Below are 60,948 nucleotides of genomic sequence, written 5' to 3' on the forward strand. Positions count from 1 at the left end.
ACAGGGAGCCTGCTTCTCCCTCTGCCTGTGTCTCTGCCTCTGTCTCTCTCTCTGTGGGTCTCTCAGGAATAAATAAATAAAATCTTTAAAAAAAAAAAAAAAAGATCACTGCTACCTCCAGGGGCTCCAATGCCCTCCAACCAGCTGAGCGGATACTCCAGTCCTGCACCTTGTTACTCTCCACCCCCCTCCCCATACCTTGCTTTCTTCCAATGTCGCACCGTAAGAGTGGTTATAATAATGACATTAGCTATCATATTCCTAGAATGTAATGGGGAGAGGAAGGAGCAAAATAGGAAATACATCAAGATAGGATTTTTAGGGGATCCCTGGGTGGCTCAGCGGTTTAGCACCACCTTCAGCCCAGGGTGTGATCCTGGAGTCCTGGGATCGAGTCCCATGTCTGGCTCCCTATAAAGAGCCTGCTTCTCCCTCTGCCTGTGTCTCTGCCTCTCTCTTTCTCTCTCTCTCTCTCTCTGTGTGTCTGTCATGAATAAGTAAATAAAATCTTAAAAAAAAAGATAGGATTTTTAAAAGTAGGTCAGAAAGAAGGAGTTTGTGCACGCACATACTCACATCATTTTATTGACTAGTCCTTTTAAATAAACAGCTCTTCTGATCTTGTGAATTGTTCGATTTCCTTCCCTTTCCACAACTTCTCTTTGTAATTTTGTACATTTTCTCTCATTTTTTTTATTCATTTATGATAGTTACAGAGAGAGAGAGAGAGAGGCAGAGACACAGGCAGAGGGAGAAGCAGGCTCCATGCACCGGGAGCCTGACGTGGGATTCGATCCAGGGTCTCCCGGATCGCGCCCTGGGCCAAAGGCAGGCGCCAAACCGCTGCGCCACCCAGGGATCCCTCTCTGCTTTCTTTTGATTTTTATTTTACTTACCCCAATTTTTTGAGTTGAATGTACAGCTCACTTATTTCAGTTGCTTGTTTATCAGTAAAAGCATTTAAGGCTAGGTGGCTTCCTCTGAATACCACCTTATTGACACTCTCTGAAGCTGTTGTTGGCTTCATGGGCATTCAGATGGCAAAGCCCTCTGTACTTAGAAAACCATCTGGGGCCGCCTGGGTGGTTTAGTTGGTTCAGCACCCAACTCTTTTTTATTATTTTTAAAAGATTTTATTTACTTTTTTTTAGAGAGCAAGAGAAAGAAAGAGAGACAGTGAGCAGGTGGGAAGGGCAGAGTGAGGGGGAGGGAGTCTGATGCGGGGCTTGATCCCAGGACCCTGAGATCAGGACCTTGAGCTGAAACCAAGAGTCAGCTGCTTAACTGACTGAGCCACCCAGGCGCCCCAATCCAACTCGATCTAAGCTCAGGTCTTCATTTCAGTGTCACAAGTTCAAGCCCTGCATTGGGCTCCTCAATGGGTGTGGAACTTGGAGTCCACTTAAAAAAAAAAAATGGAAAGGAAAAAGAAAACCATCTGTGCCATGTGAAGTCTGCCAGCGAACGAGAGCCCTGTAGGGTGACTCATGTTCCTGAGGTCCCCAAGGTGCTACTCTGCTCCCTTTCAGGGAGATTTGGGGTAGCAGACATGGAACAGCTTTGTGGGGACTCCCTCTTCTGATCCAAACAGCTCTGCTGAGTCAGTATCACAGGGACCAGATATAGTGGGATGTCTCCTGTCCTCCCAAAGCCTCTCTGAGCATCCACCCTCTCCCCAACAAGCAAGTGACAGGTCCTTTGAGCATTATTCAGTTTATGGGGAGCTCAGGAGGGGGCAGATGGGCTGTGTGTGGCATTCCTTCCAACTTGGTCCAAACTATTCAATATTTTTCAGCGTCTTATGTAATGAGGTTGAGACCTTTATAAGTTCAACATAATCGGTAGAATTTTTTCCCCCTCTATTACAAAGTTCTTCTGGTTGTGTATCTGGAAGGTTTTTTTTTTGTTGTTGTTGGTATTTTGGATTTAAAACATACATTCTGTATTAGTAGGGACTCCTCATGTAACTCAAACTGGCTTAAGCCAGAAAAAGGGAATTTACTGAAATTAACCATCAGTCATAAACAGAGAATATTCGTATTTACGTGTCCTGCCGGATTAGGTGCTGATGTCCTCAGAAACCCTTCTCTGTGTCTTCATATCTTGGCTCTTTCTGGTGCGTCCGTTGCTCGGCAGCCCCCCACCCCTCCCCAACATGCAGCTCCAGACCCGATTCATTCACCTGCCTGGGCTTGTGTGGCTCGTCCTGGACCTATTACGATATGGAATCCTCTGCTTGGGGTCACAGATGCTGGGCTGTTGGAATATCCAGCGTCCAGTATGTGGTTTATGCGTCCACCCTCTTCCTAAAACACCTCTCTGATCATAGTCAGATGTCTTTAAAAAATCTTACTGTCCACCTAGCAGGGTGGAAAAACTTTCCCCTCGATTTGGCTCTCTTTAACAACCTGAGCTCCCAGAGTGCTCCCTTTCTCCCACACCCTATGTTCCAGCCACAGCAAACTACTCCCCATTTCTAAACAAACGTGTACTTTTGCTGCTCTGCTTTGGACACGCTATTTCTTTTGCTAAGAATACCGTCTTCCCCCCCTTACTCATTCTTTAGGATCTAAGTCATATCTGCGAATCCCCGGGATAGTTTACCCACCTCCTCCCTGGGATCCTGCCTGCCTCTTCACTCACACTTCTCCAGAACCTGGAAGGATGGAATCATGTGCGACATTCACCCCTTCAAGACTTCAGGACCAGACCCCTGAGGGCTAAGGCTTTGCCTCACCAATTTCCATACGGTGTCTAGAGTGTATATAGGTGTTTTGCTGGAAGAATGTGTGGATGTGGTCAGCGGTCTGTGCCCTTTTGATGATTTCAGGTTTGGGGGCACCATAGGTTCCTATGCATTCCCAAACTCAACAGCCAGTACCTTCGTCCCTTTGTTGGAGGGCTGCCCTGAGGCTGCCAGAACCTGCTTTTCCTGCATGTTCTAGAGAACCAGAAATGCTTAAAAGTTTTCATGCCCTGGGGACAGTCCTTAAATCAAAGAGGATGGGGTGGGGAGGGAGGGGAAGATACTCGAGCTCTTTTGTCCTGAACTGACAATTGTAGGTAGGGCCCACACTGTCCCCAAAGCTCCCCTGGAGGGTGAGCCACCTTTCAGCTCTGTGCGACTTAATTGCCCTCCCCTTCCCACTCCTCCACTCCCCTATTCTTCCCCACCTCCACCCCCCCACCACACGCCTGATAAATCACCTTCACAGAAATCCTGGTCTCAGGTCCCAAGATCTGGGGACCCAGACTAAAACAGATTTAATGATTCAATGAAAAGAAAGAGAAGAATAATGAATTCAAAAGTCAATGACTATTTCCTTTTTTTTTAAAGATTTTTAAAAATTTATTTATTCATGATAGAGAGACAGAGAGAGGCAGAGACACAGGCAGAGGGAGAAGCAGGCTTCATGCCATGAGCCCAACGTGGGACTCAATCCCGGGACTCCAGGATCATGCCCTGGGCCAAAGGCAGGCACTAAACCACTGAGCCACCCAGGGATCCCTCGATGACTATTTCTTGATCACCAGCTGTGTGGAAGGAATGGAAGCAGGAGAAGAACCTCCGCCCCCCACCCCGGGATGTGTCTACTCAAGGAGACAAGATTTACATGTAGAGAGAAAGAACCAGGACATAAGATGAGTGTGATGAAGAAGAAGCAGGAATCCAGCTCAAAGAAGGAGGGATGGCTCTAGGAATGGGGCCGGGGGGGGGGGGGTGTCTGAGGATGGGCCAACTTTACAGGGAGAAGTGGGACTCCATCTAAACCTTGAGAGAAGACTAAGACTGAGCAGGAAGGACCCAGTGAATACAGTAGAGTGGCAAGAAGAAAAGGATGAGACTTTAAAGCCAGGATATGAAGACTTGGAATCCATTCAAATGAGTCTGAACTTTATCTCCTAAGGTGAATGGGAAAGGGGGCGGTCAACATTAATTTATTCATTCAATAAACATTTATTGAGTGTAACATGTGGCACACCCAGACAGGAATGAGGTGTACTCTAGGAGGGGTGTTCTTTGACTGAACTGTCTGTTCTGGCTACCAGAATCATGACTCTATTTATTAGTTGGATCCACCTATCATTTCTGGATAGGTTTGTTTTTTTCTTCTGTAATTTTCTCACATGTGTATATGTTTTTCTGATCGTAAAGCAAAACATTATCATCATAAAAGAATTAAGGATTTGTAGTACTGCACATGGCAGGAAAAAAAATCTTCTGTTCAAGAGGGAAGAGGGGTAATCTTGCTTGAAGGGGGCTGGGCAGCGCTTCACCCCCATGGAAGCTTGTTGGAAGTAGAAAGACCCTATGTTGGTCTGGGTTTGGGCTTGGGGTCCCCAGGAACAATCACATGGAGGGGCCATGTCAGGCAATTTCTAGGCTATGTTTTCTGCAAGCATTCGGTTAAATTTGATTCAAACATCTTTGTTATGCTTTTTTTTTTTTAAATAACTGCTTATGTCTTTTATTTATTTATTTATTCATGAGAGACAGAAAAAGAGAGAGAGGCAGAGACACAGGCAGAGGGAGAAGCAGGCTCCATGGAAGGAGCCTGATGTGGGACTCAGTCCCAGGACCCTGGGATCACAACCTGAGCAGACGATCAACCGGTGAGCCACCCAGGCACCGCTCTTTGTTATATTTTGAAAGGAGATTCAAGTGAAGGTTAAGCCTGTGTCCGTAATTAAATGGTTTGGGGACCACAGAACAGACAGCTAAAGATGAACTGGAAAGTCCTGAGTGGGCAGCAGTTCAGAGCAAGAGATGACAGGGGACCTGGAAGAGAAGCTTCAAAGCATTCCTTGGACAGCCCAGGATGGGAGTGGGGGAAGACTGCACTTCCTGGGAGAGTTGGGGATTGCAGTTATCATATTATGAACATTTTTAAATGTGATTTTATTTGGTAGGCATGGGCTGGGGAGGTCTGAAGCTGTCTTCCTGGCATCATATGTTTTGTATTTTGTTAGAGAATGTGAAGAGCTGTCCACAAAAGTCGTGCCCATTTATACCAACAGCCAATCAGACTGCTCGCCCTCCACATCCTCACAAACACTGGTTTTACCTGATTTTATTCTTTGCCAATTCAATAGATGAGATTGAGCAAAAATGATCATTTGTTTTCACTTAAACTTATTCATCAATAAGGTTGAACATCTTTGGTATATTTTTTAGCCATTTTAATTTTTTCTGGAATGTCCTCGTTTGTTTATATTTCTTATTTATTTGTAAGAACTCTTTGTATATAAACAATATTATCTGTTTTGTTTGACATATCTTTTAAGTGATATTCCCAGTTGAATACAGTTAAACAATTACCATGAAGATGTTTCTTTCAGTATTTTTAACAATTACTCCACTTTCTTTGTTAGCTAGAATTATTAACTTCTTACCTTTAATTCTCTTTAGACTTTATTCTACATTCATTGGCATATAGTACTATGCCAGTCCTTTCACGCTAGATATTCTCATGCATTTGTTCTTCATTTTGGTTTATCTTCCAGTTGACTGCATTATACATCCTCAAGTAAATTCTTCCAGAATGAGTCACAGTGTTCTAATAACTGAGTTCTTCCATATTTGAAAATGTCTCTTGAATCTCTTTACACATAAATAATATTCCAATGGGATATAGAATTTAGCACTCTATTAATGTTGGCATCGGGACTAGGGAATATGGGATTGAGTAAAGAGAATGAAAAATGGAAAGAGTGAATTGTGTGAATCAGAGATGAACGGAGGGTGCCTGAATGGCTCAGTCGATTAAGCATCTGCCTTTGGCTGAGGTCATGATTTCAAGGTCGTAGAACTGAGACCCATATTGGGTTCCCTGCTTAGTGGGAGACTGCTTCTCCCTTTCCTTCTGCCTCTCCCCTCACTCATGCTCATTCTCTTTTAAATAAATAAATAAATAAATAAATAAATAAATAAATAAATAAATAAATTTTTTAAAAAAGAAATGAGCGGAAGATAGAGTTTTAGACAGAAGCTGTGGTCAGCTTCTGAAGGCCCTTGAAAGCCAGGATAGAGGGGGCACTGAAAGCATCTGACTGCAGGGAGAACACTCACACAGCCAGATATTAAAAAGATTTGGCTGGAGGGGTACCTGGGTTGCTCAGTGGTTGAGCATCTATCTGCCTTCAGCTCAGGGCATGATCCTGGGGTCCTAGGATAGAGTCCCACATCAGGTTCCCTGTAGGGAGCCTGCTTCTCCCTCTGCTTATGTCTCTGCCTGTGTCTCTCTCTGTGTCTCTCATGAATAAATAATTAAAATCTTAAAAAAAAAAAAAGATTAGCTGGGCAGAGTGGGAGATTGAGGACTGTTTTGTTACCAGTTAGGAAAAAATGTGGCTGCAAGTCCCAGAAAGTGAGAAGTAGAAGCTTATTTATATCATATAACAAGAGGTCTAGAAAAGCAGGGACTAGTGTTGGTTTAGCTGCTCATTTATGTTGGGCTGATGTCATTACAGTTCTCTTGGCCTTTTCCTCATGGAGGCAAGATGGCTGCTGCAGCTCCATACATCCCATTTGCATTCAAAGCACAAGATGGAGGGGAGGGGAGGTATAATCACTGCTGACTCATTTTATGAGGAGAGCATAAACTTCCCAGAACTCTCCCTCTCCCAGCAGATGTTTATATCTCAGTGGCCAGAGCTGTGTCATTTGTTCATCTCACCTGTAAAGGAGGCAGGGAGCCAGGCTCATTTCAACACTTGATGGGATGACTTGACTTCAGCACTTGACGGGATGAGCACTGGGCATATGTCGGCAAATTGAACACCAATAAAAAATAAATTTATATATATATATAAAAAAAAACCTGACATATTTGCATATTTAAATAAATTATCTGCATATTCAACCATGTTTACATATTTAAATTATGTGCTTACACATTTAAATCACGTGCATGTTTAAACAACACAATTACATATTTAAGTAACATACATATTTAAAAGACATGTTTGCATATTTAAATAACATGCATATATTTAAATAACATGTTAACATATTATTTTTATTTTATTTTATTTTCTTAATTTATTTATTCATGATAGACACAGAGAGAGAGGGAAAGAGAAGCAGAGACAGGCAGAGAGAGAAGCAGGCTCCATGCTGGGAGCCCCACGCAGGACTGGAGCCCAGGTCCCCAGGATCACGTCCTGGGCCAAAAGGTAGGCATCAAACCACTGAGCCACCCAGGGATCCCATGTTAACATATTTTAAAATGGATATTTACAGACAACTGAAAGCTTCTATCAGAACACAAAAAGTACCACCACCACTTCAAAATTTAAAAACCCAAATAAATAATTCGAACTACATTAAAACTAAAAAGGTTTTGTCTGTTCATCAAATAACACCATAAAGAAAGTGAAAAGGCAAACAGCACCAGGGGGAGGGGAGATGCTGACAAAGGAATTGTAGGTGCAATACACTAAGATCTACAAATCAATAAGAAAAAGACAGAAACCCAATAGAGAAAACAAGGCAATAGAAAAACAGTCACTCCACAAAAGACAGTATCTGAATGGACTATGAATATATAAAAATGTGCTCACGACATGAGCCATCAGAGAAATATCCATTAAAACCACCGTGAGTTACCATCATACATCCACCAGCATGGCTTAAATGAAAGATACAAATTACCCTCCAGTTCCATCCACATCGAAGCAAATGGTGGGTATTTGTCGCTTCTAATGGCTGAGGAATATTCCATTGTATACATAAACCACATCTTCTTTATCCATTCATCTGTCAATGGACACCGAGGTATTATGCTGAGTGAAATAAGTCAATTGGAGAAGGACAAACATTATACGGTCTCATTCATTTGGGGAATATAAAAAATAGTGAAAGGGAATAAAGGGGAAAGGAGAGAAAATGAGTGGGAAATATCAGGGAGGGAGACAGAACATGAGAGACTCCTAACTCTAGGAAAAGAACAAGAAATAGTGGAAAGGGAGGTGAGCAGGGGGTGGGGGTGACTAGGTGACGGGCACTGAGGGGGGCACTTGATGGGATGAGCACTGGGTGTTATGCTATATGTTGGCAAATTGAACACCAATAAAAAATAAATTAAAAAAAAAAAAGAAAGATACAAATTACCAATAGTGGATGAGGATGTGGAGCAGCGAGGGCTCTCGTATACCCTGCTGGCAGGAGTAGAAATTGGTGCAGTCACTTGGAAAAATCACTGTAGTCTACTGGACTTACGCATACTCTATGACCCAACAATTCCTCCTTCAGCAGAAATATCCAGCAAAGGAAAAAATCTACATGTAAATGGAGGTGGGTAGATTTGTTTGTTTATTTATTTATTTATTTGTTTATTTATTTAACGAGTGCCGTGTGCTAGAGTATTCAGAGCGGCACCATCTGTAATTACTCCAGAGTGGAGACTACCAAATGCTTATTTACAGAACACAAAAAAATCGTTGTATATTCATCTGTAGAGAACATTATCAACAATGACAATGAACCCCCTACAAATGCATGCCACAACATGCATGACCTTAAACCTAATGCTGAGCAAAGAGGTCATATAGTATATACTGCATGTTTACATATATGTAAAATATAGAAACAGGAGAAACCAGCCTATGCTGTTAAAAGTCAAGATAGTAGTTACTCTTGGTGGAGCAAGGGTGGGGAAGAGGGAGAGTGTTAGTGATGAAAGGGGACAAAAAGGCAGACTTCTGGTGGGTACAGATGACATTCTCTTTCTTGAGCTGGGTGCTGCTCATATAGTTGTGCTCCATCTGTGACAATTTGTCATGTTGCATAGATATGCCGTAAAAGAAAAGATGTGCTTTTCTTTTTCTGTGTGTAGGTGATACTTCAAAGAAGAAAACTAAGATTTTTTATTTTTATTATTAATTAATTAATTAATTAATTTATAGAGAGGGAGGTGGGAGAGAGATAGAGAATCATCATAGAGCTCCATCACACCAGCCTGAGATCATGACCTGAGCCGAAATCAAGAGTTGGATGCTTAACTGACTGAGCCACCCCAGGTGCCCCGAAAACTAAGATTCATTAAAAAGTGACTGCACACCAGGTGTGAGATTAAGGAAATATGTCCTCTTCATTGTCTTCGCTAACAGTGGAAGGCTCTGCCCACAGTACCTGGACTCTTCAGGTCTACGGCACTGATGCTGACATTTGGCAGTCCCAACGCCGCCCCGCCCCAAGTCAACCAAACTGGTGGAAGAGCAGATGTCATTCACTCAATAATTGCTATTTATTGCGAGGGTTCCACAGTCAAATGCCAACAGGAGCCAAGTGGGGTACCGAAATAAATGAGATGGTCAGTTACTGCAGTAAGAAGAGGTGGGGATTGTGGGGAACTGGCTTGTAGAGGAAGTAGTTGCCTTGGAGCTCTAGCTGATATGTTCCAGAATGCAGCCCAGTGAAGTCAGGTTTTCCAGAATTTTATTTTTATTTTACTTTAAGATTTTATTTATTAAAAAAAAATATTTTATTTATTTATTTGAGAGAGAGAGAGAGAGAATGCACAAGCAAGGGGAAGGGCAGAGGCAGGGGGAGAATCAGACTCCCCACTGAGCGGGGAGCACGATGTGGGGCTTGATCCCAGGACCTCAGGATAATGACCTGAGCTAAAGGCAGTCACTTAACAGACTTAAGACACTCAGGTGCCCTCAGAATTTTTTAAAAAAAGAAGCCAGAAATCCAGTTTGCTCCATGAAACCTTTCCATTTTCAGTTTGGCAATTTCTTCCAATAAAATGGGCCAATCAAAACGCCCTTGGGCCAGATTTGGCAGACAGTCCTGTTTGCAACCTCTGGGTTATTGGTCGAATGAATCACTCTGGAAGCACTGTCTGCTAGAGCTGTAATAATTAAAAACAATAGCTACTCTCTTTTTGACACTTATTGGGATCTTAACGTATTTCCTTGCTTCTAAGATGCCACCCACGTCATTCATATAACTAACAACTGCTTTCTAGGAGAAGGAGGAAAAAAAGGAAAAAGAAAACATTATCATATTAAACGTATTCACCCATTAAAAGACACACCTAGAAACCCTAAAATGTAAAACAAACAAAACAGAACGAAGGTATGCTGAAGAAATAGAATCCATGAGACACTTTCTACACTTAATTCTTAGAAAAACTTATGTGGTAGACATGATCGTTAGGTCTGTTTTATAGCGTGAGGCTCATTGAGGCTAATTGACCATGCCAAGTTCACACATCTGGTGAGTAGCAGGGCCAGGTTTAAACCCACATCTGTCCTACATCCAATGCCACACTCTTTTTTTTTTTTTTTAAAGTAAGCTTCATGCCCAATGTGGGGCTTGAACTCACAACCCTGAGATCCAGACCTGAGCTGGGATCAAGAGTTGAACACTTAACCAGCTGAACCACTCAGGCACCCCATCCAGAGCCATGCACTTAATCATTGCAATACATTGTTTCCCTTTGTAGAATGAGTATCACTGAGAGCAAAGGTTGTAGGTTTTGGTATTATAGCAGGCTAAATGGCTAACAAACAGACTCACAGATGTAGAGGCACCAGTGAAATAAGAATGCATTTTTTGCCCATTTGATCATCTTTGGCAGCTGTACGGAGGTGGGACAACTCCCACGCAGTCCTTCAGAGCAGTGATTCTGGCATTTTCAACCTGTAGCTTCGCCAGCCTGGTGAGCTAGAAGGAGCAAGAAAGAGGCACCTGCAGAATCTGAGATCTTCAGTAGAAAGTATTCAGAAAGCTCACATCTGCTCACATTCTACTCAGAAGGGCCCAGGCCGCCCTAAACTGCAAGACAGGCTTGGACAGCCACTACCCTATTGCCGAAGAAGATAAAAATAAATTTTGATGAGAAGCTACCAGTCTCTTTCACAGAGTGGCTTGTACACATCAAACAAGATTGAATCACTGAGAAAGATTTCAGTTTGGTGCTAGTAGGTCTGTAACATTTCTCTGTTTTTGCCAGCCTCTTTCGTAATAAGGAGAGCAGATGATGGTGTTTAATAGAGCTTACTAATATTTTAGTAAGTAATATTTTAGTTTATTTTTAAAAAAGATTTTATTTATTTATTCATGAGAGACAGAGAGAGAGAGAGAGGCAGAGACACAGGCAGAGGGAGAAGCAGGCTCCATGCAGGGAGCCGGACACGGGACTCGATCCCAGGACTCCAGGATTATGCCCTGAGCCGAAGGCAGATGTGCAACCACTGAGGCACACAGGTGTCCCATAATATTGTTTATTTTTATTATATTCCGTAGTTGCCTTTTCTTTTTGGCAATGGATGCTGGGTAGGGATAGAAAGCTTCCTTTTACAATGAACGTGTTTCAATTGGAAATCATCAGTGGATGTTATAATTGTGCAGTGGCCTGTGGATGCGAAAATTGTGAAGGTGCTTGCAAATAACTTTATGATGATAAAGAGTGCATCTTCCTGCAGATGCCCCGGACAGTGTTCCTGAAGCTGGGGGAAGAACTACATAGTGGGAGCCGCTTGGGTCGCTAGTGTAGTGTGAACCAGGCTGAGGCTCTGCCTGTGGTCTGGGCTGGTTCTGGGGCCCCATGAGAACAGCCCAACTCTGAGGGAAATCTGAAGCCAGATCCCTGTTTTCTGTTCCCACTGGCCGGCTCCTCAGAGTACAAGCAGAGGCCCGTGGGCCCTGGCAGGTGCCTGATGCCTGCCCTGGGAAGCTTGCTAATGTCTCTTCCCTCCCTGGTCCCGTTTGCACTACTGGGCCACACTCCAGGGGAAGAACTCTGGGGTGTTTTTTTTTTATGGAAGACTGTACTCTTGCTCAGCGCCTGGCTGGCCGCTGCCCCTTGCCATAGGCTGCCCCATTTCCTGAGGGGATAGGAGGGGGGTGGCACCGGCCCCCAGTCCCGGAACTGGGTGACTCCAGACCTCGGTCGGAAGCCCGCATCTTTCCTGGAAATGTCTGGTTGACTGAGGCATTTCTAGGTATTCCAACAGGCCAGCAACAAAGAAGAGAGTTTGCCCAGGACATGGAGGCTCGTGGGAAATCCTTTGGGACCTGAAGATCTCTGAGAGTGATTTGATGAGCTCTATGCCCCATGTTGGTGAGGACTCTGGTCCCAGGTGTGCTTCCAGAATGCCAGCAGAGGAAGGCCTGTTAGTGGGAGGCTTGGAGCGAGCATGCTCACTGGTTGCCAGAGAAATGCAAATTCAAACAATGGGATTCTTTTCCCTCTTCAGGGTGGCAGAGTGAAGTTCAAAAGTCTGACAGTATCAGTGTTATCAGGGATGTGGGGGATGTGGTGCTCTCAAACACTGTGAGTGGGAGACCATCTGGGAATATTGACTTTGGAGAACAAGTGAGCACTCTCCAGAAAAATTTTAGTGCCTGTTGCCTAAAAAGCTCTTATATACATGCATAAGGAAGCATGTATCCTGAGATGTGGTTAATGATGGCAAAAAAAAAAAAAAAAAAAAAAGCAAACCTGGAAACAATCTAGATACCCAGCAGCAGGAGAATGGCTGAATAAGATGTGGTTGTGGCAGGCAAAATAACTCAAAATAACTCACCTGTGCTATATGCATCAGTATGGCTAGAGCTGAAAAAACACAACATCGAGTGGGAAAAGGAAAAAAGCGTGTTGCAGGAATATAAGACTATTAGCTATCTATTGTCACGTGACAAATTATCTCCCAAATCAGTGGCTTTCAACCATCACAAACATTTATCATATTCCTACTTTGTGTGAAACATGAATTTAAGTGGAAGGTTGCAGGTCAGGGTTTCTCATGCAGCTGAGATGTCAGCTGGGCTGCAGTCATCCAAAGACTGGAGGGCTGGAGGATCCATTTCTGGGGTGGTTTCTTTGTATGGCTGTCATATTCAAGCCGATTACTTGTGCGGGGCCTGAGCTCCTCCCCCCGCGGACTCTCCACGGGGCTGCTTGAGTCTCCTTACAATATAGCAGCTGACTAGCCCCCAGAGCAAGTGATCCACAAAAGCACAAGGCAGAAGCAGCAGTGTCTTTTATAATTTAACTTTGGGTGCCAAATGCCATTACTTCTGTCATATTCCATTTATATAATCATTTATTAGGAATAAGTTACTGGGGCGCTTGGGTGGCTCAGTCAGTTGTGTATCTGCCTTTCGTTCCAGTGGTAGTCTCAGGGTCCTGAGATCGAGCCCTGTCTCAGGCTGCCTGCTCAGCGGGAACTCTGCTTCTCCCTTTCCCTCTACCCTTTCCCCGTACTCATGCTCTCTCTCTCTCTCTCTCTTGCTCTCTCAAATAAATAACGAAAAATTTTTTTAAAAAGAGAAATACAGGGGATCCCTGGGTGGCTCAGCGGTTTGGCGCCTGCCTCTGGCCCATGGTGCGGTCCTGGAGTCCTGGGATCGAGTCCCACTTTGGGCTCCTGGCATGGAGCCTGCTTCTCCCTCTGCCTGTGTCTCTGCCTCTCTCTCTCTCTATGTCTATCATAAATGAATAAATTTAAAAAATCTTTAAAAAAATAAAAAATAAAAAGAGAAATACATTGCTAAGTTTGGTGTACATTTAAAGGAAGAGAAATTAGGCTCCACTTTTCAAAGGAAGGATGTCAAAGAATTTGTGGACATATTTTAAAGCTAGCATATGTATGATATGATACCACTTATGTAGTTTTAAAATAATGCATAACACACACAGGCTTAGTCAATCAGAGCCCCCTACCACCCTGACTGTGGTGATAGGATGGATAACGTGACACAACCAAAGTCAATCAGAATTCTTTCCAGCACTTGTGTACCTGAGATTCTGTCTCTGTTCTGGGGTTACTAAGCTTTTAGGATGTGAATCTTGGACTGCTTGAGTCCATTTTGTCCACCACAATTAAGAAAGACTTTCTGAAGGACTGAAGGAAAGATACAGCCCTAATGCAATCATTTGAGTGTCTAGATCAAGACATGCCTGAAATCTGATTCATTATCTCTAGATTTTTCAGTTATGTAAAACAATAAATTCCTCTTTTAGCTTATGCTGGCTTGAACTGGGCTTATGTCCCTCAGCATCACTACTCTCTTGATGGCTACAACTGTTATGGTGTTGTGGTATAATCAGGGGTCTCCTGAGAAACAGAACCAAAAACGTGTGCGCGCGCATGCGCGCGCGCACACACACACACACACACACACACACACACACACACATTTCACACGATATCAGTCCCAGTTCAAGCACAGGAGAATATCAATGTCCAATATCCCCTCTCAACAGAGAGTCAGGTAGAGACGCCTGGGTGGCTCAGTGGTTGAGGGTCTGCCTTCAGCTCAAGGTGTGACCCCGAAGTCTTAGGATCAAGTCCCATATGGGGCTCCCTGCATGGAGCCTGCTTCCCCTGTCTCTGCTTCTCTCTCTGCCTCTCTCTGTGTCTTTCATGAATAAATAAATAAAATCTTTTTAAAAAACAAAACAAAAAAACCCCAGAGAGTCATGCAGAGAGAGTGGATTCCCCTTCCTCTGTCTTCTTGTCCTGTTCTGGTTCTTGGTGGATCGGATGATGCACCCCTCGTATTGGGAACGGCCATGTCTTTTACTTGGTCGGCCAGCTGAAATGCTGCTAAGTCACTAAATTTTAGGGTAATTTGTTATGTGGCAATAGGTAACAAATCAAGGTGTTGAATCATGATTGGTATTGTTAAAATTCCCTGATCTTTTCTTAGATCCATATTACTTATCTCTCTTTTTCTAATGTGTTTGCTTGTTAGCATTCCTGACCCCGGGAGGGTTTTTTTGGTATTGTTTCTCAGGCAGGAGAGATTCATTGTGAAATTTGTTTTGGAAAGGTATATATGGGTGGTATCTTTGCTGAACTTTTGCATTTTAGATTTTTTCTTTTCTTTTCTTTTTTTCCTTTTTAAGACTTATTTATTTATTTTAGAGAAAGAGAGAATGAGCAAGGGGAGAGGCAGAAAGAAAGGGAGAGAGAAACCTCTGTTCAGTGACAATTTCTGTGAGTCTCTTGAGTCTTTTTCTTCTGTTCTTCTGGGGATTTAATTATATGCACATCTTTCCCTTGAATCTCTTCTAGGTGCTTATCTTTTGTTTTTCCTTCATTTTCTTTTCCTCTGAATTTTAGAAGCTTCTAATCTGTTCTTCTGATTGATTTGATTTTGTGCAATGTCCAAGCTTCAGTTAACTTGTCTGTGGGTCCTTTTAAAACTCAACAGATATATTTTTCTTTTTTTTTTTTTTTTTTTCAACAGATATATTTTTCATCTCCAGAGTAGTGTCATGTTCTAAGTGATTTTATTATTAAGAATTGTTTGAGGTTCATTTAAGCATTTGACTCTTGCTCTCAGCTCAGATCTTTTTTTTTTTTTTTAAGATTTTATTAATTTATTCATGAGAGACACACAGAGAGAGAGGCAGAGACATAGTCAGAGGGAGAAGCAGGCTCCCTGTGGGGGAGCCTGATGCAGGACTCATCCTGGGACCCCGGGATCACGACCTGAGCTGAAGGCAGGCACTCAACCATTGAGCCACCCAGGTGCCCCTCAGCTCAGGTCTTGATCTCAGATTCGTGAGTTCAAGTCTCACGAATATACATATATATATATATATGTATATATTTGTATATATTTGAGACATTCAACAGCTTCTGCTCTCAAGACCACCAATTAGAGATCTTCTCCCTTACATTTTTATCTTCTGGGCCATCAGGGTAACTTATCCTGGGACATTTGCTCTAATCCCTCATATCAGCATCCCTTTGACCTGCTTGATCTCTACAGATGTGCAGTCATGATTTCCTGTTTATTCTTTTAGGAGGAGGCCTATGTTTGCTCAATGCTAGGCGATAAGATGGGTTACACGGCCTGTTTGAATATCAAAATATTCAAAGAGAGGAGGGAAAAGTTTATATTTACTGTACTTTTACTTTGCTTGCTAAAGCGTCAGCAAGCTGTGGAGATAGGGAAAGAGCCTGGGACAGACGCACTGAAGATTTCACTTTTGTGTGTAAAGTGGCCTCTTGTATCTCAGATTTTTTAAAAAAGATTTTTAAAAATTTATTTATTCATGCCCTGAGCTGAAGGCAGAGGCTCAACCCCTGAGCCACCCAGGGGTCCCTTGTATCTTCAGATATAACTGGAGCATTGACAACTTCTTAAATAAAGCCAGCTGGTCTTCCTGAGGGCCATGTACAGGGGTCACTTCTTTTAATGTAGCACATGTCTTGGACAGGGTTGGACATATGAGCCGAATCAAATTCTGTTCCCTCCCCACCCCCCATCACCCTCACACACTGGCCCCACCGCTGTCCCTAGCTGGTGTGCTTGCCACTAGCAGGGACCATGGGGATCTTCGTGCCCCTTCCACCTGGTCCTTAAATGGGCTTTTCAGTTGCCTGGAATGAAGCATGGCTTGGCAGTCCCTCCCCTCAATCTGGTTGAAGCTCCCTGTATCTTACGGAAATTCCTGAATGCTGCTGGCCTGCCATAAATGGGGCCCCTCCCTATTTCCCATCTGTGGGGTGGTTTTTCCTCATGATAAACTTCATGACCCCTTGCCTCATCCTCCTTCGCTTGGCTCACCAAGCCATGCTTCAGGCCTCAGCCTAAACCCTGCTTCCTCGGGGAAATGTTCCGGGAAGTCCTCCCAAGTGGGTACCCTACGTTGTGCTCTTAGGAATTCTTGTATTCCGGCTGTCACAGACCTCACCACCTGGGATTTTAACTCTGTTCACTGATGTGTCTTCCCCTACAGCCTTGGTCTCCAGAGCGTGGCAGGGCCTATTTATTCATTCGAAAAATATTTATGGGGAGTCAAGTATATGTGAGCCACAGGGCTAGGCACTGTTTTTGTCTCCTGCCCAGGGCCTGTCACAGATTGTTTAGTAAATATTCACTGAAAGAATAAATGGCAGCTTCAGGGAACCAGGCTAAAGATGGCGGCCGGGGGTCAGCAAGACTGGTGGAACACTGGTGGGTGGGGTTTTACTGCAGCTCCAGGGAGCAAAAGAAGTCCTAGGGTAGAGAGAACCGAGCTCTCCTAATCTGGGCCCGTGCCCTGAGGTCTGGAGGCCTGCAGGGGGGAACTGCCTGATAGTGGCAAGGACTGTGCCAGGGCTGAACACTGGGCAGACCCTCTGCCATTGTCCAAAAAACACCAGGCCCGAGGAATGCAGCACGTCTGCAGCCGCGTCCTCCCTGGCTGGGGTTCTGGACCCAGGAGCCACTACCCTGGAGTGTAGGAAGTGTTTAAGCTTATGGACTTTGCAGTCAAAGAAATTTATTTAAGATCTCAGAGCCTCCATTTCCTTTTCTGTAAAATGGGGACAAGACTGGTTTCGTAGGCCCCTGTGGGGCCCAAACAAAGTTATTGTTGAGTATAGCACATGGGCTCTAGAGTCTGGCATAGAGTAAAAGTTTTATCAATGTTAACGATTACCATCTAGGCTTGCTTTTATCATCTATCGTGCATTTCGGGGAAGATAGGAGGAGTAAAACTTTTGCCCCAGTCCGGAGGGATAGCTTCAGCTATCTCTTAGAGCCCCGGGTTTGCGCCGGCCTGGAGAAGGTGAAAGGCCCCTTCCTGGGCCTGTGCCTTCCCAGACTTCTCTGGGGCCGAGTTGTGGTGCAGAGTAACTGGGTTTTCCCTGGCCTGCTTCCCCTGTAGGTAAGGCCTGGCCTAAGGCTGCCGTGAGAAGGTAAAAATCTGAGCACTCGCCAACTCTACTTACTCAGAGTAAAATATCCAAAATCAAAGGTGGTCTCAAATATCAAGGGAAAAAAAGGTAAATGACAGGGCTACCCTGGGACCAAGGAGAGAGGAATGTAGGCCAAAGGAGGTTGAAAGAGTCTCTGATGAAGACCTCTGTCCCCAGGTTTAGAAGTGTAAGTTATGGCTCTGGTCCAATGCACTGAGGCAACTCTCCTTTTAAGCCTGCCTATCATTTAGGGCTTGGTGACTGATTGGATCAGGGTGGGGCAGAATGATTTCCAGGCGGTATTGCCTGACTTTCTGGGTAGATAGAAGTGCTGCCAGCTGCCATTTTGGGAAGATGAACATATTTGGGGAGGGAGGGAGAGGGACCAAGTTCAGTTTTGAACATAACTTTTTTTTTTTTTTAAGAGAGGGAGTGTGTGCAAGTGAGGGTGGGGAGGGGGGCCATCCCCTGAGCATGGAGCCCAATGCAGGGCTTGATCTCCCAACTTTGAGATCATGACCTGAGCTGAAATCAAGAGTCGGAAGCTCAACTGACTGAGCCATCCAGGCGTCCCTGAGCTTAGAGACTTTTGAGGTGCTTGAAGGGTGTTGATGTAGAAATGGCTAGAAGGCAACCAAAAATGTGGATCTAGAGGTCCCAGAGAATCATATAAAGATATAGAATTAAAACTGCAAATAAGGAGGTGATGACCACTGCTACAAAGGAGCAAGAACAAGATAGTCCAGAAGTGTGAAGTAAAATGAATAGAGAGGCAAAGAGAAAACCATGGAGAACTGCCACTTGGAGAGGGAAAAGGGTGGAAGGGAAGCCAGCAAAGAAGATGGGGAAGAAGGAAAAATTGGAGAAAGAAGAGCAAAACCAGGAACTAGATGGGATACCACCAGGCATTTTAAGAAGAATTTTGATTGTTGGAAATGAACTGTGATTGGATTTTCAAGACATGGAAATATCCTTCACTCATAAAGAAATGGGCAATAAAACAATGAAGAGGCACCGTTTTGAAAAAATCTTCCAGTCTGGCAAGAACAGGAAAGTTTCACTCTGTCTCGAGAGAGGATGTGGGAAAACAGGCACTCTAGAAGAGTAAAGACACACACCCTTTGGCTTAGCAATTCCACTTCTAGGAATCCATTGGATGGATATGCTTATCTATGCTCGCAGAAGGGTACGTACAAGGATATTCACTGCAGCACAATTTGTGGAAGCAAAGGGTTGGAAACAACCTAAGTGTCCATTAGTGGGGGAGTTGCCAAATGGCACATTATTTCAGGGGAGTATATGGGGTTGTTAAAACACATAAGGAAGATCAATAAGTACTAATGTGGAACAATATGCAAGATATTTGAAGTGAAAAAAGGTCAAAAGCAGAATACAACAAGACATGCTATGATTTATGTAAAAAAAGGATAAGGATGTGGCCTTAGAGCCAGACTGTCTTGGTTTAAACCCCAGATCCACCACTCCTTAGCTTTGTAACTGGAGGAAAGTTACCTGTTTCCTCAGCTGTCACCTTCACAGTATGATCAGTGACATGGAGGAGATTTACTGTTCCCTCATGTACTCTCTGAATTTTTTTTTTTAAACCCTGGGCATGTGTTGCCAATTTTTTTTTTTTTTTTTTAGTTGAACGTTTCAACTGAAGAAGGTACATGAGTAACAAACAAGTACGTGGAAAAGATGCTCAAATTCATTCATCGTTAGGGAAATGCACATTAAAACCACAATGAGGGGCACGTGGGTGGCTCAGTCAGGGAAACGTCTGCCTTTGGTTCAGATCATGATCCCGGGATCCTGGGTTCAGGCCCTGCATCCAGCTCCCTGCTCAGTAGGGAATCTGCTTCTCCCTCTCCCACTGCCCCTCTCCCTCCCCTCATGCTCTATCTCTTGCTTTCTCTCTCTCTCTCTCTCTCTCTCAAATAAGTAAATAGTCTTTAAAACAACAACAACAAACCACAGTGAGGTATCACTTTACTAGTATGGCTAAAGCTATAAAGCGGACAATTCTAAGTGCTGTGAAGATGTAGTGCAATGGGAACTTGCATACACCACTGGTGGGAATGTAATATTGGATGGTCACTTTGGAAAAACAGATTGGCAGCGTCTTACAAAGATAAGTACAATGTGCCAGCACTTCCACTCCTAGAAATTTGCTCAAGAGAAATGAAAAACGTATGTTCACAGAAAAGCATGTATTTGAATGTTCTTAGGAACATAATAGCCCCAGGGGATCCTGGCTGGTTCAGTCAAAGATCTCAGGGTGGTGGGTTTGATCCTCACGCTGGATGTAGAGATTACTAAAATAAATAAATAAATAAATAAATAAGCCCCAAATTGGAAACAATCCAAAAGCCCACCAACCTGGGAACGGATAAACAAGGTTGTGTATCCATAGGATGACATATAAAGGAATGAACTACTGATATGTGCTACACTGTTGATGAATCTTTTTTTAAAAAAGATTTTATTTATTTACTTATTTGACAGAGAGAGAGAGAGCATAAGCAGGGGGAGAGGGAGAAGCAGGCTCGCAGCTGAGCAGGGAGCCCGATGTAGGGCTCGATTCCAGGACCCTGGGATCATGATCTGAGCCAAAGGCACACGCTTAACCGGCTGAGCCACCCAAATGCCCCAAAAGTGATGAATCTTAAAAGCGTTATTCTAAGTGAAAAAAAATCCAGAAACAAAAGCTCAAATAGTATTTGATTACACTCATATATAAATTCAAGAAAAGGCAAAATTATGTAGTAAAAAACAAATTTTTGCTTGCCAGGGACTGGGGATGGGAGGAATTGACTAGAAAGAAGCACAAGGGAACTTTTGGGAGTGATGGAAGTATTCTATATTATGATCACGGTGGTGATCGCACGACTGTACGTTTGTCAAAATTTGAATTAGATACATAGAATTGTGAATTCTATAAACAAAGCTGGATTAAAAAAAAAAAAAACAGGCTCAATCTAACAACCATAATTTATTTTTAAAGGATGGGCCAGTCTATGCCATTCAGTGACAATGGGAACTTAAACAGGATGAGGCTGAGAAGGGCCCGGTTGGTTGGATGCTTCTGTGGCCCACTTTGCTGGAACATTGTGGTGTGGGAGGGATGAAGTTGAATCTCAGATTATAAGGAGTTTGAGGTCACCAGAGAGTGGAGAAGTGGAGGCAGCCATCTGAGGTCATCTTCCAAGAAATTTAACTGTATCTAGATACCCAATAGACACAACCCAACCTGTCTGGTTACAAAAGAAATGCAGATTAAAGCAACACTGCTGTGGCCCATCTGATAACCTGGCTGGGCCTTGGTTTTGGGAAGTGGTGCATAATCTTGTAGAAGGCAATTTGAAATCAAAAGACCTCCCCACCCCCCAATATGTTGACTTTTCAATCTGCCCACTCTACTAGGAATTTATCCTAAGGAAATCATTGGACAACTAGGCAAAGGTAGAGTTATTAGGTTGTTAAATCAAACAACCCCATTTATAAGGGGACCTGGGTGGCTCAGTGGTTGAGCCTCTGCCTTCAGCTCAGTTTGTGATCCTGGGGTCCTGGGATCAAGTCCCGCATCGGGCTCCCTGCAGGGAGCCTGCTTCTCCCTCTGCCTATGTCTCTGCCTCTCTCTCTTTGTCTCTCATGAGTAAATAAATAAAATCTTTTTTAAGAAACCCAAAACATACAAAAAACCAAAGTATTGTTTATAATATAAACCATTGAAAACAGCCTATGTATCAAACCAGAAAGGACTAAGTAAAGTATTGGTATATTCATCCCGGAATTTGCTTTCAGCCTTCAACATTTTGTGATCTATATAATAATCTGGGAGAGGAAAGGACTGGGTGAGTGGGAAATGGAGTATCTTTATTTTTGCTAAATGCTTTCTTCTATCTTCTGAATTTTGAACCATGAGTATTAATTACCTATTAAAAAGTTAAAAGAAAAATTTCAATCAAATAAAAATTATGATCTGGAGCTACCATTGCTAACATGCAGGACCATTTATAATACAGTATTTAGTGGGAAAAATACATTGAAGAGGAGGGTGAGTATATTTTTACAAAAAAGGAATAAAGATTTGGGGCACTTGAGTGGCTCAGTCAGTTAAGTGTCCAAGTCTTGATTTCAGCTCAGGTCATGATCTCAGGGTTGTATGATTGAGCCTCATGTCGGGCTCTGTGCTCAGCATGGAGCCTGCTTGAGATGTTCTCTTGCCCTCTCACTGTGCCCCTCTCCCTGCTTTATAAATAAGTAAATACATAAATAAAATATTTTTTAAAAAGATTTATATGGATAAAACATGGCAGGGGAAGAATATAATGTTAGCTGTAGTTGTGTCTAGATGGTGGCTTTGGTGACCATGATTTTTTTTTTCTCTTTTTATATTTGTCCTGCCTAATTTTTAAAGGAATGATTGGCCTTGTCTAACTAAAAATATACTAGTTTTGGACACTGGTGGGAAAACTGGAGAAATAGAATACAGTTTGTAGTTTAGCTCATAGCATGGTACCCATGTCCATCTTGTGGTTTTGACAAATTTGCCATGGTTCTGTAAGGCGCTGATATTAGGGCAAGCTGAATGAAGGGTATATAGGAATTCTGTACTATTTTTGTGACTCACCTCTAAATCTGAAATGATTTTTTTTTTTGAAATGATTTTTAAAAAATATTTTATTTGTTTGTTTGAGAGGGAGGAAGAAAGAAAGAGAGAGCGAGCATGAGCAGGGGGCAGAGGCAGAGGGAGAGGGTAAAGCAAGCTTCCCACTGAGCAGAGAGCCCACACAGGCCTTGATCCCAGGACCCCAGGACCCCAGGATCATGAGCTGAGCCAAGGGCAGACACCTATCCAACTAATTCACCCAGATGCCCCCTAAAATGATTTTAAAATAAAAATTCTCTCTTTTTAAAAAAATTCTCTTTAAAATGTTTTTAAAAATGTTTCCTGACAAAATATCATCTTTTAAAATATATTGTTTATTTATGAGAGATGCTGAGAGGCAGAAACACAGGCAGAGGGAGAAGCAGGCTCCCTGTGGGAGGCCGATGCAGACTTGATCCCAGGACCCCGGGATCAACCACTGAGCCACCCAGGCATCACTAAAATATCACTTTTTAAATGATAGCATTGTAGGATATAGATAGATATAACCATCCCCACCCCCACCCCACACACAAAATGGTAAAGGAAGGAGGAAGGTAGGGTATGAATAGAGAGGGATTTCAGGACAAGAGCATTTTCACAGGCAGAGAAGAGGTCAGGAGAACGGCCGAGAAGCAAGAAGGGGAGCTGTGGATAGAGCAAGGTGGCTGAGGCAGGCCGGTGGGATGGGCTAAGGTAGACAAGATGCCTCTTTGTCCAAGACTGGAGAGAAAAGAACAAAGAGAAGAGGGGGTGTAACTAAAGCTTACTGGCAGAAGAGTTTATGCCAACCCATCTGGGTTTTCACTGGGAGGTAGGGGCCAGCTCACCTGCTGAAGGTTAGGGCGGTGGGAAGGTGTAGAGCTTGTGGAGGACAGAAGTCCTGGAAGCTGAAATGAATCATTCAACCCAAATGACCATGAGACAGCAGTCTTTCTCAATCTCCCCAGGAGATAAGAGGCACTTGGAATGTGTTAAAATCATGAAGTCCCTAGGTCTTCAATTCATACCTACTTAATCAGAAATTCCTGAGGAGAGACCTGATAATCTTTATACTTAACAAGTGCCCCGGGAGGTTCTTCCCCAGAGAGAAGTAGGAGGAACAGCAGAGTAAAAAGAATTGTTCTGAAACCTGGCTGCCCCAAGTGCACTTTTGGGACCATCCGCAGTGGCCTCACCTGGAAGCTGCTGAGAACTGCAAGCCTCACTCCAGGCCTAAGAAATCAGCAGTTGTGTTTTAAATTTGATCTGTAAGTGAACTGTGTGCACATCAAAGACTTAGAAGCGTTATGCTAAGTAACTCCCATTGCCCTTCCTAGGTACGATTGACGGATTGACACAGTGACATGACTGTCCCCAGTGGTGAGCTCGCAAGCGCGAAGAAAGAACTCTTATTGAAACTGAACAGGGTTGGGAGGTTGGAAAGAGTAAGATGATGGTGGTTGAAATGTTTGAGAGCAGAGGGTCTAGAGTGGAAAGAAAGTGAGGAGCAAGGCCTGATGAGCTGGGAGTCTAGGGAAGGCTGAGGGTGTCTGGAGATTTGGATTGGGTCAAGAAGCTGGGGTGGAGGGAGTACAGAGTAGGAAGAGTGGACAGATGGGGGGAAGTTCATGGTGTGGCCTTGGGGGTGGATGGCTCTAGAAGAATGGAGATGGAAGCAATTGGAATGGAGGTATTTCATGGAGTTGGGAGGTCTCCAGATTGAGTGGTTTCTTCACGGTTCAAATTCTAGCTGCTCAAGGTGAGGATCTATGCTTGTTTGTGCAGCCACCATTCTTTGGGGATCCCCGTGATTTGGGGTAGGGCCTAACTCCCCTATGTGAGTAGCCCAGTGGGGAGCTTCCCTCAGGGAAAGCTTTGTCCTCAGAGGTAAGTAGACTGCTTTCCCTTTGCTCTTCCACCACCGCTAAGGACATAGTTTCCAACTCCCTGATGTGAGAAGCTAGTTGGAAAGTGCATTCCTGGAAGGCTTGTCTCCCCGAGAGATGCGCAGCGCATTTTAGGGCTCCTCCAAACCTACTGTGGAGCTGGGTTCTAAAGCCCTTAATTGGGAGGCCAGTGGAAAGCTGCCCTCAAGGGGTGCTTGTTCCCAAGGTTCAGGATAGTGAGTTCCATTGGGCCTCCAGCCTAATGTTGAGCTTCATCTTCTGGCCACCGTGCTTGGCTCAGAACTGAGCATGTGACCATTCAGAATCACTTGATGAGTCTGATCTACGTAAGCTGGGCAAGAAGAACCCCATCTCTTTACATGTGAATGAATCAAAGCAATATAGGTTTGCTAGGGGGTGGGTGGATGTCAGAGGTGACATAGGCAGGGATGTATGAGGGTGGTATATCAAGTGCCTAGGGCCTCAAAGGAGGGGGGTAATAAGGAATGGCATGGAAGTAGCAGAGAGGGTCCAGGAGAACATCAAGAGCACCTCCAGAAATGCCTGCCAGCAAGGGAGCAGCCTCCACCAAAACCTGATAAGCAAAGACTGGTCACTAACTGGGCCTGGCCCTAATGTGGGTTGAACCCTGATCCTGACCACAGATTGACTCCTGACCCTGACTGTGGGTTGGGCCATGAAATGACCCTTGACTCGGGGCCCTTGCCAAGCTCTGATCCTGTTCTTTTTCTCTTTATTCAGACTCTGTGTAAAGTCTCTAGAGCCAGCTGGCTGGCTCAGGGCAACCACAGCATCCTACTATTTCCTGAGCTGCATCCATCACTTGTGAGGACCTAGGACATTATTTCAAGATCTCAAGTCTTGGCCCAGAAATCCAAATACAGTTTTCCATCTGGAGAACCAGCTAGTGACTTCCCAAATCTTCCCCTCTCTCTGCCCAAGGGGGAGGAAATAATGAGGACACTCTCTTGGTTCCTGAGGTTCCTGAGGTATTCTGTAAGCCTGTCCATCTCCATAAACTGTCCACCAAGTATATGAAAGGGGTTGCTGACACTTGTCTGTCCCTCTCCCCAGGTCTACATTACAAAGGGGTTTTCTAATGGTCCAGTTTGGTGAATTCACAGGTGTCCGGCTGTAAGCCAGGAAGTTTAAGTCAGTAAAACCAGATGCCAGGGCTGGACAACTGCCTCAGAACCCTCGGGAGTTGCAAAGCCTGAACTGCTTTTTTTTTTTTTTTTTTTTCCCATTAAAGCTAGAGCAGCTTCTGGGACGCCTGGGTGACTCAGTCAGTTAAGTGTCCAACTCTTGATTTCTGCTCTGGTCATGATTTCAGGGTCCTGAGATCAAGCCCTGCTCATGGCTGGGCATGGAGCCTGCTGAAGTTCTCTCTCCCTCTCCCCCTCTCCCTTTGCCCCTCCTGCCCCCCTACCCCACCCTTGCAAATGCACACCATGCTCTCCCCCTCTTTCTAAAAAGGAACAAGATATGGTAGTTTCTTTTCTTTAAAGATTTTATTTATTTATTCATGAGAGACACAGAGAGAGAGGGAGAGACACAGGCAGAGACAGAAGCAGGCTCCATGCAGGGAGCCCGACGTGGGACTCGATCCCGGGTCTCCAGGATCAGGCCCTGGGCTGAAGGCAGCACTAAACCGCTGATCCACCTGGGCTGCCCACAGCAGTTTCTTTTATCACTAAGTCCCCGAGGACATTTTCCTGTGGTCCTCACTGTTCTTTGAAGCCAGAAACTGCCCCTCGGGCAGCAAAGAAAGAAAAATTGTAGCTGGCAGTGGTTGGCTGACCTTAGCCCAGGTCAACCTTAGCCTGCCTACCTATAGGCAGCCTGGAGAATGTCCGATTGGGACATTTTTACATTAGATCCCTAATGTAAAAAGCAACCACAGAAACCTAACACTAGAAAACCCTACCGAGGATCTTTCGTGAGCCTGGCCCTCAGCTAAGCACTTACTATCTGCCTTATCTCATTTTATCCTCAAAATAATGTTAGATGGTAGAAATTGTTATTAGCCTCTCTTTACAAATGAGGAGACTGAGGCATGGACTGGTCCTGTACTTGCCCAAAGCCACCCAGCTGGAAATTATTGGGATCTGGATTTGAACCAAGTCCCCAGGACCAGGTAGTCTGGCTTTGGAGCTTGTTGGATGGGTGGGTGGTAGGATGGATGGATAAATGGATGAATGAATTGACAATGGATGGGTGGGTGACTGGAGGTATTCGAGGAGGCAGCAATTTGTTCTGAGGTTGGTGGGGACTTGGGACTGACTTGCTGTGGGAGGTTGGCAAGGAACCATGGGTAGCTAGTCTCACTGTCTCACCAAAGTCCTCTTTGCTATTCTTCTCTTTCTCATATTCTTGCTAGGATCGCTGTCATGTTGCTGGGTTGGAGCGCCCTCTGAACTTGATCAAGTTCCCTCATGTATGAAAAGAGAAGCCAGAAGATCCATCGAGGAAGCCTGTCAATGTGGTATAAGGGTTGGTCTTTATTTTCTTCTGTGTGCTTTTCTGAATTTTCCGATTTTCTGCAATGTGAAGCAGGTCTCTTGTTTATACTAAACCAGCATACATTCTTCCTTCTTGTGATAGCAGTTCCCTGGTGGGGATCCTGGAGTTAAATCACTCCTTAACTCCCTGTCAATGCCGCTTTTTAGGAGAGGAGGCCATTCCTCCAATGCAGAAATAAGCATATGGTCCAGATCTGGCCAGTCACAGTGTTTCATCCCTTTGGCCACAGTGATTGGCCAAAAGAAGAAGAGACGCTCACCCAAGTGTGTCCAATGTGAGCCCATGAGATAACTCTTTTTTTAAATGGTTGTAAGAGAGAGGCTTTCTTTCTTTTGGGGTGCTGAGAGATGGGATACACATCTGGGGCTTCAGCATCCTTTAGCCCTCTGTGAGGGGGTGTGTTTGAGAATGGAATTATTACAGAGTACAGCACAAGGGAGAGGCGAGGGGTGAGAGTTCTGATCGTATTATTTCAGTCTCTGGATCCAGCCAGACCTGAAGCTAGGAATACATTTCTGGTTATTGGAGCTGAAATGTAGCTCTTTCCTTCTCAGTCCAACGTGAGTTAGGTTTTTGGCACCTACAGACAAGGTTTCTTTTTTTTTTTTTAAAGATTTTATTTTTTTATTCACGAGAGACAGAGAGAGAGAGAGAGAGAGGCAGAGACACAGGGAGAGGGAGAAGCATGTTCCATGCAGGGAGCCTGATGTGAGACTAGATCCCGGGATCCAGGATCACACCCTGGGCCAAAGGCAGGCGCTAAACCACTGAGCCACCCAGGGATCCCCGAAGACAAGGTTTCTAATGCAACATGTATCACTCTTGTATAAACACAAATGCAAATTTGTATTTCGAATAATGTTATTTAAAAGGAAAAAAAGACAACCACCAGATTCCTGAGGACACACAGTCAGTCCACAAACAGCTATCACACAACCATTCATCAACAAACACCTGCAGGTCTGGCCAGAGAAAGGGAACAGACAGCTGGGAAGATTCCTCCAGGAGTGTTCCTGGAGGAGGGTGAGGGAACATTGGAACAATCAGCTCTGTTTCACCTTCTCCTGCTCTGTCCAGTTTCCAGCTGGGCACAATGAGACTCCTTCAGCCCGTAGCCTGCAATTAAAGCACATGTCTTAGGAATCTTGCTGATCCAGGCTCCTTCTCCACCCTGGGCTGGTCCTGCCCTGGGAGAGAAGGTGAAATGATTCCAGAGCTGGCTGGGGGGTGCAGTGGCTTCATGGGGAGACCAGGCCTGGCCGGGGAACTTCCCAGGGTACCCATCCTGAAGGATGCCTGGCTGTCTCTGTGGGCTGCCTTCGTGGAGGAGGGAAGGGATGGAGCCGGTGTGATATTTGACTCTTCAGGGCATTTCCTGGAACACTGTGTTGCTTCTAGGATGCTGTTAATGTCCACGCCATACCTATCTTATAACTCACTCGTCATTTTCTCCCTTTTCTGAGATTTTAAAAAATTGTGCAAAATCATGCACTATAGAAGAGTAAAACACCATGTTTGGGTAAAAGGAGAAAAAAAGAGGGAGACGCCTGGATGGCTCAGTGGGTTAGCGCCGCCTTCAGCCCAGGGTGTGATCCTGGAGACCCGGGATAGAGTCCCACGTCAGGCTCCCTGCATGGAGCCTGCTTCTCCCTCTGCCTGTGTCTCTGCCTCTCTCTGTCTCTCTCTGTATCTCTCATGAATAAATAAATAAAATCTTAAAAAAAAAAAGGAGGAAAGCACACAGCCGTGTTTGCACTGCCATTTAAGATGAGAAATTGATCGTTGCCAGCCAGTTCTGCACTTGCCTGGGGTACTCCCGCCCCCCAGGAGTTCCTGCTGTCCCGCGGTCGGTGCCTCTTGCTTTTCTTCACAGTTTCACTTCACTGTTCTTCTTTAAGTAGATTTATTTTCGACTCTTTTATTGAGGCAAAATTCATATAACATAAAGTTAAAACCCATTTAAAGTATACAGTTCGGTGACATTTTGTAGGTTCACCTCTATCTAGTTTTGAAACATTTTCATCATCCCCGAAGGAGACTGACCCCATATGCATTAAACAGCCATGTCATTTCTACCCTTCCCCTAACCCTGGCAACTCTGAATCCAGTTTGTCCCTGTGCATTCACTGATTTGGAGTATTTCATAGAAATGGAATCATACAACATGTGGTTTCAAGCTTTGTCTGTATTATAGAAAATACTGGTTTTGAGCTTCGTCTGTATTATGGAAAATACTAGTGACTTCATTTCTTTTCAAGGCTGAGTGATATTTTACTAATGACTAATAATTATATTAAATAGGATAATTATATAAATAATATAGAACCACACATAGAAGATATATAAATATATATTCTAGTAATACATAAATGTAGATAAATAATATAATAATAATTAATGAAATAATTGCTTAAGTCTTTTGAGAGATACTCTTTTATTAGTCTTTTCCCTCTGCCTGCAACATTGTTCTCCTTCAAGCTGTTCAGATGATGCATTTGCAAGAAGTTCTCCCCTAATAACACCGCGAGTGGCCCCCTGTAAATTCCCAGTCCCCCCCTGCCCCACCCCACATTTTCTTTCTTCCATAGCACTTCTCACTTTCTGACGTGCTATGTGATTTATTTACTTCTTTTCTTCATCATTTTTGTGTCTGTCTCTCCCCCCAGGAGTAAGCAGATTCCACAAGGGCAGGGAATTTTTTCTGCTCGACTCACAGATGCATCCCCAGCCCCTACATCCATCAGTGCTCATCTCCAAAACATCCGTGTCCTGATCTCCGAGACCTGTGAAAGTTCCCTTCTAGGGCATGAATGGAGACTTTGCAGATGGGATTATGTTAAGGATTTCAGGATGGCGAGATTATTCTGGGTTACCTGGGTGCACCCTGGACGTGATCACCAGTGTCCTTATAAAAAGGAGGCAGAGGAGCTTTGGGTGCATCCAAAGAAGTCAGTGTGACAATCGAAGCAAGATGCTAGTCAGCCAGCTTTGAAGGTGGAGGAAGGGGCCAGGAGAAGCCAAGGAATGAAGTTTTGGGAGCCGGAAAAGGCAAAGAAACTCGTTCTTCCCTAGAGCATCCAAAGGGACCGCAAGGCCTTCTCACACCTTGATTTTAGCCCATAAGACTCTTTTCAAAATTCTGGCTTCCAGAACTGTGAGGGAACTGTTGTGCCCAAGATTGCGAATCCGAGAAACCACCAAGGAGCCGACACCAATGCAAACACACGAGGGTTTATTTACAAGCTCGAGCTTGGGTGCAAGTATACTCCATGCAGCAGAGCAGGGACTTGGACCCCGAGACTAAGAAGCACAGCAGTGTTATAGGGGCCCGCGGCCAGTGAGATTGTAACACACGCAGAAAGTTGCACAGTCATGTTGGTCCGCACGCAGGTGGCCAATTGAATCACGATTCACCCTATAGTGACCATTCGAACTGGCCTATTATTCTGGTTAGAATTGGTGTGCAGATTTGGCGGGCAAAAGAGGGGTTTTCATTCCTTGGCTGGTTAAAGGTCAGAGGTCCCGCATTCCTAAGTGTGCTGGTTTCTGATAAGGGTGTGCTTAATAGCTAAACTAGGGTGAGGGAGCGCCTTAAGCAACAGGCAGGTCATGTGGGGGGTTTTACATGAGATGGCGGGTGTAGCACAAAATGGAATTAGTCCTGCTCTGCTTGTCCAGGGGTAGGGGATTTTTGTTAGATTTCCTGGGTCCCACATTCCCCCCTTTTTCAGAGGATCCTTTGCAGGACCCAATCATGGGTCCTGGGCCCCTGTTGACAAAGGCAATGGTCTTAATTTTTCTCGGCCTCCACAGGAACAAATGTCTGTGGTTTTAAGCTACTGACTTTGTGGTGGTTCATTAGAGCATCCATCGGAAACTAATGCAGTGCTCTGCAAACAGTTGTTGAATGAAGAAGTGCTTGTTGAACAAGTAACCGCGGGAGACCCCAGTATTGCTTACAGTAAGTGAGCAGGTAACAGGAACAGAAAGAGGCAGTGGAAACAGCGGTGCTTAGTACCGTCGGGCTGCAGGCTCCGCTGCAGCTGTCGCAGGCCAGGGTGTAAGAGGCGCAGGAGCACGAAAGGGGAGCTTGATGTCTTTGCACCTGGGAAAGTGGAAGGGTTTCCCCATTCCATCAGTCAGTGGTATTTAACACTTCAGGGCCAGGGGAGTGGGTCAGGGCAGACTTTATAGGGACAGGAGATTTACACCTGGCCTGGGAGGATGAGTGGAGAAGAGAGAGAGGACAGCACGTGGCATGGCCATTAAGTCTGTGTGCCACCTTGAGTTGGCACCACAGGCTGAGTCCTGTGACTTGAGAAGTGTAGCCAAGGTGACGAGGAGCCACCAGAGGCTTCTAAGCAGGAAGTGCTGCCCCTGGTTGACGTTCTTCTGGTGTGGCCTGGAGTGGGAATGAGGGAGGAAAGAAGACCGGGAAATAGGGATCTGTGAGGAGGGAGGGGGGCCTTGTGATGCCTCATCTTCTGTCTGGACACCTTCTCATGCTATAGCTGCTTCCTTTTTTTTTTTTTTTTTTTTTTAAGATTGTATTTATTTGTCCATGAGAGACGCTGAGAGAGAGGCAGAGACACAGGCAGAGGGAGAAAAGGAGGCTCCCTGAGGGGAGCCCACTGTGGGACTTGATCCCAGGACCCCGGGATCATGACCTGAGCTGAAGGCAAACACTCAACCACTGAGCCACCTAGGCATCTCAGCTGCTTCCATTTTTGACCTGTTTGTCCCCGACGGTGACCTAATCCATTCCCTTGACGAGGACCACACATCTCCATCCGGCCCAAGCCTGTCTCCTGAGTTTGTGACCCCAGCAGACGTTGGGGTCTTATTCTGCTCTCCCCCCTGGGGTGCGGGTTGTTGAGGGCAAGATGTCTCTGTCACCAGGGAGATGTTCTCTGGGTTGTGGGCTGTGGCACACTTGGAGGGGAGACCAGAAGAGCAGTGAAGTGACGGCTTGAGGACCATAGCATGTCAAGAACAAATCTTCCTATGATCTACAAATGGAGTCATTGTCCCTTGGAGTCTGTAACTCCTGGCCATGGGGTCTGGGGATGAAGTGGTTCTCCCCCACCCTCACCTCTGTCCTGGCGCAAAGGGCCCTTCGGCTGAGCAGGCTGGACGGAAAGGAAAGCAGAGAGGACTGGCATGAGGGGCTTTCTCCGGGGCAGGGAACTTGGCAACCTCTGAGAAAAAGCTTCCACCTGAAAGACGGTGCTCCTGGTTGTCAGCACTGGTGGTGGGGCCGGGAGGAGAATGCTGCAACTGTTCTGCAAGTAGTTTCCCTATTTGCAAGATTACCCACACTGGATGTCAAGTGCTCAGCAGAATTCCTGGCAAACAATAGGCGCTCGACAACTATTAGCCATGGTTATGATCGTTATTGTTTTTATTAGCTCCATAAGCTTTTCCTAAATGCCATCACTAGACTGAGTCCTGTCCCCATCTCAGGGTGAAGAGATAAGCCATCCTGCCCTCAGAGCGGTCATTGTTTAGTGAAGAGAGACAGATACATGGTTACAAATTCTACCAGGGGATGAAAATTCTATAAGAGAGGGAACTCTGACTTCTGGGGCAAGAGAGGGTTTAGGGAGACTTTATAGCGATGGTGACATTAGTGTCTGGTCTGCATCGATGAGTGGAGGAAGGGAGGGCCGCTTAGCAGGGACACAAGCCCTGGTGTTGGGTGCCAGGCAGGAAGGAGATGGCTGGAGCCTAGGGTGTGAGCATGTGCTCCCCGGAGGCGGGGAGGAGTGGGTGGCTGTTGACTCCACATGCTCCTGATCTCGCCTTTGACAGAGCCAGCAGCAACACCGGCCTGCTGGAAGTGTTCCTGCCTGTGACATCATGCGGAGCCCGGTCAATTCCGCGAATCTGAGGACACAGCCCCCACTGCTCCCGCCTCAACCGAGGAGGAGGAGGAGGAGGAGGAGGAGGAGGAGGAGGAGGAAGCCCGTGGCAATGCCCGGGCAGACGTGCCCCGCAATACCCTGTCCGCGCTGGCTGCAGCCACCCCGGCCCAGGATGGACAGGAGCCAAGCTTGCACTCTCTGTAACCCGATGCTTGCCTGCCTCGGCCCTGGCCTCTGAGCCCACTCCTCAGGAGAGCTCTAGCCAGCCTGGGGTCACGGTGACCTCCTCCCTGCTGGCTGCCAGGGCTTCTTCCAGCGTCCCACCTGGGGAGGTCCCGTGGAATCGGGCTGAGACGGCTGTTGCAGCCACTGGCCTAGAGTCAGGTTAGACCAGGTGTCCCTGGGCCCAGAAAGGGGCCCACAGCCCCCGCTATTTTGCCAAGACACCTGTCTCCACTAGCAACCATCCTTGTGCTGGGGGCAGTCCTGAAATGCAGGCCTCTGCACACTGGATGAAGGACTTCCTTCTGCCCCATAGCCAGATGTTGAGCCTCCCCTCTTCCCACCTGTACTGACACAAGCCTCACCTTCAAAAGGCACAGATACTGATTGGATGCAAATTGATGGAGTGACAAGGTGCACAGCTCTGGAGTCGGACTGTCCAGGTTCAAATCCCAGCTGTGCAACTTCCTACCCCTGTCCCCTGGGGTGAGTAACCTAGCCCCTCTGTTTCTTCATGCATACAATGGGATAATCAGACCTACCTAAGGGGCCAATCCAAGGACTGGGAGATCTTTCTCTGTGAAGGACCAGAGTATAAATATGTTAGGTTTCCCAAACCTTGGGTCTCTGTTGCAACTACTTGGCTGGCGGCCGCTGTGGCACAAACACAGGTGCAGGTAATAATGTAAATAAGTGGGCATGGCTGGGTGCCAATAAAACTTTATTTATGGACACTGAAAAATTGAATCATATGTAATTTCCACGAGTCACAGAAGAGTCTTCTGGTCTTTTTAACCACTGAAAAGTGAAATAAAAAAACATTCCTAGGTCTTGAGCAAAAACAGGATCTGGCCTGCGGGTCGCAGTTTGCTATCCCCAACACTCATCTCTGTAGGTGCTTAGAACAGCACCCAGCACAATGTTGCTGGGCTAATATTGAACACCTGTGTGCTCAATACATGTTAGGTATTATCATGTTGGAAGGTGTGAGTATGGAAGTGGTGGACAGTGGTGGTTGGCTTGTTGGGGAGGGGCAGGCCACTGGTGGGGGAGGAAGGGCCTGCCTGGAGGGGAAGAGAGGCTGAGGTGAGTTATCAGATGATCCTTTGTGCCTTGGGCCACCTCTTAACCGGGGTGTCCCTGTGCTTGGGTAAGGGACCCGGAGCACTGGCTTGACTGCCGAGGACATAGCCCCACCTCTGCTCCCAGAGTGAGGACCTCCCATCACACCCCCAGGCATCCCCCATTGCACTCTGCCCCGTACACCCTCTGAGGACCTCGGGCCAGCTCCTTGCCTGAGGGCACAGAGGAGACCTGGCCCCAGTGTCACAAACTGAGTACAGCTGATTCACAGACAGCTCCAGCTCCAGGGCTGGTGCCTTCTGGCTTTGGCACTAGGCAATGGTTGTCCGCCCTTGATACTTCGGGTCATCCCCCTATGTCCCCACCCAGGCTGGAGGAGTGGGTGAAACTCCAGGCTTGGGGCTTTGGGGGAGTCTTTCTCTCTCAGGATCTGGTGATAGCTCTGTCAGGCTTCACTTCTGGCCTTTGTCCGGGCAAGCACCATTTCCTTGGCCCCCATCTCTCTCTGGAGCAGATGTGCGAGGGGTTTGGGCTGCCAAATCTTCAAATCTTTCTCACCCTGGACAGCTGTGAGGGTTGCTGGGCAGGGTCCAATGGATCCCCTGCACACACCGAAGCCCTGTGTTGTTCAAAGCAGACTTTTAGTCAATGTCTCTGAAGAGCCCAGAGGAGGTGCCAAGGGTCCCCCTCCATGTGCAGGAGACAGGGTCTAAGATCTCAGACCGTGGCTGGGGGTCCTAGCTACATCTCTCTTCTCCTCCCGGCCTCAAGACTCAGCTGGTTCCTGGGTATCTGTGAGCTGGTCGGAGAAGGCCCTCTCCAAACGCAAGGTATTGTATCTGGGAGGTGGTGTGCCGGGCACCTGGGTCCCAGGGGCTGGCGGCAGGCGCAATGCGGAGGTGAAAGTGGGCAGGTCATCGTCTATATCAAGGCCCGGGTTGTCTTGGCCCTGAGGGCTGGGGGGAGCATGTCTCCGGGCCCACCACTCCTTGGCCTTCTGCCACTGGCGGCGGGTGATGATAGAGAGGGAGTCAATGAAGAAAACCTCGATGATCTCAATGACACAGACAACAGAGCAGCTCATCCACAGGCCCAGCTGGCCACCAAAGTTGGACAGAAGCATCTCGATCTGCAAGGGAAGTCAAGCCACATCATTAAGAGGGCCCCTCCTTCCGAGTTGGTCTCATGCAGGGACCCCGATTCCTAAGGGAGCCCCTGGCAAGTCTTGGCCCTGAATGGGTTTGGAGGAAGCAGTGGGTGGGCTTCCTGTTCCTTCTTCCCCTGCCTACTCCGATCCCAGGCCTGGCTGGCCTATGGCGGCCCTACCGGCTCAGGTTGGATCGCCAGCATCTGACTCTGCTCCCTGAGGCTTGTCGGATGGGCACATTTGCAGACCCTGGACAGGTGCCAGAAGGAATATACTCACGCTGTTGGCAGGGCTCTCCATGATGGATCTCTGGTTCAGGTCTTTGTAGAATATTAAGAGTTTGGCCAAGTCTGTCCTGCAGAAATTCCAACAGGCGGGGCCAAGGTGAGTCAGGCACCTTTGGGTTCTACCAAATGCCAGCCCTTCTGCCCAACCCCCAGCACAGCCCAAGCCCTGAGCTTCCTGGGGGTCCTGGAACCCAGCCCATGGGGCTCCGTCTGTACCCTAGACCACATCCCCAGCCTGGGTCTGGTTTTTCAGGTCACTCATTCCCCTCAAAACCATTTCCCACTCTCCAGACTAAGTCAGCCCACCCTGCTATATACTCCCCTAGCTCCCTGTTCTTTATTAAGCCCTGACATTGTGATTATTTGATTGCAATCTCAAATATGTACAGGAGACATGCAGGTAATGTAAATGAGTGAGGTAGGCTGGGTATAAGGAAATGATAATGACCATAATAACAGCCAGCATTTATTGGACACTTCCTGTGTTGCCACCAACCATTCCTTTTTTTTTTTTTTAAGGTTTTATTTATTCATGATAGACACACACACAGAGAGAGAGAGAGAGAGGCAGAGACACAGGCAGAGGGAGAAGGAGGCTCTGTGCAAGGAGCCTGACGTGGAACTCCATCCTAGGACTCCAGGATCACGCTCTGGGCTGAAGGCAGGTGCTAAACCGCTGAGCCACCCAGGTATCCCCACCACCAACCATTCTAAATGCCTTATGTGAATTACCTCGTTTAATATTCAAAACAACCCTATGTAGCTATGTTTTAATCATCCCCATTTTATAGATGTGGAAACCAAGACCCCAGTTGGTTAAGTAACTTATCCAAGAATGCACTGCTATTCAGACTTGGATAAATCTGGCTTCAAAGTCTATGCTGTAAGCCACTGTACTAAATTGCCTCCTGATAGAACTGTGGCAAGCTGGAAAGCCCATGCCTATGTCAAAGGGGCAGCTATTACTCAGCTCTTTCGTACTATGCAAGAAGAGAGGTTTGCTATTTCCAGAACTTCTGGGAACCCTGGGTGGCGCAGAGGTTTGGCGCCTGCCTTTGGCCCAGGGCGCGATCCTGGAGACCCGGGATCAAATCCCACGTCGGGCTCCTGGTGCATGGAGCCTGCTTCTCCCTCTGCCTGTGTCTCTGCCTCTCTCTCTCTCTCTCTCTCTCTCTCTCTGTGTGTGACTATCGTAAATTAAAAAAAAAAAAATATTTCCAGAACTTCTGATCTTTTAAGGAAAGCCAGAAGTAACAGATCCCTTTTGTGGAGCTGCATTTGGTCTAGGGGTCACTGCCTTGCATGCGATGCTTGGTTTAATAGTTTGCAATTGCTTGGTCAAAGTCTATTTTAATGACTAGACCATAAGCACATTGGGGGCCGGGATCATGTCTGCTCAGTCATCATGGTATCCCCAGCACTGCACACAGCACCTGGCACCTAGGGGATATTCAATAAATATTGGAGGCTAGTCTGACCTCCACTGGGCGAGGCCCAATGCTGGGCTCTGTGGAGATGGGAATGGCCCAGAGAGATGTGAGGTCCCATGGCAAGTCCCCCATCCTCTCTTACACCTTTGTCTCCATTCCCTGGGGTCCCTGAACTCTGGCCTGGCTTATTTTGGCTAAAGCTCCCTTGGAAGTGAATTTTGGTGTGGACAATTTAGGTGAGATCAGAAGCTGTGGGGCTCAGAGGAGTATTTTTTTCGAACTTGGTCAAGATGTATCAGGAAGCCATGAAACCAACTTCCTAGGCCATGACCAGTACTTTTTAGAAAGCAAAGCAGGATAGGAAATATCAGATCTCAGCCACAGGGATGTTCAAAGTCTTTGTCAACTGATACAGGCACTAATCATTTAGAATGGTGTCATGATCATTGGAATGGACGTAAACAGTTGATTTGGCTCTACTGGTTTGCAGCGTCTGAAGATCGGCCTAAATGCTTTGTACATCATAAGGAAGGGCTGTTACATGAGACTTTTTATCTCATTTATATAATCAATGGAAAACTGTTTTCATACTGTGGGTTATGGTCAAAACGTTTGAGAACTCCAGGCCTAAATCAGGGCCTGGCTCCTGACACGAGCTCAATCAATATTTGTTGAATAAAGAAAGGAATACATGAAAAAGAGAGGGTATGGCAGTGAGGAAGCAGGTGAGGAGGCTGGGGCCCACAGCCAGACGAGGCAGAAGAAACAGGGCGAAGGTCCACTTACTTGTTGAGTTTTTTCTTTATTTGCTGGCCTTGGTCCCAAGTGAGAACAGGCAGCAACCATTTCTGCAATGGAGAAAGAAGGCATGACCTGGGGATGCCTAGTGAGGCCAGGGCCAGGCTGTGGGCCTCCTCTGTGGGCCTCAGCCCCCCACCTGGCCTCCCCTGTGCATCTCCCCTGAGGCTGGAGGACACAGGTAGAGCTGAGGATGTGAGGGCAGAGACGGGCCAGGAGAACTTACCTCGGAAACCACAGATGGCCACTGTGCCAGACTGGTGGTCAGTGTCCACTCCTTGAAGCTAAGGGAGGAAGGGCACAGAGTGAGCGTGGGCAGCCCGACCTGGCCCAGCCCGGTGTATCCCATCCTCCCAGGCCCACTCACCTGCAGGCTTCCCGGCACACCGACTGGCAGCCCAGCTCTTCTCTGACAAAGGCCTGGTGTAGCTCGTAGTAGCAGTACACTGAGGGACAAGGCAGAGGGTGGTGTGAGCTGCAGGGCCACAGCGCCCTTCCTGGGAGTCACCAATGGTGCCCCCAGGGTCTCTTTTGAATGATTTCTCCTCCCATTTTCTACAAACACTGGCTCTCTGGAAACAAATGCTGCTTTGCCATGTTGGGAGACACAATGCTGTGGAGGTCAAGGACATCCGTCGGGGGGTCGGCAGCACTAGCTTGGAGTCTAGCTCTGTTATTCCCTGGCTGTGTGACTTTGGACAAGTTGCTTAACCGTTCTGAACCTCAGTTATCCGTTCTGTGAAAAGGGTACTGTCAACAGTTCCACCTCCTGGAGTTGACAGAGGTGGTCAACCTCTTAGCCCAGGCTGGGGTTCAGCATTAGGTCCTCAAATCAGAAAGTAGAATTCAAGCCAGGCTTGAGGACAGGAGTGAAACTCTGCTTCACATCTCTCTACCACTACCTCCCTCCTGCAAAAGGCCACAGCACAGGCTGGTGCTGCGGCTGAGCTGACGCTCGCCCCTGGCTGGGTCTCACTTACTCCAGTTGGGGTGCTGCTGATAGTTGCAGTAGTTGGCTGTCGGAGGCAGGGGCTGGCTGTACTGGGCACACCCACATTTCTCCACCATCTTTGTCTGGAAGCACGAGTGAAGGCAGATCTGAAAGACGAAGCCCAAGGATTCCCTTAACCTCCTTGCACACGGACGCCAAAGAGCTCCCCTCTCTACACAACCCGCATCCAGAGGATCAGCTTCCCACAGCCACGCTTGGCAGACAGCGTAGATGGGTCCCTCATGGCACAGCTGATTGGGCCAGGGGTGGCCTTGACACCAAAGGGACCAAGGTAAAAAAGTTATGGAGAATTTCGGCTGAGTTGTGGAGAACAGGCTGTGCTGGGGCTGGACCCGGGGCAATCCTTTCCCAATTGCATTTGAGTGCTGACATGGGAGGAGGGGACATTGGAGCAGATGCCAAGAAACAGAGAGAAACATGGTCCCCAACTCTTCTGTTCTCAGGTCCAGTCCCTCAACACTGGATCCTTGGGCATCATAAGCCACCACAATATCCACAAAGCTTGGGCACCTGGGTGGCTCAGTGGTTGAGCATCTGCCTTTGGCTCAAGTTGTGATCCCAGGATCCTGGGATCGAGTCCTGCATCGGGCTCCCTGCAGGGAGCCTATTTCTCCCTCTGCCTATGTCTCTGCCTCTCTCTGTGTCTCTCACGAATAAGTAAATAAGTAAAATCTTAAAAAAATATATCCACAAAGCTTATAGCATGAAAACTCATGGCAATGGCTCCAAATCCCGGTTTGCCATGCCCCAGCTGTGTGACCTCAGCGACTTCCTTAACTTCTCTGATGTACTGGTTTCTTCACCATTGAAATAAGTCTAACAGTACCTACTTCACGAGGTGGTTGTGAGCAGGAAGTGAATTGATATCTGTAAGGTGTTTGAACATGGTAGCCTCTCACTAAATATTAACCAGGCGTGTCTTTCCAACGAACTGACCTTTTTTCTTTTCTCTTGGTCTTGAATTCAGTTTGATTGTATTTTTATTACAAGTGGACAGTCTTTGACCAGCAGTCTCTTCTCACTTAGCGTCCCTACCACCTTCCAGCTCAGCTCTGATGTAAGCTATAGGGGACTCAGGGCATAGGAACACCTGCTCTTTTTACTCTGCCTCGGGTGATTTTCATGAACTCTGAGCTTCCCCGTAGGAGGGGAACTGCAGACTCCCAGAATGTAAGAGAAGGCATAAGGGGATGGCTCTCAAGGGTTGAACACTCAAATGCTTTCAGGGGTCAGTGATACAGGTAGTGCACTAGGGGCTGGTGGGGACTACAGTGAATGAGAACACACGCGTCTTTTAATGGGGCAACTCCACCCACTGTTTATACTGCAGGCATATGGGCCCCCATGTTGCCAGACCTTGTTTTTTAAGAGAGGCTAGAAATCTAGGTTTTTATATGAAAGTCCCTGACTTTTAAACGGCCACCTGGGCCAGAAAAACTAGGTGTGCAGGCTGGAAGGAGCCAGGGAGCTGCCAGTTGGCAGCCCCTGATCCAATCCTCCCTGTGATTGCTGAGGATGACATCACTGGCTCAAGGACATCAGCTAGCGAGGGGCAGGAAGAGGCCCAGAAGCCAGGATCCCAACCGCTCAGCGCATGTCTCTCCCAGACTGCTTCTCTCCCGTCCCTCACTTGCCAAGGCCTATTTAGGGAAGCAGGCCTGTCTCGGCTGTACATTGTGTTCCACCCAAACCTCAATCAATTCGGCTCTCGTTACAGACAGGCTGCAGAAGATTACAAGCCACTGGCATTGTTTGTTCTTGAGGTCTTTGGATGAACCCCAGGAATCATCACCAGAGTTCCTGGTCCCAGACACACCCCAGCCTCCAGATAGCTGTCTCCTGGGTCCAGGCCACAGCCCAGGGCTGAGGGCCCCCTCCGCCCATACCTGGAGGGAGTATGCAGCATTGTAGATATTACTGATTGGCACGTCACTCCCATCCTCCGTGCACTGGCTGTAGGGTTCGCTCAGCTTGAAGGACTCCGTCTGAAATCACAGCAGCACACATTCAGCCCTATCTTGCCCCAGGATCCAGATGGGGACACCCCTGGTAGCTGAGCACTTCGTCATTTAGCAAATATTTACTGAGCACCTACCAGATGCCTGGTACTCTTCTAGGCACTGGGGACTCAACAATGATCAGTATGGACAAGCTCCCTGCTCTCATGCTTACTTTCTAGTGGGGTAGACAGACAATCAAGAGGCAAAGAAATGCATCCGATAAGTGGATAATTAGGGCCAGTGATCAGTGAAACTGGGAAGAGGGACTGGAGGGCTTGGGGGGAGGGGTACAGTCTTTCCAAGAGTGATCAGGGCAGGTGTCTTTGAGAAAGGAACATGTTGGCTCAAAAAGGAATGGCAAGAAAGAGCTGGATTTGCTCAGACGTGGAGGAAGGGGGTAAGGCAAAAGAAGCAGCAAAGGCTGGCGTGGGGTAGAGCCAGGGTGGCTGGAAGGCAGCACGAGAAGGATGGAGACAGAGAGGGAGGCCAAAACCAAATCATGGCAGACTCCATGCTGCGAAATCTGGATTTGGATTTTGAAATGGTAGTAAGCCTTTGGAGAATCCACTGGGAGAGGGCAGGAGGGGAAAAAAGATAAGCAGTGGCTGTGTGCTTCATGAGATCCTCCTTCCAGGGAAGGACCCATTTCCTACCCTCTTGTATTTTGGTCCCAGAAGTTGACTTGGGAAAATTGACTTTCTTGGAGAGGGTCAAGGAATGCCCAATAGAGTAGAATGACGATACCCTGATCAGAGGAGGTGAGAGAATCATAATTCATAGTTCAAAAACCTTCTGAAATAATGTTTCATTGTGGTATACTACATTTGGCTCTGGTTACTATTTGTCACTGCAAATAAACAATCCAGACAAGCCAATTAAAAAAAAAAAAAAAGAATGGGGCACCTGAGTAGCTCAGTGGTTGAGCATCTGCCTTTGGCTCAGGGCGTGATCCTAGGGTCCTGGGATTGAGGCCCACATAAGGCTCCCCACAGGGAGAAGCCACCTGCTTCTCCCTCTGTCGATGTCTCTGCCTCTCTCTTTGTCTATGTCTCTGTCTCTCCATGAATACATAAATAAAACCTTTAAAAAATATAAAAATAAATTTTAAAAAAGTATAATGTCTCCTAAGGGATATGATAACTGAATATAAATTGTGACCAGTTTATAGCCAGTTTTCTTGGGGGGGGGGTTGTATTGTTTTGTTTTGTTTTTTGTTTTTCCTGAGAGTGGGAGAAAAGGGGGAAATCGATGACAGATTTGTGAGAGGAAGAAAATCTTTTTTTTCCTTGAAGAGTGGCCAGATAGACAGAAAGGGGATGGGGGCTGGGGGGAGGGTGGAATCAAGAAGTTTGACCCAGGTAGAAAATGTAGCCAACTCAAGTAGCTGTAATCTCCTTCTGTTTGTATTGTAATCCATCTGCTCTCCATTAGTCTCCCCCAATTAACTGCAGGGACCTTGAGGGCAATGAACAGAGCCCATTTTAAAACATTTAAACAGAAGCAAAGGGAAAAGTAACCACGTGGTCTCCTCTCTTCCCTAGGAGAGGAGCAGATCTGATCCCAGATACACAGACAGAGAGACAGGCAGACAGACATATCCGTACTCATACACTCCCTTGGCCCTGCAATCTCCCCTTCTCGCTAACAATAAAGAGTAAGTATCTTTCTGCATCAGTACAGAATAAACAGACTTACTCCATTCCTCCAATAGCAGGGTGGCTAACAGATTCAGGGTGTCTAGAACATGCCACGGCTGGCTGGGCCCTGGTGTACAAAGATGCTAACAGTGGCTTCTGTGGAGGGCACTTCAACTCAATGCCACCCTCTAAGCTTCCCCCAGGGGCTGGATGCCAGGACCCTGAGATCATGACCTGAGCCAAAGTCAGATGCTTACCTGACTGGGCCACCCAGGTGCCCCTCAGCTCACCTATTTAAAGGTATGAACTGTGCCAGGGAAAAGCCCAGGCAGCAGAATGATGCCCTAGATGGAATTATGGGTGGTTTAACTCTCCTTTTGCTTTTGTTCTGTTTTTTATATTATAATAAATTATAAGATTTATTTGTGTATGGCAAAGTTGATACTTTGAATCAATGGAGGAACAAAAGAATTCCTCAATATATGAAGTGAGGACTACTGTTAACTCTTTGCAGGAAGTAGAGCATTCTATCTCAACTTCACATCCTGCAGAAAAAACATTCTAGTGAATTAAAGTATTAATTGAAATAATAAAATAACTGGAAGGTAACTCAGCTCAGTATCTGATCTCAAGGAAGGAAAATCCTCAATAAGCATAATGACTAAAGAAGAAAACAAAGATTTCGACTATGTAAACATCTGAAGTATTTGCATGTAAAACAGTAGCATAAAGAAAACGAAAAGGAAAGCACAAACCGGGAAAGATACTTGTAATACATATGGCAAATAACTAGTACTCATTATGCTCTTTATGTATGGAAGAGATCAATGTCTCAGAAAGGAGGAAGGTGTCACCAACGCCAAGAAAAATTTTCCTAACCTCTCTTTTAGCTTCAAACTTAATTTTCCTTTCCTTCACATCTCTTCCTAAAAATAAAAAGTACAGTAGCAGCCAATATTTTTGGAACACTTACTACATACGAAGCACTGTTCCAAGTGCTTCACATGAGTCTACTCATTGAATTCTCATCAGCCCATAAAGTCACATTATTATTATCATCCCCATTTCACAGATGAGGTAACTGAGACATTGAGATTATACAACCAAAGTACAAACCTGGGCACTTAATCCCTGTTATGCATATGCTTGCGAAAAGAGGCGTGCTTGTGTTTATAGATTAAAAATGCACAATAGGGTTTGCAATGACAATGAAGTCTCCCCTTTCTCCAAGATCTGGCTCCACACCACCCTGGGTGAGTTGTCTACCCTTGTCCACTTCCTCATCTCCCATTCATGACCAGCTCAACATACTTTGGTTTCTGTTCCGCTCCTTCCACCGAAAACTGCTCTGGCAAAGAATACTGGTGATCTCCCAGAGAGCACCTTTTGTCTTTTATCTTGATTGACCTCTCAGCTGCATTTGGCACTTTTGGCTCACACCTTCCTTGAAACCCTCTTCTTTGATTTATCTGACACCAAATTCTTCCTGGCTTCTACTCCTCATTCTCTGCCTCTATTTCTCCATTTTCCTCCTGCTCAGCCCTTACATATTTACATTCTGTCTCAGGTCTTGGGTGATGGCATTTACTTCCAAGTCTAAAATTATGCTAGATGCCCACCCCTCCACCCCACCTCTGTTTTTCTCCTGAGCTCCAGGTTCATAGCATCTCTGGACCTTCTCACCTGGATTTCCTAAAGGCACAACAGCTTAGGTATGTCCCAAATTGAAGTGGTCATCTTCCCCCACAAACTTATCCCTCCTCTTGCATTCCCTAATTCTGAGCCTGGCACCTCTGTCCACCCCACTATCCCAAGCCAAAACCTAAATATTAATATAATTTCCCTTTCAGTGAAGCCTTTCCTCATTGACCTTGGATGTCAAGCCCTGTTGCTTCCATGCTGGAGTATCTCTCAAATCCATTCACTTATGCTCATCCCCCCAGCCATGGCTTCAGCTAGGAGCCTCATCATTTCTTTCTGGGATTACTGTAAATATGCTGCCTCAAGTATCTTGATTATTCATCTTGGCTACTTTATCATGACTATGCTTCAGCCAAAGAGATTTCTTTCTTTCCTTTTTTTTTTCTTTAAGATTTTATTTATTTATTCATGAGAGACAGAGAGAGAGAGAGAGAGAGAGAGGCAGAGATGTAAGCAGAAGAAGAAACAGGCCCCCTGTGGGGAGACTGATGTGGATTTGATTCCAGGACCCTGAGATCACGACCTGAGCCAAAGGCAGATACTCAACCATTGAGCCACCTAGGCGGCCCCCAGACAGCGATTTCTCAGAAAGTTTTACTGCTTGGTTTAAAATCCTTCCTGTGACCCCTTTGTAATTGCTTTGCCCTTCGTTTGGACAAAACTATTTGCCTGACACTTGTCTTTCAAGACTCTATCACTAGGAAGCCTTCACCAACAGCTGCTCTCTGGGCTCCCAACCATCTGTCCATCCATCCATACATCCATCTGTCCATCCAACGTTATTTGCTGAGCATCTACTATGTCCTAAGAACTGAGCCTGGAAACAAGACAGAGAATGTCTCTGTTCCCATGGGGCTGGGAACTGTGTTGCAAAGCTGTGTTGTCTTAAAGATAAGATCTTTAAAGGCAGGTGTTCTGTTGTATTCATTTCTGAATTTCCAGTGCTTTGGACACACAGTCCCTCACTAAATGAAGGAAAATGTTTTAACCAAGTGATTGTGTCTACCAGCTTCACATGTCTGTCTAGAAAAAAAAATAAACAAATAACAAATAAAGAAGAAAGGAAGGAAGTCTAGTTTGTTTGTACTTATTCTTAGTGACCCCACGCTGACCTCTTATAATCCCTAAGATTACCTTTTGTTGTTCCAAATACTCATAAATCAAAAAGAGAGCTGACTGACCCTGCTCTGTCGCTTTGGTTCTATATGTCTTAAGTTAGGTGTAGCAGAAAACCCACCCATGTCTTTGTTTACCCACCGCTGTTAAAGAAAACATTTTCTTTCTTAACAAGGTGGTGGGTATTTCTAAGCTCAGAGAAGGAAATCAGAGGGTAGAAGGGTAGAAGTCCTGAGTTCTTGCACTTGTCCAACCTCTTGATCCTCATCTCCAGGCCTGCAGACACTGTGAGGGGCTGAAGGGATGGAGAGGGCAAAAAGAGAGGTCATAAAAGTTTTTAAAGGATATAGGATGTACTGCAAGTCCCGAATCATTATTCAGGCTGCAAATAAAACTGCACGGGAAATGTTGGGTGAAAACATTCACTATTCCTATTTGGGAGTTTTGCAATTCTGGGGACTAGAACAATCAATTACCTCGAGCCTTAAGCGATACCCTAAAGTTTTTCCAAGTCATGGTCTCGTAGCTTGGGGCTCAAGGTTATTTGTCGGGGGGAGGAGCAATCCGTATCCACACAGTCCAAGTTGGTACAGGACACTTCTCATGTTGCAACAAATGTCACACTTTGGAACATGTCTCCCGAGAGCACCCGGGTTCCAGGGAACCATCCTGGTTGTTTCTCTTGTCCAGGATTGTCCGTTTGATGGGGCACTGGAGCCACAGATTTCCTCTGGAATGGCACCGTGTCAGTTCATCATCTAGGCTGTTTCAACTTAAATATTGCCTCCTTAGGAAAGCACTCCTTGAACTCCCCCACTTCCCCCCATTAAAAAAAGTAGGTGAGCCATTCCTCTGATATGTTCTCGTGCATCCTGCATTTCTCCTTGCTAGCACTGATGATGATTATAATTAATCATTTGTGCAATTTTTTGGCAGATTCTAAGCTCCGACCAGACAGTGACAGAGTCTTACACTTTGATATGGTCCCAGTGTCCAGCACGTAAAGGTGCTCAGATAATGCTTGTTGAATGGATAAATAATGGATGGATATACTCCCAGTGCTCACTATATCACTTTATAACCCCAAACGAAGCCATCGTTTATGGCTGTGCTAAAGTTTTTGTCATTCTAGGGGTGCCTGGGTGGCTTTGTTGGTTGAGTGTCTGCTCAGGTTGTGATCTCCAGGTCTTGGGATCAAGTCCCACATCAGGCTTCCTGCTCAGCAGGGAGTCTGCTTCTCTCTCTCTCTCTCTCCCTCTCTCTCTCTCTCTTTCTCTTTCCCTCTACCCCAATCCACTGGTTGTTCTCGCTCAAATACATAACTAAAATCTTTTTAAAAATTTTAAAAATAAAGCTTTTGTCATTCTAGCTTTGCTTTTGCTTAGGAAGACACACTGCTTCTCCTCTCCTGTTGAACCACTCAACTTTCTAAAGCTGAGGTTCCTGAGTTTTCTGCCTCTTAGAATAATCACCAGAGTTTGGTAAAAACACGGATCTTGGACACATCCCTCAGAGATTCTGATTCAATGGATCTTAGTCCGATGATCAGTCAGGTTTGGAAACCACTGCTCTGGAGGATAGATTTGCAAGGAATGAAGACAAAAGGTGGAGAGTTACTGGCATAAAAAGACCTCAGTCCTGCAAACAAGAAGATTGCCTAGGTAGTGGAGTGGCTGGGGGCGCACTCCTCCTCACCTTGCCCTTCTGCTTCCATTGGGCATAGTTGACTCAGGGAGCGGACATCTGCAGAGATGTGCTTCTGTTGACAGGTATGAGTGTTTTTGGCACCCAGTGAGGTCAGAGAAGGTCAAAGAGTTGAGGGAGAATAGTTCTTGATAAATGAGGTGAAATTGGTGGAGGTATGATTGGCTAAATAGAGCTCCGATGGCCCAGTGACTTCCCATTAGCCATTAAGGAGTGGTTTATATGCTTCAGATATCTTTCAAGCAGCCCAGAAAGAAAGGTGTTAATCTGCTCTATTTCAAAAAAAAAAAAAAAAAGGACACCTGGGTGGCTCAGTGGTTGAGCATCTGCCTTCAGCCCAGGGCATGATTCTGGAGTCCTGGGATCGAGTCCCATGTCGGGCTCCCTGTGTGGAGCCTGCTTCTCCCTCTGCCTGTGTCTCTCTGTCTCTCTCTGTGTGTCACTCATGAATAAATAAATAAGATCCTAAAAAAAATAATATTTTTTTAAAAATCTGCTCTATTTCCATTAGTGACAAATATAGTTAGTGTCTGATGCACAGGTTCCATAAGTGCTAGTTAGTGTCTGTCTTTGCAACAAGCAAGGTTACTTCAATTCTTTCCCAAAATGCCATCCTGTGTCCTCGCTTGTCCATAGAGAAGATACAGAGACAGCCTTTAGCATAACTGCTGGAATGACCATTGCAGGGACTATTAGCAAACACAGGACGATGCTTCCTTTTGAAACCAACACACTTTTCCATAAGCTGTACCTTATTGTTTATCCTTGAAAAAAAAAAAAAAAAAAAAGCTGTTCTCCTAGCCACCCCTACAGGAATCAGAATATTCTCTTACCAGGTGCATCCCTATGGAGGTGGCCATGGCAGTCTCGATCTCTGTTCCCACGTCCTCGATGAAGGGATATTCGTCCTGCCGATGGACAATCACCTTAGCCCCGGTGGAGGACACCAGGAAGGGGTTGTATTCCTCTTCGTTTATGTACAAGATGACCTGCAGCCCTGGGAGGATACATGGCTACTGTGGTCAAAGGCTCGTTAAACACTCCCTGGTGGTAGCCTACCTCTTCCGCTGCTTTGGGAATCTCAAAACCAAGACATGGGCATTTCCAACAAGTAAATGATGGACAGGGCTAGACTGAGACCTTCGTGGAGAAGGGGATGGTGCAATGGTGCCTGACTTGCTCACTGCCGTGTGCCCCAAAACTGCATCACGGCCACAGTTCTGCTGAGCAATAACTGCTACCTTGCCCCAGACATGCATCTCCACGTGGTCCTTTGACATAGGGAGCTCTGCAGAGCATCCAAAGGGACATGCAGTGCTGTGGCTGCTAAAACCCTTATAGAAAAGCACTAATGCTGTATTTGATCACGGGTCTAACTCCTCTCCACACTCCAGCTCCTACCCCTGCAGGGTGTTCTGCATCCAGCAGCCAGAAGGACCTTTGAAAATTGGAGCTCAGGGGCACCTGGGTGGCACTGTCGGTTGAGCATCCGACTCTTGGTTTTGGCTCAGGTCGTGATCTCAAGGTCATGAGATAGAGCCCTGCGTCAGGGTCTGAACTCAGCATGGCATCTGCTTGAGACTCTCTCCCTCTGCCCCTCTGCCTGTCTCTCTCAAATAAATAAATAAATCTTTTTTAAAAATAAGAAGTATAATAAAATTGGAAATCAGATCAGGTCACTCCCTTGCCTAAAGCCTTTCAGTGGCATCTCATTGGATACATGGGAATTCCGTGGAATAAAATCCATCAACCTGACTATGGCTGTCACATCTACGATGATGCAGCCCTGCCTACATTTCCCCTCCTCATTCCCCTCCCTGTGCTCTCAAGAAGCTCCAGGCACCCTGGACATCTTTCTGTTTCTACAGCACATTGAATTCATTTCCTTCCAGGATTTTCGTACTTGTTAAGTGCCCTACATGCTCTTCTGTGGACCTTACTTTGGATCTTCTCACCCCTAACTAACTCTTCTCAAAGACACTTCATTTGAAAGAAAACCCCCATCCTGACTCCAGTACCCCCTTCCCCTTCACTACCTGACTTTCCTCATAGCCCTCATTAGGATTTATAAGCAGAAAATGTCTACGTGTTTGTTCATTCGTTTGTTATCTGTCCTTCCCCCACTGAATTCAAGCTCCCTGGATGCAGAGATGGCATCTGTTGACCTCAGTATCTCTGACACCTCAAAGAGGACCTGGCATGCAGCAGGTACTCAATAAATGTTTGGTGAATGAGCAAATGAGCAGGGCCGATACGGATTGAAAGAAGAAAACTTTGAGAGTTCATTCTGACTTCTTCCATTTCCTTCCATAAAGGAACCAGAGCACAGAGCAGGTAAGTGATTTGTTCAAGGTCACACAGCACATATGTAGCAGAACCTCATCTGCATATCAAATTGTGTTCAATTTGCTGAGGACTGCAAAAATTCCTCTTGTGGGTAAGCCAGGCCCATCTGTTCCTGCCTTCCAGTAGCTGAACAGCGGTAGTAGGAGTACTGGAGGTCATAATGGTTTTTTTTTTTTTTTAAAGATTTTTATTCTTTCATTCACTCTCACACAGAGAGAGAGGCAGAGACACAGGCAGAGGGAGAAGCAGTCTCCATGCAGGGAGCCCGATGTGGGACTCGATCCCAGGACTCCAGGATCATGCCCTGGGCCAAAGGCAGGCGCCAAACCGCTGAGCCACCCAGGGATCCCCTCATAATGGTATTATTAGTGGTGGTGGTGGTAGTAGTAGTAACTACTAGCATTTATGATGTGTTTCATGTGTGTTGAGGACCGAATTGTGTTTCCCTCCCTCTAAATTCATATATTGAAATCCTACCCCATAATGTGAGATTATGGGAGACAGGGCCTTTAGGGAGGTAATTAAGGTTAAGTGAAGTCATGAGGTGAGCCTCGATCCCATAGGACTGGTGTCCTTAGGAGAATAGGAGATACCAGAGCTCGTTCTCTCTCTCTTTCACTCTCTCTGCCTCCCACAGAGGAAAGCCCAGGTGAAGACACGGCAGAAAGGCAGCCATCTGCAAGCCAGGAAGAAAGGTCTCACAAAAAACCAAATTCACCAGCATCTTGACCCTGGGCCCCTCGCCTCCAGAACAGAACAGAAATATCAGTTTTTTAGGCTACTCAGTCTGTGATATTTTGTTACACAGCCTGAGCAGACCGATACAGTGTGTGCCAGGACTTACTCTAAGCACAATACATATATTAAGTCCCCTCAGTAACCTTACAGCAGACATATGATTACGATTCCCACTTTGTAGATGAAGTGCAGTAACTTGCATGGGGTCACACAGTGAGTGGCAGAGCACGGTTCGGGCTCCAGAATGTGTTATCTTAACCAAGATAAAGGTATATTTGCCTTCCTTGAACTTCTGGGTTCAAGTCCACCTGAAAGCTGCCTGCCCTGCGTTACTCATTCCAGCTACAAGCATAAAGCAGAGTGATTTTCCAGTGATGTCACTGTTGCTCTCTCCCAAAAGTAAAGAGGAGATGTCAACAAGGAAAACAGGCACCAAAAAAAGGAGCTAACATGAATGCTGATGGAAACACTGCAGTCAAAGGGGAAGTGGTGTCCCTGGTTGCTGGCCAGGTGGAGAGATCCCACATTTCTGGAAGGCTGGAGCACCCCAACTGTCCTGCTGCCAGCATGCTCCCTGTTGGTGCAGGCTTCCTTACCATATTCACTGCCCCCCATGGACGTGCTGAGGATAGTCTCATTCTCTCTGTTGTTGAACGTGTAGCAATTCCCATACATTGGATGGTGGAAAAGCGTGAAGTTCCTATGAGGAAGAATACGGGTCAGAAGGAACTTTGGTAGCAACTCCCCTCGTGCCCCTGAGCCTGGTGGCTGGATGGGCAGTGCTTATGGGGCTAAGTCTCTTTTATGGACAATAGACATTAGACATGACTTACTTTCTCCACCTCTCATTTGATAAACCACAAAGCGCTTCCTCATCCAGGCTGACACACATTGATGAAGGTCTATTCTCTGCTTTGTTCCCTCTCTTAATCCTCTCATCTGTCTCCTCCCAACATGGCACTCCTTCTGCCATATGTCTGCCCCAAATTCTTCTACTTGTGAATTTCTTGGCCAGCATGTGATATTTTTCCATCCCAATACAAGGAAATGATCCCCTGAGAAGGAATGCATCACATGTGTCCTTATACTGACTTTAGAACTCAACCCTCAGGCAGACATGATTCCAATTACTCAGCTCCATAAGGACCAATATCCCTACTTATATATAGGGATATGGATATATATATATATATATATGGCTTAGTGTTTAAAAATAATGAAACAAGCCTTTTGGAGAGGCAGAACACTCTAGAATGTCCCTTCACTGCTCAGTCACCACCAGGGCTCTGAGGGTTAACTTACTTAAAGGCAGAAAGGTTTGAGGGATCACCCATCTGTACATAGACCTTTCTTCCTCTCTTTCCCACCTTTCCTTCCTTCCTTCATTCCTTCCTCTGTGCTAGGTCAGTGGTTCTCCATCATCAGTGTGCATGATGGTAGCATGCAAGGTTATAGACATACCATCAACACTCTGTTTTTATTAATAATTTATTCTATGGATACTTTGACTCTATGCCATCTCTATCTTCCTCACTGACTCTAGAGCCTAGTTCCCATGTAAGCTGTTTTCCAAAGGGCAGGGTCAATGAGAAGAGCATCTTTTGCTCACAAGCCCACCAACTGAGCTGCAGGTGCAGGCAAGGGGCTTGGAGCTCCAAGCCCCTCAGTCCTAGGGAGCTAAGACAGCACAATCCCCTCCTCACCTGGCATCGCAAGACACCCCATCAAAGAGGCAAGTGACCAGCAGCTCCTCAGCAGAGTAGCTCATGTTGATTTTCTTCTCCAGGGGGACCTGTGCCATGATGTTCATGTAGTGCAACTTGTACCACTCCTGGATGGCATTGACCCCCGAGCTGAAGGTGTAGAGGGTACAGTGGGATGTGTCATTTGAACACTGTGAATAAGACAAGACAGCAGGCTGAAGCCATTGGCACTACCACTGGCTTTCAGAAGGACGGTAAGGAAGAGGAACTGGGGCTCTAGACCAGACACTCAGGGGGGACAGTAGAGACACCTGAAGCAAGGATGGGCTTCCTCTTACTTCCAGGGGCTGAGAGAGATCAGCCTCAAGGACCAAGAAGGGGCTGAGCGTAGGACAGAGTCTCACTGTCACAACTCCCTATGACTGCTCACCAGTTAAGAAGAAAAACCAGTTTCTTTAGCATCTCCAGATATCCAGGTTATGGTTGATTATGGCAACTGACTTACTACACACCTCTAGCCATTTCCTATTGGCTCAGCAGTCTAGAAATCTGGATGCTTGCCCAGACTCCAACATGATTTCTCTGCAGGATCTTGGCCAAAGCATTATGGCTCCATTATCTCACCTACCAAATGTTGGCTAGAATGCCCATCCTTCCCAACCTCACAGAGTAGTTGGGAGGACTAGCATTTAAAATATATAATAATGAGAGCCTTATAGGGAGACTGTCGTATGTGCCAGACGTTCTCATCACACAGTATGGAAACTCTCAAACGGACATTGAAGGATTGATTTTGCTCTTGAGGATTACGGAGCAGGTATCTCATGAAAACAGCCAGGAAAGGTCTCAACGATTAAGAAAAGGTCATTTTTTCAGAATTTGTAATTGGTGCTCGGAGGTCCCACAATTAGCAAGCTGGGTATAAGACATAGAAGCAGTATCTCATCCTACAGAAGTGTCTGGGGCATGGAGAGGTAGGGTGACTGAATGACTTTGCCCAGGACACTAATGGAATTTGATTTTGGTGAATGGCTGCTTCTTCAGAGCCCCTCAAATGGGACCAGGAAGGAGAGATGAAAAGCCAGGCTCTAGCACCTCACAAAGGCAAGTGCTGAAGGGGACATCAGGTATTTCTGCTATTTCTTATCTATTTTATCCCTTCAGGGTCTGCATCCTAATTTTGCTTTGGTGGAACGTCCTTTCCTCTGTTGGATACAGTCTGATGAGACTGTCTACCATGATGCCTCACCCTCCATTAGCCTTTAGATGATCAAAGCTTGACCAAGACAGGATTTGAATCGCCTTTATGGATGGAATAGTAAAAAGCCTGAAAATAGTTGAAGTTTATTTAATCCAGCAGCCGTATGTGAAATGACTTTCCACCATTTCTTTCCACCTAGATCCCCAATCTTCCCTAATTTCTGTCCTTTGAGAGGTCTCTGTGAGCTTCTGGTCCCTTTCTAAGACATTTTTTTTCCCTGCTGAGTATTACCCAAGTCAGTTTTAGTTACCTGTAGAAAATTCACCCTTAACTGGGTGTATTTCTTTGGGTAGGACCAGAGGGCCAATGGCAAAGCAGAAACTTTCCTGGACCTACCCTCTGCAGCCCATCCCACGCCCCCAGCTGTGAGGACGTGCATCTCACCAGTTGGAATCCCACCACCTCCTTAGATGCGTGGACGTGCATGGCATCCGATGCCTTGTGAATGATGCGCCCGCTGAATTTCCGCTTCCGCCCTGTGAGGAAGTCCCTGGCCTGGCTGGTCTCATCCTGACTGAAAACCATCAGTGGGACCAGTCTGAGGAATTTGGGCCGTGTGCCCTCCCAAGCCGAGCTCCAGGACTCTGCCTCTCGACGTTTTCGAGACGTATTCTCCGGAAAGCCATACAGAGTCTTTAAGGCCACTCTGGTCTCCTGTTCCAAGTCAGCTAGAAGGTCCCGCACCACACTGTACCTGCCAAGGTGGGAAAGAGTCAGGGGAAGGGGAAGCTGGCCCTTCTCCCCCTCTGCTTTCCGTCAGGGCGTTCAGCCTTGGGCCACTTCTCCGCTGCCTGCTTGGCCAAGGAGACTAAGCCCCATCCAAAGTGACTATTGGCTTAAATAAACGGTGACACGCTCCTGCGTGACCCTTGTGTGACTTCTCATGGCTTCATTTCTGCCACTACCATCTGCTTGCTCTCGGGGTGTGTTGGTGAGTTTGCCCCAACCAGCATTTCTGGAGTGGTGACTGTCAGGTGCCTCCCATAAACCAGCCACAGTGAGGACAATTACAGTGCAGACAATAGCTGCTAACTGGAAGTCTGTCCAGGGCACAGGCTCCGTCTCCACCAAGCACACTTGTCCCTGCCCGCTGATTCCCCTTGAATCAGTGCTGGGAGGGAAGATGTATAACTGTCACCTTGACAACCCCTAAGAACACAAAAGAATAATACAGGTGACTGTATGAAGCATAACACCATCTTTAAGTTTTCATAATACAAGTAGTCCTGATCTCCCTCCTAGCTGCCCCCCTCTCTCCTCTCTCTGCCCCTTGCTCTGTGACCAGGTGACACAGCACAGTGGCTGAGTGTATAAATTCCGGAGCCAAACTACCTGGGGTCCAGTTCCCCATCCTGGTTCTGGATTTGTGACCCCAGAAAAATCATCTAAGCCTTTCGTGTCTCAGTTTTCTCATCTGTGAAATAGGATCATTACCAAGATTCAATGTGTTTATCCTGTGTCTGTGTGTGCATAAATATTCACTATTGATTTTTATCAGTGCAATTATATTTGTTAATATTTCACTTCTCGGGATGCCTGGGTGGCTCAGCAGTTGGGTGTCTGCCTTTGGCTCAGGGCGTGATCTGGAGTGCCCGGATCAAGTCCCGCATCGGGCTCTCTGCGGGGAGCCTGCTTCTCCCTCTCCTTGTGTCTCTGCCTGTCTCTGTGTGTCTCTCATGAATGAATAAATAAATTCTTAAAAAATAATAATAATAATATTTCACTTCTCCACTGTAACTCAGTTCTACTAGGACAAAGACTGTTGGGTTGTTTGGTCCTATGCCCCAGACTCTAGCACACTGCCTGATGACTTGTAGGTGCTGAGTAAATTGTTGTGGAACAAGCGATGGATGAAGAGAGGGAGGGAGAGACAGAAAGACTCTGAGATGAAGAATGAGTCAAAGGACTCAGGCGGAGAATGAGTCTTAGACCTGATTCTGATTTTGACCAGTTGGTTTCCTTTGATTATCTTCCTCCCCTGCTCCTCCCTAATCCCCACACCCACACCTGCTCAGACGAATTCGGCCGGATTCTGACCTGCCTCACAGATCAGTTTTCAATAATCCCAAGCAGGACTCCAGTGACCCATTTAGAACAGGCCCTCGGCAGACAATAGGGCAGCACGGAGGGCTGATCCTACCCAGAGCCCAGTGATCTCAATTAGTGGGGCTGGGTTCACTCAGATGAGGGTTTGGGGCAGCTGAGATTCTTCCGGAAGTCAGCTGGGTGTCACTTCTGAGTCAGCCTCCAGCTCACATTTCGGGGAGAGTGAGGATGTAAGCCTACAGAGCTCAGGGGAAATGGCTAAGCTGGGCTGAGCATGCCCGTGCCTGTGTGTGTGCGTGCACACGTGCCCGGGCTGGGGGGCGGCCCTAGTGCATCCCAGGCCCAACCTCCAAGTGCAACTGACCCTCCGCCTCCCCCTCCTATCTGTCCTGAGCTAGTCCAACCTCAAAAATGGCTGATAGGAAACTTGGTACAGATTTAACACCTGGGAGAGAGAGTTTACCAAGATTGGCATCGAATTCAGGTTTGTCACAAGCATGTGTGTGGGCTGGCGCGGGCCACTGTGGAGAGGGCCTTGGGCCTCTGCCCGGCCCCCACAGCCTAGCCCTGCTCCTGCCTCTTACTTGTAAGGGTTGATGTTGCAGATGGTGACAGCAGGAAAATCCAGCTTCTGGAAGTGGACTTTGATGGAGACAGAGACGGTGTAGAAGGAGGCCACGAGGAGCGCACACTGCCAGAAGATAAGGGCCACGGCGGTGAGCGTGAACAGAATCCAGAGCAGGCGACGCAGGCGGCCGCGGGACACCACGATGCGGCGACAGCCGTGCGTGTTGGTGTTCAGGCAGTACCACCGCATTAGCTCTTTGATCGTAGGCGCCTGGGGCCCCCTCACCGGCAGATTCTTCTTGATTTTGGCTTTGATCTTCTCTCCAGGAGCCATGGCGAGGAGGGGACACAGAGGGGCAAGCAAGCTGGAGGGGTGGAGAGGCAAAGCAGGTGAGCTCACACCCCCTCACCGATCAGCTGGCCTTTTCCTGGAGGCCAGACTCTGGGAGACACCAGCCCATGTGCCATCGGAGGCCACCCGCCTTTTTCCCTCTGGGGGCTGGATAGTCCACATTCTGAGGTCCCTGCCCCTTTTGCAGGATATTTGATGTTTTGGCCTTGGCAGCTGCCAAAGGGCTGCCTCCCCCTCTTGCAGCCCCCATGCCCAGCTGTGTGGGGGCGCAGGGTGCGGTTTCACCTGTGAATCACTGGACAGCTTTGAGGAGCCTTTCCTCTGGGTACCTGGAGCAGGAGCCCTCTGCACATCGGCCTCTATACCACTCTTACCACGCTCCCCCATATTTAGAACAGGAGGCCTGTACCTTATGGCTTCCTTCAGCCTGCCCCCTTGGGGCAGCATTCCTATCACACTTGCCCACCCTGGCACCTGGCTCAGTGTCTGGCACTGAGCAAGTGCCCTGCAAATCTTTTCCAGCAGATATAATCTACCAAGAGAATTTCTTGGTAGCCAACTTAGATCCTGTTTGGTCACTCTTGCCATGTTTTCTAGGCTTTTCCCCCCTCTGCTTTTCCTGCAAGTAGAGTTTCTGTTTCATTTCTGTTTAACTTCTCTTTACAGTCAAGCATTCAGTGTTTCTAGAGCACCTTCTAAACAGTAGTCCACAACTATGGGCCACTTAATATTTGCCAGGTGCTGTGCCATATATCGATGATTCTAAGATATCACTAACTAAGGGAATACACTTTGATTAAATAACAGCTTTGTTTGGGGGAAAGTGTTGGAAAGAAAATGACCACATTCATCAGTGTACATGATGCATTTCAATCGCAGACACTACAACATGGAACAACATTCTTTCTAGAGATGAACTATTAGGGGACCCTCGGGTGGCTCAGTGGTTGAGCATCTGTCTTCGGCTCAGGGTGTGATCCCGGGGTCCTGGGATCGAGTCCAACATCGACTGTTGGATCCCCTGTGGGGATCCTGCTTCTCCTCCTGCCTATGTCTTTGCCTCTCTCTGTGTCTCTCATGAATAAACAAAATCTTAAAAAAAAAAGAAATGAACTAATATGTGTATATTGTATATTATATATATTGTATATATATATATTTATAGAGAGAGTCATGGTTATAATATATAAACTTTCACTAGTCTCATAAATATATACAGTCTCTCTCTATATATACATATAATCTACATCTACTTCATTTTGTGTTTCAACAACCACTACTATTAACTTCATATTATAGAGGAGGAGAATGAGCTCAGAGAGGTGGAGTAGAAGACCACACCGCTAGTAAGTGGAGGAACTGGATTGGAATCTTTTTTTTTTAAAGATTTTATTTATTCATAGAGACACACAGAGAAAGAGAGAGAGAGAAAGAGAGAGAGGCAGAGACGCAGGTAGAGGGAGAAGCAGGCTCCATGCAGGGAGCCTGACGCGGGACTCGATCCCAGGTCTCCAGGATCACAACCCCAGCCCAAGGCAGCGCTAAACCATTGAGCCACCGGGGCTGCCCGTATTGGAATCTTTTAACCTTCACCACTGTCGTGTATGCTTTTCAGAGGCCTGGTGTGCTGGATGCTGTCCCTTCCCCAAGGAAGAAGGAAAGAGAAGGGATCCTGAGCTATTTAATTTCCAAACTCTGGAGAGTCAATGTAACCACCCCCCAACAGTATTGAGCCCTGGTAAGGGGGAGGGGAGGTATATGGAAACTCTGCCTCCTATGTTACCATTAGTGACAGAGGCAAAGTAGAGAATACCTTAATCTGTAGTAGGATAGACAGGGTGGTCCCCATGTCCCAGAAGGCCTATGTCTGGGACAAGGACTTTAGTTGGCCCCATCAAGTTCTTCAGGCAGGATTCTGGACTTCAGGAGTTACTTTTTCTCCACTCTGACCCCAAATTGTCCAAATTGGGGGTATTGTCCAAATTGGGGAGCTGGGGCAAAGGTGGGAGGCTTTCAAGGTTATGATGTTAATGGGTTTCAAGTTTATGATGTAAAGGAAATAAGAGTGCTGGGGGTGGAGGGGTCAGTGAGATGTCCAGAGTCAGCCACTCCCTCTGACAGCACCCCCTCCCAGGTGCATATGACCTTACTGGGATGGAGGGAACCTCAACTCTCAAAATTATGCTGTTAGCTGCTTGGCAAGAAGAATGTAACTTATTTTGTTTTGTCATTGAAAATATTTCTCATCCCTACCTCTTCTCTCAGTACAATCCAAAAGCAAAAAAAGTTAACAAGTTTGTTTGTTTGTTTTAAAAACCTGGGTCCAGGGACACACGTGGGTTGCTCGGTCGCTTAAACCTCTTACTTCGGCTCAGGTCCTGAGTTTCGGGCCCTGGGACAGAGCCTCACCTGGCACTCCACACTCAGCGTGAAGTCTACTTGTCCCTCTGTCCTCTCCCCACTGTGTTCTCTCTTAAATAAATAAATAAAATTTATTTAAAAATATTAAAAAAAAAAACCCACCCTGGGTCCAGGTTCAATTTCCTGTCAAATAAAACTGCAACCCAGGGAAGGTTTTCTCCTCTGGGTAATGTTCAGAATCACAGATTCTGGACACTCCTGTCTCTAACTCCTCACTGAAGATAATCCCTGGGGTCCCTGTGCCCCATCAGCTCCTTCTCCAGGACTGACCTTGGCCCCACTGGATCAGCCACGGATGTCACTGAAGACACAAGTGAAAGAAGCAAAACCATCTTGCTCATCACAAAACAGATAAATGTTCACACAAACGAGTGTGTCAACTTCAAAGCAAAGCAAGGTTGTGGTTACTACTAGGTTGTGCTGCTTGATTAAACATGATGCCTTTGAGGAAGAACCTATTGCTGACACAGAGCTCTCACTCTTTAAAGTACTTTACAGGGCAGCCCTGGTGGCTCAGCGGGTTAGTGCCTGCCTTCAGCCCAGGGTGTGATCCTGAAGACCCCGGATAGAGTCCATGTCAGGCTCCCTGCATGGAGCCTGCTTCTCCCTCTGCCTGTGTCTCTGCCTCTCTCTCTATCTCTCTGTTTCTCATGAATAAATAAATAAAATGTTTTTAAAAATATATAAAAAAATAAAGTACTTTACAGGTATTAACTCATTTCATTTCCACAATAGACTTCTGAGGTAGGCATCCTCATTCCCCCCATTATACAAATGAAATGGAGACCCTGATGGGACACCTGGGTGGCTCAGTGGCTGAACATCTGCCTTTGGTTCAGGTCATGATCCCAGGGTCCTAGGATAGAGTCCCACATCAGGCTCCCTGCAGGGAGCCTGCTTCTCCCTCTGCCTATGTCTTGGCCTCTTTCTCTGTGTCTTTCAAAAATAAATAAATAAAATCAGAAAGAAAGAAAGAAAGAAAGAAAGAAAGAAAGAAAGAAAGAAAGAAAGAAAGAAAGAAAGAGGGATGCCCAGGTGGCTCAGTGGTTGAGTGCCTTTGGCTCAGGACATGATCCCAGAGTTCCAGGATCGAGTCCCATGTTGGGCTCCTGCCAGAAGCCTGCTTCTCCCTCTGCCTGTGTCTCTGTCTCTCTCTGTGTCTCTCATGAAGAAAGAAAAAGAAAGAAAGAAAGAAAGAAAGAAAGAAAGAAAGAAAGAAAGAAAGAAAGAGAAAGAGAGAGAGAAAGAAAGAAAGAAAGAAAGAAAGAAAGAAAGAAAGAAAGAAAGAAAGAAAGAAAAAGAAAGAAAGAGAGAAAGGAAGAAAGAAAGGGAGACCCTGAAAAGTTCAGTAGTTTGTCCAAGGTCACACTAGAAAGTGGCTGAGCTGGGATTTGAACTCAGGAGTCCACACTCAACTACTAGCTGTGCTACTCCTCAGATAGTAATAATGACAATAATAGCAAGAGCGGCAATAATAGCGGCTATCGTTTATTGAGCCCTTTCTACTCCCAGCCGCCCTACGCAGCTCTTTTTTACACATTACCTTGTTTAACGCTCACTCTAATTATATGAGGTACTAGTACTGTGCCCATTTCACAGGGGAGGAAACTGAGGTGCAGAGTGATGGCCCAAAGCCACACAGCAAGATTCAAAGGAGTTTTTTCAAAGTGCAGGGCTGGGGATCCCTGGGTGGCTCAGCGGTTTAGCGCCTGCCTTTGGCCCAGGGCGCGATCCTGGAGCCCCGGGATCGAGTCCCGCGTCGGGCTCCCTGCGTGGAGCCTGCTTCTCCCTCCTCCTATGTCTCTGCCTCTCTCTCTCTATGTCTATCATAAATAAATAAATCCTTAAAAAAATAAATAATAAAAAAAAAAAAACAAATTGCAGGGCTGCTCAGGACAGCGACTCCCCCCCTGCGCCCCTGGCTTACCCCTTACCCCGACCTCACCTGGCTTCCAAGCATCAGGCTCTGGGCTCGGGACTGAGCCTCCCCCTCCCCCGCCCCCGACTCCGCCGCCCCGGGCCCGCCCCCACAGGGCGACCGCAGCCGTGCTGGGGCAGAAGCCCGTGTGCGGAATCCAGCGCGACTCAAGTGTTTGCTTCTTTCTGCAACCACAGTCACCCCGGAGGGAAAGGGGAACAGCCGTGGTCAAGCGAGGTCACCGAGGCCCAGGACGGGGCTGCACAGGTGCTGGGCGGAGAGACCAGGCGACGCGCTGCCCCCGACCCTGTTCCCGAGTCGCCCAGACACGCCTGTCGCCCAGCTCCGCGTCCCGGGCAGCTGCCTGGACCCGCACGGACTGGGGAGGCGCCCCAGCATCCCACTCCGGAGGCAGCCCGGGCTGATGCCCGCTCCGCCACCCACCGCGCCGACGCCGCCCGAGAAGCCACGGCCCCGCGGCCGCCCCGGTGCCTGGCGCCCCCCACCGGTGCGACCCGGCCTGGTAGGCTCACCTGGCTCGGTCCCGTGCGCGCGATCCGCGTGCGCTGCGTCCTGCCGCCCGGCCAGCGAGAGCATCCCGCCGCCGCCGCCGCCGCCGCCGCCTCTGGCTCTTGTGGGCCGGACCTGGGCCCCGCCCCTGGAGCCCCGCCCCCCGGGCCTCCCCCACCTGCCCAGGTGTGCTCCGCCGGGGGCCCGGGACGCGCCGGCCGCGACTCCGCAGCGCCCCCTGCTGTACCCTGAGGCCGCCCTGCGCCGCGGTGCGTCCCGCACTGCGCCCCGCCGGGGCCACCCAGCGCCCTGCATTCCCGCACCTTCCACTGGCACTTCACAGCGCCTCCTGCCGCCCTGTTACTGC

The 60,948-nt window shown here is 46.8% G+C and overlaps 1 protein-coding gene across 1 annotated transcript; it reads right to left on the reverse strand.

Moving 5' to 3' along the window:
• Positions 1–33,508: 33,508 nt before the first annotated feature.
• Positions 33,509–60,689, reverse strand: SCNN1G (sodium channel epithelial 1 subunit gamma). Its single transcript, XM_041750406.1, has 13 exons — positions 60,605–60,689; positions 55,398–55,745; positions 53,152–53,461; positions 51,507–51,697; positions 50,400–50,503; positions 47,553–47,716; positions 40,448–40,546; positions 38,530–38,647; positions 37,917–37,995; positions 37,776–37,833; positions 37,538–37,599; positions 35,314–35,389; positions 33,509–35,016 (listed from the first exon to the last, which is right to left on the reverse strand). The coding sequence occupies exons 2-13, from the start codon at positions 55,712–55,714 to the stop codon at positions 34,654–34,656; spliced, it is 1,941 nt and encodes a 646-aa protein (XP_041606340.1). The 5' UTR covers positions 55,715–55,745; positions 60,605–60,689; the 3' UTR covers positions 33,509–34,653.
• Positions 60,690–60,948: the final 259 nt, after the last annotated feature.

Source organism: Vulpes lagopus, chromosome 3 (assembly GCF_018345385.1).
Source record: "Vulpes lagopus strain Blue_001 chromosome 3, ASM1834538v1, whole genome shotgun sequence".
Taxonomy (NCBI): Eukaryota; Metazoa; Chordata; class Mammalia; order Carnivora; family Canidae; genus Vulpes; species Vulpes lagopus.

What these genes read in the sequence shown, in the direction of transcription:
- SCNN1G (XM_041750406.1), bottom strand. Translation starts at nt 55,714, where the DNA reads ATGGCTCCTGGAGAGAAGATCAAAGCCAAAATCAAGAAGAATCTGCCG. An exon ending in ATGCTGCATACTCCCTCCAG is followed by an intron (nt 38,648 to 40,447) that starts GTATGGGCGGAG and finishes TTCGTCTTTCAG; the next exon opens with ATCTGCCTTCACTCGTGCTT. An exon ending in GTGTGCCGGGAAGCCTGCAG is followed by an intron (nt 37,834 to 37,916) that starts GTGAGTGGGCCT and finishes TTCCTCCCTTAG; the next exon opens with CTTCAAGGAGTGGACACTGA.